Below are 72,089 nucleotides of genomic sequence, written 5' to 3' on the forward strand. Positions count from 1 at the left end.
GCTTCTCTGATAATCATCTCTGTTGCTTCCTCCTGTGTTTGCCCGAAAGCCTGCCGAAATTTGACCTGGAGCGTCATAGTTCTGGTACTGCCGGGGAAACCGTCGCCTCGGTTGATAATTTCGACCACGGTCCTCCTCTGGCGACCTGTGCCGTTTGTTGTGGACAACATCTTCTCCATCTGCCCATCTGTTTGCTATCTCCATTAACGCGGGTACTGTCTTTGGGTTGGTCCTTCCCAAGTCCTCGACGAAATCTCCGCGCCTGATTCCTGCGACAAACGCATCTATCGCTCTCTCGTCAGATATATTTTCTGCCGAGTTTTTGATGATGTTCCACCTTTGGATGTATTTTCTCATTGGCTCGTCCGGCTTTTGTCGACATGCTCTCAACTCCTCCAACGACGCAGGTTTCTTGCATGTGGACCGGAAGTTCTTGACGAACACATCCTCGAAGCTTTCCCAACTGTCGATGGATCTCGGGGTAAGTTTCTTTATCCAAGATCGTGTCTGCTCCACTCAGATGCACCTGGATGCTTTGCATAGCTGTTGCTCTGGTTCCTCCTGTGAGCTTTACTGTCTCGAGATAATCAACTAGCCAATCCTCTGGATCTTGAAGGCCGTCGAACTTCTTGAAGTTATCGGGTAACTTGAATCCTGAAGGGACTCGAGTTTTTCGGACTCTCCTCGTGAAACACGGCAAACCGCACATATCTTCGTCGTTAAGTTCCGGGGATTGCTGATGTTCCCTTCTGCTTTGCCGTGCTCTATCGACCCTTGCTTGTGCTGCCGTGTCTCTTGCTCCGCTTGGTCCTTCAGGGGCTGCCGCCGTTGCTGCTGCGGGTCGTGGACTATTTTGCCTTGCCGCTCCTTCGGGAGGCGTTGATACAAACGCTGTCCCCATAGCTCCAACTCCTGCTATCGCCATATTGTATAGTGTTTCCCTTGGATCACCTGGAGGTGGTTTAGATGCGAGGATAAAAGCTTGTGTCGCCATATACCCAGCTTCTGGTGTCTTAGGGATAATGTTCCCTCTTGTATCTATCGACATAAAGGACATGTCGAGGTTTTGAACCAAGTGCTCTCTTTACGCTTCGGGTATGTGTTGTAACCTTGATCTTCCTCCGTTCCGAGCCTCCCCGTGGCTATCACCCGAAGTTCTAGATTGTCGACTTAGATCTGCCCTTCTCCTACTTGGATGCGTAAGCTTCCTCCTTTCTCTCGTTTAACTCAGTCTGTTTGTTTTTCCAGGTTCTGCGGCAGCTCGTGCGAGCCTATATTGATATGCTTGTAATTCCTCTGGTGTGGCCGTGGTAGCCATTGGTTCTGTACCGTTCATAGCTCTCGCGGCTCTGTCCCACGCTGCTTGCGAAAGTTGAACTCTGTCTCGCGGCTGTGGCCCGACGTATTTATTGCCCAGGCCTCGTCGCAGATCAGAGGGATCGACGTATGGATTTCCCAGATCGTCGAAAGCCTCAGATGTTTCTTCTTGATCTTCAATAGCATAAATCTGATGATATTTTGTATTCAGATCTATGTTGGGTTTGGTGACATCATCGTTGAGATTGATGAAGACCTTGCCCACTGTGATAGATTTGTCGATGAAGTCATAACTGTCGACATCGCTTGAGCCATCGCTTATATATGAGTCCGCAGATGACTCAAACGACATGTCGCTGAAGATCTTGGCGAGTTTCTCTCTTGTCCTGGTACTGACGTAGCGTGTCGACGAAGTTTCTTCTTCTCCTGATTCGGTTGATGATGTATAGCTTGAAAAATCGGAATCGACCGCCGACGATCCCGACGAAATCGGAATTTCGACACGATACGATCCTTCCTTCTCGACGCGAAAGCGAAACCTTCCGAACGTCATCTCCATAGGCTCCGCCAGGTACGCATATGCATCCAAACAGGAGGGTGGGTGAGGAACAAAATCGACAAGACCAGCAGCGATCTGTTTACCTCGATCCATTGTGTTGCTTGCGGTTGATGATGTCGAAGATCTTGAACGTGCCATCGAGATCAGATCCTTACGCCTCTAGTCCCCACAGTCGGCGCCAATTGACAAGGTATCAACTTGTCAATGCCTATGGATTGTAGGCTAGGGTTTAGTTGGAAGTAGAGGGCAAGTAGATCTCGAAGGTTTCAGCCGAAAAGTACTCGACGATTATGAAAACTAGGGTTTGTGACAATGATTCGATGATCTCTTTGTCCCTCGACTCCCCCTTTATATATGAGGCGGAGCCGAGGGATTCGTGTTGTACAAGTTATAGAGTCCGGGACGGTTTCTAACTCATCCCGCCAGATTACAAATAACACTTCTTATTACAACTCTAACTTTCCTTAATATATCTTGGGTCTCCCGAATCTTCTTATTCTTCGGGTAGTGGGCCTTCAGTAAACCCCGGGTACTATCTTCGGCAGGCCCATTTGGGATGCCTATGTCACTCATGGCGACAAAGAATATCTTCTTTCTCCATGGTACTTTTTCCATTAAGAATGGAGCACAGATACGGTTCTGGGAAGATGTTTGGTTAGACAATGCTTCCCTGAGTGAACAGTATCATGCTTTGTATAGTATTGTTCGTCGCAAAGGTGATACCATTGCTACAGTAATGGCTACCTCACCCCCGAATGTGACGTTCAGACGGGTTTTGCTTGGACAAAGGCTACTAGCATGGAATACTCTAATTCAACGATTGGAAGATATTCACTTATCCCCTGAACCGGATGAATTTAGATGGAATCTTCATGTAGATGGCACTTTCTCAGTCAAATCTTTATACAATGCGATCCTTCATTCTGATATACCGGTTGATAATAATAAGAAAATTTGGAAGATGAAGATACCATTAAAAATTAATTTTTTTGGATGGTACCTTCGCCGAGGAGTTATTCTTACTAAGGATAATCTTGTTAAGCGGAATTGGCATGGAAGTTCACGGTGTGTTTTCTGTTATCATGATGAAACCATCAAACACCTTTTCTTCCAGTGCAGTTTTGCGAGATCTATATGGTCAGTCATCCAAGTAGCGTCTACCCTGTATCCCCCGACTAGTGTGACAAATGTCTTTGGCAATTGGCTTCACGGTATCGATTCAAGGTTTAAGTTGCTTCTTAGGGTGGGGGCGCTATCAGTTATCTGGGCGCTTTGGCTGAGTAGAAATGACAAGATTTTTAACGGTAAACATTGTTCTATGTTGCAGGTCATCTACAGATGTACATGTATTCTCCGTTCGTGGTTACCTCTTCAGCGGGCGGAGAACCGAGACCTATTTACGGAGGTCTGTACACGGTTGGAGGCTACGGCGAGGGATACTTTTTCCCTACATGGGTGGCAGCATAGTCTACGGATTGAAGCTCCACCCTCTCCCTAGGCGTTATATGATTCATCGTTTCGATATGTATTTCGCCTATTTTTTACATATAATGTTGGCTCCAGAAATTAGAACGGCTGTGTGCATCCTGGTTATCCAGTAATTACTTTTCATAAGTAATAAAACATCCTTTATGAAAAGAAAACTTACCAAGCCAGCAGTCGACAGCGAACGCTTCCAACTTCAAACAACTCCCCGCGCATGTCAGCAATTTTCATAGAAGAAAATTTTGATCTCCTCCCAAGATCGAGATTTGCGACACTCCAAGGATTACGTCCAATGCTTCCCTGTGAAGGCACGAAAACAAATTACGCGCAGATCTCGATCAAGCTGCTCCCCAGGACGAAGCCTGCCTGCCTAACGGTGTGCTGCTGCCAAGTGCAAATGGAATCTCGAGCAAGGTGCTTCCCCCGTGATACCAAAACGTGTACGGTCCCCTAGCTAGATTAACAAACCAGACCATCAGCAGGCCACCACTCGGTTAAACAAACTCATTTCACATTTTCTCCAGCAGCATATTCTTCTCCCCAAAGTATCAAGCGTTGAGCAGAGCAGGTCGTGCGTTTGAGTGCGTAGCGTCGACAAAGAACTGCGTGTGGTGCATGCGTGTTGGCAAGAGGCCGGCGCCCTAATTGTCAGCACTAAGGGTTAGCAATAGTTTAAACAGAGCTACCTAATCTTGTACTGGTACAAGTACAACCAGAATACATTGATGCCCCAAGTTTTTCCGACTGGAGGCACATTGGATTCTTCAGCGATGATCATTGAAGACAATATTGAGCCCGTTGTATTGCTACCGAAAGCGGATCATGTATTCGTGTCTCCGGTTAGTTTATATGTGGTAGCTGGTATAAGCTGATGGTTTATATATTGCATGTGGAATGCTAAGTTTTATAATTTCCTTTTTAAGTAGTACTATAACATAAGTTTTAGAAAAAACCCGGAGTTTTTGCCTTACCACAGCTCGGTTGATCAATTCAGAGAGCGAAAAATAAATTTAGTTGTTAATTGTATTGTTTTACTGATATTTAATGGACTGAGATTTTTTTAAGTCTAAAAAAATCAATCAAGCATGATTCAGTGTGTTTTGACTTCCGTTTGTGCGCCCTCTCTCTTATTTTGTTTCCCTGGTGAGTGAATTTTACTATGTTTGATATTAGAGTCTGCCGTCTCACGAACAAACCGCTTTCAAACAAAAACCTCTATGCCTCTACTTTCAGCCATCTGCAGGTCGATGATGTGGCGACCAAAATTTGGAGGAGTGCTGCCCCCCTTAAGTGCAGGATCTTCTGTCGGCTGGCTCGGAGAAAGCGTCTTCCAACCAATGAGCGGCGCTTCGGGCACCACCTTACCAACTCTGCCTCCCTGCCTCGCCCTGTCCTCCGGATGAAGACGTGGATCACCTCCTTCGCTCGCCCCCGCGCCGGGCAGGTCCGGCGCCATTTCTACCAAGGCTTCGACGACATGCACTTCAACACCTTTGACGATCTTTGGCTCTTGCACTGCCGCACCTACGAAGACACTACTATCAACACCGCCATCGCCCGGACCATTTGGAAGCGAAGGAATGCACCGGCCTTTAACGGACTCGATGAAGATCTTCTCACGGCTGTTCGACGATGTATCGAAGATATTAGACTTTGGGCATACCGATGTCACACTCCTTCCTCTACCTCTCTTCTTAATAACCGGTGTAACGGACATGACCCCCACGAGCTTCTTTCTTTTTTCTATCTCGCTGCCCTCCAAAATATTTGTAACAGACCTTGTATGCTTGGTATGATGATATAAAGTGTTCAGGCTGGCGTAAGCCCGCCGTAGTCCAGGTCAAAAAAAAAAAAATTTTTACTATGTTTGGTGTACGAGAAGCTAAACACCCACACACACATTGTTTAAGCCCACACTGTCATGGTTAACAAAAAAACACGACAACCATGGTGAATTATTATTGTGCTAAAGTTTGTCGTGTTTTGTGATTGACGGACAGAAACAACCATGCCAAATAACGAGGGATACCACTTACAACATGTACCGTATAGCATCATCTAAAAAGATAAAAAAAAATAGGATTATTCATGTCTCATTAGACACACTGGGAATTAATTAATTTTTATTCAGTTATACAAATATATGTTGATGTAGATCTAGAAAAAATGTCATTGTGTTGTAACAATTCGTTCATATATAAGCATATAAATCTTATATTTGATGTTCTTCTCAGAGTTCAAATAATTTTTATAACTCGCTTCTTACTGTTGATCAAGAACTGAGAAATTCTTGGTCGCTTGAGGTTGAGCAAAGTTGGTTGCATATATAAAGATATTACAAAAAAATATGATGAAAAAAATTAAAAGTATACATATCTTAAGGTGCTTTTTCTGTGTTAGAGGAAAGCTTTTTTTTTAGAATGAAAGGACAAGTGTATTATAGAACTTTACCGTAAAGCCTAGAATAAATTAAGAAAATAAAGTCACTCCTGTCAAGTCAAGAACTTAGACCCGGATGAAAATGTTCCACCACGAAGAAACTAACCAACTCAAATATACAACACCTGCCACCTCAACCTAAAGTCCAGGCTAACCCATTTAGGACCCCCTATGCTTGAACTTGGCAATTTGGGAATTAAAGATCATAAATCTTGGCATCTCTCACAACACTACATCTTTTCGGTAAAACAATATGGAATTTACTTCTCCATGTTCGTAATCGTGAGTTTGGTTATGCTCCTGACCTCTAAAGGGAAGGGCTCTTACACTCTCCTTACTGGTTTGTTCTAAACAACACAAGATTTCCATTGTTTGGACTATGGAGTGAGCAAACAAGACGTCAGAGCGGAGAAATTTTATCACACTCGAAAGTCAGACCAGTTGAACAATCCGTTGGTTGTCTCTCTGTACGTCTCTCTCGCCACTCGTCGCCGAGTCAGATGACGCGGCCTGGCTTGGACTTGAGCTCCGATGAATGGTGTCGACATCGTACACACAACCAATCATGTGTCCAGTGTTCCGTCAGTCATCGCTGCCTGATCCTTTTCAAAGCTACCCTATGAAAATTAACAAGCCTAATACTACTCTACTCGCACACGCAGCTCTCACGGCGATTTAGACAAAAATAACTTAATCTTAAAACAGCGTGGCACCTCATTATGTGGCGCCATAGACTGGGGCGTGGCACAATGCCATGGACTGGGTCGCGGTTAAAAAAAAAGTGTGATGTCATACGCTGCGACGTGGCACCTCATTCTGTGGTGCCCGTAGCGCCCAACCTATGACGCGACACGGAAGGGTTAGATCCGTGAATTTATTTCGTGGATAGTTTATTTTTTAAAATCCTTTTAATTTTAGGTTAGTTTTGTGTAAAAATACCCAGCTCTCACCTCTCAGCAATCGACAGCGAAATCCTCCAACTCCAAATTAATAACTCGTCGCGAGGCATGTCAGTAATTTGTACTCCCCAGTTTCACTGCCACAGTATCTTGCAGAGAAAGTGTCGATCTTCTCCCGAGATGCACATGCTCCGATGATTACGTCCAATGCTTGGCTGTCAAAGCCACAAAAACAAAATACGTACCGATCTCGAGCATGCTGCTCCCTAGGACGAAGCCTGCCTGCCTCGCCGGCAAGAACGGTGGACTCCTGCCAAGTGCCAGTGGAATCTTGAACCGTGCAACTGCAAGGCGCTTCCCCTGTTATACCAAACGTGCACGATCCCCGAGAATAACAAACAAGGGCATCATCAATCCAGACTAGTTAAACAGGGCATCTACAACGGTCCATCGCATTTCGTTTCGGTCTGTGTTTGTTTAGTTGAGATCACGGATATAAAATGGGCAGTGCTAGGAATCCCCGGGATCTGATTTCCTAGCCTCCTCCTTCCCGTGCTGACACATGTCCTTTTTGCTGCCGGGTGGCAAAAATAACTCGCATTTACTTCAGTGTAGCAAAAAACGGTTCGTCCACGAAAATAAAATAAAAGGTTGAGCTCGCCGGACGCCTCACCGGAGACTCGCCGGAGACCCGTAGCAAAAAAATTATGATATTGTAGCAAAATCAATATTGGTGGAGACATCGCCAGAGACCTCGTCGGAGACCCGTAGCAAACATATTGTGTTAATTGTAGCAAGATAGCAAAAAAGTTGTAGCAAAAAAAATTCATATGCTGCAAGTCCACATAACGTCGGAGACATCAACAGAATCAGCAGCCCAAGGCTGCAGCAACTCAGTCAGCAATGCCCGGAATCGCCCGAAGCAACGCCGGACGCCTATGTTAGCAATACTGGCCTCCGCAACACTGAACGCCTAAAATAGCAAAATCAGCCTCCATCGGTAGCAACGTGCTGACATTCTAGGAGCAGCTTCCAGAGATGCGCGGGGCCGACATATGATGGTGTTTGTAGCACCAGCGGCACCTCCGTCGTGGCCTCCATCTCCGGCCAAGCTCCAGGCGGACGCCAGAGAAACTAGGGTTGCAGGGCGCCCTGGCCTCTAGCTCCGGCGCCGCGCGCGCCGGTGTAGGGTGGAGGTGGAGCAAAGGGACACCATCCCGCTGGCGGACTGCATGGGGGCGAGTCAGCTGCACTAGACGGTGGAGAGGACCAGCGGCGGGGCTAGGCGGGGGAGAGGAGAGGTGGCGAGCTCGGCGAGGGAGAGGACCAGTTGCGGTGGTGGCTCGCTTGGTAAGGAGCGGCTACGCGGTGCTCCGCTCCATGGGGAGAAAAAGGAAGAGTCGAGGTTCCAGTGGGGTGCGGCGGAGGACGACGAGGTTGGGCGTGCGGCGGCGTGGATCCATGGTGCGCGGTGGCGGGGATCCATGTCGCACTCACCGGCGGCCAAGATTGCGTCGGGAGCCTGGGTTCCGGGATGAGAGCATGTGGTTCAGAAATGGAGCTCGGAGGATAGATTGAAGAAGAAATAGGAGAAAAAAAGGTATGGGGCCCATGCACGCTGTGTCCGCGCGATGCTTAGCATCCGACGGCAACGGACCAGGAGGTTGCGCAGAGTCCCATCCCCCGGGGAAAAGGAATCATTTCCATATAAAATTGGCCTTCCAGCCACGATTGACCGTTAGCATGTAGGGGTATTCACTGGCTCGACGTATTTTAATTTGTAATTTTTTTATTGATGAATAGAATCATTTTACATATGATTTGGGACATAATTTGAAATAGTCCATAATGAGGAAACTTAGTTGGTGGGTTGTGCTGGCCCTCGCCATTTTCGATGCGAAGAAAGAACACCAAATGGCTCAAATTTGCAGAGACACATTGCATCCGCAGAGACACATTTGTGGCTCAAATTTGAGCCGAGAGTACGCCTCGACAGATTGCCCGATCATTATATGTTAGACTGCTAAGCTGAAGGCACACCCAAATGTTAACCACTTAATACAAATAGATATTTTTGGTTCGATTACGTCCAACGTCTGAAGATGCCATTCATATGTCCGAGCGTGAAGCGTCGACAATCGACTGCATGTGTGCCAGCTTACTGTTCACAAGGTGCTGTCTGGCGCGCATGCACCACAGCTCCTAAGATTCCTGATGACACTTACTAAAAGGAGGGAACCTCGAATTATTTTCAGTTTTCTTTTCCCTTTTGATCCTATTCTTTAATAAAAGATACTCCATGATAGGCATCGGCATTTGCTGATTTGCCGTCTATTATTAGCGCGGCTAACCATGTGTGGCGCCTGTCCCGTATGTTGGCAAAAAGGCTGGCGCCCTAATTATCAGCACTAAGTGTTGGCACTTGTTTAAGCAAACCTGCCTAACCATTTCCTTAGTTGATAAATTTAGTTGTAAATTGTATAGTTTTGCTAATATTAAGTACACTAAGAATTTGTAAGTCTCAGTCGACGCCGAGACGGTTGATGTAAATTTTGATATCCTGTAGCAATTTACATTTTTTCGAACTCTGGGAACAAACAATATATTTTTTACACAATACCGTGAGAACATTTTCTAAACATGTATGGACAAATTCGTAAAATAAACTGACAGTTAACTAATTTTCGATTGAGCTAGAATTAGACGCTACCTAATGTGTTTACGAGAATTTTCTTGTGGGGCTACACTTCTTATTTATTTGTCAGAACAATAGCAATGCATCAATAAGCGAGTGAGGTGAGTGAGTGCGTGTCCTGCGCCCACCATCAAGCCAACCACTGCACCCCACCGTGGCACAAGCGCGAGTAAACGAGGAGCACCGTTCCATGATCCAGCATGGGCGCGGTATTGTCCGACCCGACCCCGCATCGGACCACAGTTTTGCCATCTCCGTACCCGCGCAGGCGCAGCATATATACCCAGGCATTCCTCTCACCTTCACCCACCTCGCTCTCCCCTCATCCTTCCTCCCCGGCACCAAAAGCAGCAAACACCCTGTTCGATCAAGCGCGGCCTTGCTCCAAGAACTCCTACACAAGCACCATGGCGGCATCAGCAGCCTGCTCCTTCTTCTTCGACGCCGAGCCGGCAGGCGAGGCCAGCATGCCAGCGCTGGACGCGTGCGCGCTCTGCGCCAAGCCGTTCGCGCGCGACAGCGACATCTTCATGTACAGAGGGGACACCCCCTTCTGCAGCGAGGACTGCCGCCACGAGCAGATGCAGCTCGACGCCGTCTACGCCAGGCAGGCCGCCCGGCGGCTGCAGCGGTACACTTCCGGAGCAGTGGCGAGCCGTGGCCACCAAGAGACCAGGAAGGTGTCCGTCGTGAGCTGACCGGCCACAGCGCCAAGCTGCGCGCGTGGCTGAGAAAAAGTTTTGTTTGTAATGGCTGGGATCTGAAGAGCCATCGATTTTGGGATGATTTCGCTCCGGCGCTCTTGCCGGAGCCGGAGAAGGATCCGGTACGCATCACGTGCTGCCTGGCGAGGCACGACGCTGCGGCGCCCGAAGCTTCCTTCTTCCCGGATGTATGTAGCCACGGAGAGTTAATTAAACAGCGCAGTAGCAAGGAACATCTAGCCTTTGGGTTGCAGAATGCAATCTAGGGCAGAGATCACCATGCGTTTAGCCTATCCGACCAATCATACTCCGTGTCATCCTCTGCCTGAGTGTCCGGAATTTTGATGCTAATGCTATGAATCAAAGCACTCGAGTTTTTTTTTTTTCACTCCTCGCCCGTTTCTTTTTTATGTACCTGGCCCCATCCCCGTTTCACAAATTTCAGTTGCATCATGGTCATTATTAAGATGTACTCCCTCCGTGCACTAATATAAGCTGTTCTAGATACTTTTCAACTAGATAGATATAAACTAAAAGAAATGAACCTACACACTAAAACTAGACTAGATACAAAAGAAACTGAATGAACTTATGAAATGGTCAAAACGTCATACATTCCTGCATGGAGGGAGTAAAATCTTAACGTGTCATTTTTATTGTCGTACTGTCTTCCACGCAAATTCACCAATTAATTAAACATTCGTACACCTTCTAACGGTGACACGAGCGAGCATAATCACACCGAATGGAGTAGAAACACGCAAAATGCACTAAAAGGGAAGTTTAGTTTACTTAATCCTTAAAGCAGACACTAGCTACCAAAAATTCAAAATACATGCCTAAAAACCGCAAAATTTTAAACTTGATTTCAGTACAAATCAATACATGTTATTTTTATATAGTTTACAATCTATTAGTTAAAAAAATGTTGAAAGCTATAATTTTAATTTTTTGACTAAAGGCATGCCTTAAGTTTCACTTGGTAATTGGTTAAATGTTCCTTGTACAAAACATGGAACTGGTTGTTATTGATAGGCATAGTTGAACCCGGGTTGCCTCCTCTTGTGTGACTCGGGGTCAAGGAAAACCCAAAATCTCCCCGCAGCCACTGCCGTTGGCCCTTGCTGCGGTGGAGGCTGCTCCCATTCCTAGAGGGGGCGGGATCTTCGGTCGTCCGTTTTCCTTGAAAAACTATGTTGTGTGTGGTTTTGGTATGCTTGACCGGATATGTGGATTTCAGGCGTGTACCTTAATACATCGCTCCTAGGCTTGTATTTGGGCCTATTTTTCATCTTATAAACCTAGACAGAGCTTTCGTTGGGTTAACAAAAAAAAAAAACGTTCACCAGATGATGAGCCCGACGAGCTGGTGTTGAGAGGTGTATGAGGTCGATGTGGGGAGGTTTTGAGAGGTGGAAGGTTGATATGTGGAACATCAACGATTGAGGAAGGAGTCTAGTATAGGATTTGAGAAGAACAATAATATAAATAATTAAGTTAAAAACATGTGAACAATTATGTAGGAGGGATGTCTTTTTTTTGCGAAACACAGTACATACGTAGATGCTCACATATACGCACATACACTCCTAGGCTGATTTCAGGCGTGTACCTTAATACATCGCTCCTAGGCTTGTATTTGGGCCTATTTTTCATCTTATAAACCTAGACAGAGCTTTCGTTGGGTTAACAAAAAAAAAACGTTCACCAGATGATGAGCCCGACGAGCTGGTGTTGAGAGGTGTATGAGGTCGATGTGGGGAGGTTTTGAGAGGTGGAAGGTTGATATGTGGAACATCAACGATTGAGGAAGGAGTCTAGTATAGGATTTGAGAAGAACAATAATATAAATAATTAAGTTAAAAACATGTGAACAATTATGTAGGAGGGATGTCTTTTTTTTGCGAAACACAGTACATACGTAGATGCTCACATATACGCACATACACTCATCTCTATAAACGCACGCATGCACACTCTACCCCTATGAGTACCGAACGTCACCTCGCACTGAAGAATATTCCGGCTTTAATGAGACGCCACAGTATTAAACTTGTGGTTTGAACTCTGGTGGGCTGGGAGTGTCATTGCACTTCTAACCACCCAACCATAGGTTGGTTCTCGGATCTCTGGAGGGAGGGATGTCTATCAGGAGGTGTCTTATCATCCTTAGACAATACCCGTAGTGATTCAGGCCATAAGCACCCGCTCTCACCCCTGCTCACCCCATCAGGCGTTAGGTGTCTCATCATGCTGCTTATAAATAGATCTTCCATATTGCAATAAAATAAAAGAAATCATTTGGTGTGTTCTTTTGTCACCTTTATTTTCATAGTACGTCCGACCAACAAATCAGATCCTACTACACTCAAGGACGCGAGAACGCGTTGGTGAAGTAAAACAGCCCTGTCGCACAGGAAAACATAATTTGCTACTTCCTCAGCAAATAGTAAGTAGCACATAGTAAGTCTCCTCTCTCGGCAAGGATGCTGCGTCATCAGCGCTTCTTCCTTGCAATTCAGCCGGAACGGGACAGGTGATCAAGGAACAGCGAAATTCCAGAGCGGACGAAAGTATCAGACCTTCAAGGTCATATGATATTCGTCGAGCATTTCCGTTGTTTAGTTTGCTGTACGCCTCAGGGCATCTCCAGCCACGCGACGCAAATGGTCGTTTTCGTCCGCCGTGACCGGAAATGCGTCTCGCACCCTCTCCAGCGGGGCGACGCAAAGTGACCGGGCCGTCCGCGGAGACGCAAACCTGGCCCAAATATGCGCCTCGGATGCGTCTCCGTGGACATTACGCGGACGCCGAAAGTGTCCGGTCGTATCCGGCGGACGTTTCGTCAGGCCCGCCTGGCAGCGACCCGGCGTCGATGCGTCTTCTCAAACGCGCCGCGATCGGCGCCGCTGCGTCGCTGCTCGGCGGTCCGCGCCACGTTAATGGCAATGCCTCGGCCGCCGAGCGGCCGCAGCCCCACCTCCGCCAACCACGTTAATGGCGTCGCCACGCGTCCCGCGGCCACCGCATGCCTCCGGCCTATATAACGGGGCCGCGCCTTCTTCTTCCTCATCCACTCCTCCATAGAAACCCTCGCCGCCACAAAGCTCCGGCGTTCCGCCGCCTAGGTGTTCCTGCGCGACGCAGCCGAGCCCCGCGAGGAAGACCATGGCGGGTCCCGGTGGCCGGCGAGGCGGTCGAGGCCGCAGCCCCGGACGGCCCCGGGGACGGGCGGGGCCGCCGTGGTGGAGCAGCTACGGCCCCACGCTCGCCGTCGCCTGCGCCCTCTTCGTCTTCCTCCGACGTGGAGGGACGCTGCTTCGAGTTCCTCCTCCGCATCGACGACGACCCGCTCGGCATCAAGCGTCTCCCGGACAAGTTCGCCGAGTTCGTCGACGGCGTCGAGCCGGCGCATTTGCAGCTACGGGAGGCCAGCCGCAACTTCGCCGCCGGGCCGTGGAGGTCCCGTTCGACGGCGGGGCAAGATGTACTTGCACACCTGGGCGGGGCAAGTTCGCCCGTGACCTCGGCGCTCGAGCCCGGCTGCCGGCTCACCTTCTCTACGAGGGAGACGGTGAGATGGTCGTCAAGGTCTTCGACGACACGGCCTGCCGCGAGCACTACCACACCGGCGAATCCGAGCTCGGACTCCGATTGTTAGAACGTAGAGTGTTCTTTCTTTGCGGCGAATCTGGCTACGGCCGGACGAAGCCGATAGTGGAAGGTTTCGTCCGTTCGCCTCATCGGTAGAACCAACAAGGGCACCGTCAATCCTCCCGCCGGATTTTCCAGGTTTGGGTGACTGGGTGTGCCCTCGAATGTTCTTTTCTTGGCAGCGAACATACGAAAATCAACACAACTCGGTTTCTATTTTTAAAATATTTATATTTGTGTCCACCATGGTACAAACTATGTATTAGTTTGTGTAAACCATGTTCCAAACTATGTATTAGTTTGTGTAAAATAATCTTCCAATTTGTAATATTTGGAAGTATGTTGAAATGAAAAAGAGAAAAAAAAATACGTCGGACCGCTGGAGCCAACCCCAGACGCAAACGGACATGCGGATGAAAACGGTCATTTCAACATCTGCTGCGCGACACAAACGGACACGCGCGGACACTAAAATTCGTCGCGCCCGCTGGAGATGCCCTCACTACTCATCGCCGAGTCAGATCCATGATGAGGGCGCGTCATGGCCTGGCTGGATTGTGTCGACACCGGAGTAGAACCAAAACCACGTGCCTCGTCCCTAACAACTAGATCGTGACTCAGCTCACCGTCTGCACCACAACCAGAAGCAAAATATCTTGCACGACTCCACGGGAGCCTTTTTCTTTGGAAATCATTGCACGCCAAATTTAATTGTATTTTTTCTTTTGCCGTGAAATGCTTTCCATTAAGATTTTTTTTGCCATAAATAAACTTTATTCGTACTCCGCAATCTGTTGCAGCGCTTGCACGCTGAACCTTGGACAACAAGAACTTCCGGAATAAAATTTCAGCTTACCTGTCAGTACATTTTAGTGATGTCAGCACACACACACCAGGCACATGCTAGTCAGAGCATCTCCACTCGTTGGCGCTCCCCACGTCCAAATCCAGCGAAACTTTCGTCCGGATTGGAGGAAGATTTGGCCTGGGGAGCGCCGAAGTTCCAGCCGTCCCCCCGGCAGGAAACCCCCAACCTCGACCTTTTGACATATTTCAAACAAATTCAACATAAAATTTAAGTTCGGCGAGCAAGAGTACGAAAATTGCTGAAACAAATTCGGCGATAATCAGTACAATGTTTAACAAGTGCTAAAACAAATGAAGCACACAATTTCACAATTTTTCAAACAAATTATGATACTAGTTGGCGTCAGCGTTGGCGTTGCCTCGGAGCGTCCATATGTGCTCCACCAGATCATCTTGCAGCTGCTGATGCATTGTAGAGTCTCGAATCTCCTGGCGCATAGCAATGAAGGCGGCCCATGATGGAGGCACTCGGTGATTAGGGCTGTGCAAGAGGACCCTCTCTCTCATATGGTGCTTGTTGCTCAGCCCGAGGAACCGGATGTTTTCGCTCATTTTCAATAATCATATTGTGTAGGCACACACAACAGTTCATCACCTCCCACATCTGATCTTTGGACCAAGTCATAGCGGGGAACCGGACGACAGCAAATCTCTGCTGGAGGACACCAAATGCACGCTCCACGTCTTTTCGGCAAGCTTCTTGCTTCTTCACAAACTCGCAAAGTTTGGGGGTGCTAGGTTTCGAGATAGTCTTCACAAATGTTGCCCACTTTGGATAGATACCGTCTGCAAGGTAGTATCCTTTGTTGTAGTGCCGACCATTGATCACACAGTTCACCGGGGGAGCATGACCCTCAACAAGCTTGGAAAAGATCGGGGAGCAGTTTAGGACGTTGATGTCATTGTTGGATCCAGGCATACCAAAAAAAGAGTGCCAAATCCAGAGATCATGGGTAGCCACTGCTTCAAGTATCACAGTGCAGCCGTTCTTGTGACCCTTGTACATTCCATGCCACGCAAACGGATAGTTCTTCCATTTCCAATGCATGTAGTCAATACTTCCAAGCATCCCTGGAAAACCCCTAGCTTCATTTGTTGCAAGGATCCTCTGAGTGTCTTCGACAGTGGGTGATCTCAAGTAAAAGTCCCCGAACACTGCTATGACGGCCCTGCAGAACCGGTAGAAACAATCAAGGGCGGTGGACTCCGCCATCCGAAGATAGTCATCCGCACCATCAGCCGGGAGCTCCATACGCCAGGCATCCTCATAGCCACTGTGCACTTCGCGGTGACGAAAATCCAACCAAACCGAGTGCAATCCGTCTTGCATCCGAAGTAGGGGTCAAAGTCTCGGATGGCATACACAATTTGCAGAAATAGCTTTCTGCTCATCCTGAAACGACGCCGAAAAACACTCTCACCGTGCAATGGATTGTCGGCGAAGTAGTCGGCGTACAACATTCAGTAGCCCTCCATTCGTTGTCTCGGCTTGCACTTCCGGCGACCTGGTACCGACCCACCACGTCGACCAGTTGCCAGTCCGGCGTACATGATTGACAAGCAACCGAGGATCATCATGTGCTCCTTGTCTTGGGCGGCGGCTGCCATCTCTTCTCGCATAAGCTCGACGAACATCTGCTCCTCCTCTTCGTCCGAGTCCATGGCCGGCGAGGCAAATGCACGAACACCTGACGGGCGTGGTCGAGGCAACCCGAGCCGCGAGCGACGAGGAGTAGGCTAAAGTCGGAAAACAGGCCGGCGGAGGAGCAGCCAGATAGGCCTTCGTCGAAAGACGGCGGAATATAGGCAGGTGGAGAAGGAGGGACGGCGGGGTGGTGCCGGCGGCGAGAGAGATACGAGGGGTGGGGGAGATTTTGAGCGAGGTGGCGGTGGGGTTCGTGTGTCGAGTCGCCGACAGATCGGGCCCATCCCCGCTTTTCACTCGTCCGGAGTCCCCGATAGATCCCCGGGGGGGGGGGGAGCGGGGATGGCGTGGGCTCGCCGGATGGATGAAGGGCCAAATCCGGACGAAAACGAGGAAACGGGGGCGCGACTGGGCCGAATTTCGCCCTCCGGATGGGAAAAACGTCGCTCGGGGGCCTCGTCGGGGAGACGAGTGGAGATGCTCTCAACACGAAGCGATGGCATCGCCGCACAACCAAAGCCGCCACAGGCCACCTCCAGCCTACCCATTGCTCGACCACCATCGAGGCGACAGCTTCGAATGGGAACCGTGGCTTTCACCCTAGCAAGCTTAGGGTTGTGATGGGCAGTACCTCGATGAAGCCTTCAAGATGGAGCACGACGAACGAGGCACTGTCATCATACTGAGCAAACGGCGAATGCTTTTCCCCGGTAGCAGGATCCTTGTCACCAGTGGCAGGGCTAGGATTTTCATATTGTGTATGCGAAGTTGCGATTTTTTTTGCAATACAACAATACTACAAGTCTATAATTAATTGTATTTGATATTGCCTCCAATTATTTTTTCACATCACAAAAGGAAGGAGAAAATTATGCTTTATTTTTTATTTTAACAACTACAAATCAAAAGTAGACATATTCATACCCACCCATGCTACAATTCAACAATATATATACTTTATATATGAGCTTTTGAACTAATTTTGTTTGGAAAAAATTATTGGGTATTCATTGCATACCATTGAATTAGCGGCGTGACAGTAGGTCTCCTGAACCCTGCCTCTCGTAGACCTGTACGGATGAGGGATAATCAGGTTTTTGGGGAATGCTTACGCACGACTACTGGCAACACGACGTCATCCGACGACGAGTTCCCGAGCGAAGACTTCTTCCCGGACATCGACAACCTCTTTGGCAACCTCAACATGAGCGACAACAAACAGGATGCAGCCAACATCGTCGCTGCTGCTGCTGCTGCCGCCAACGCTGGACGGTATGCATTTTTGTCCTCCTCGTTTCAGATCTTGCTAGAGTTTATAGTTCTGTTATTTGGAGTAGATGCGATAGGTTTTATCCTGTCTAGATGCTATCTGTTCCTCTACTCTGTTCATATGCATGATTAGTTCATCTGCTATTTCTGTAGTCATGATTTGTCAAGTATTTAGTTCAGATTATTTCATATGATAATTTGCTTATATATTTAACAATCCAAAAACCTGATTATAGGCAAATGAATTCAAGTGGCATTGCCGCTGCTACTAGGCCACCTCTCTTTGATGGTTCTCACTATAAGAGGTGGCGCACGAGGGCAGTTCTCTCGTTTCAAAACCTGAATTGCGATAGCGCCCTTCATGGAAAACCTAAGGGTGATCTTTCTCCTGCTCATGAGGAAGGTTACAAGAAAGTCAATGCCATGTTTAAGGCGGCTCTCTTCAGTATTCTTGCGGACAACATTGTTGACCCGTACATGGCTTTTGAGCATGGTAAGGATGTGTGGAATGCACTCGAGGCCAAATTTGGGGTCTCGGATGCTAGCACTGAGTAGTATGTCATGGAGAAATACTATGACTACAAGATGACTGGTGAGCGCTCTGTTGTTGAGCAAGCTCATGAGATACAGTCACTTGCCAAAGAACTTGAGCAGTTTAAGTGTACCTTACCGGACAAATTTGTGGCCGGTGGCATTATTGCCAAGCTTCCTCCTTCATGGAGGAAGTTTGCTACTTCTTTGAAACATAAGAGACAAGAGTTTTCCGTTTCGGTTCTCATTGGGTCTCTTCATGTGGAATAAAAGGCGAGAGCAAAGGGAACACGTGCTCGAGATTTTGAGGGAGGTTCTAGCGCCAATGTGGTACAGAAGAAAAATATCCAATCCCACAAGTTCAATAACAAGAAAAAATCTGAAGGCAAAGGCAAGTTTGATGGCAAGAACAAGTCCTCACACTCAACCAACTTCAAGAAGAAGACCGATCAGAAGAAAGGGGCTTGCCACATCTGTGGTGAGCCTGACCATTGGGCTCCTAATTGCCCTAATCGCTATGATAAGCGTGGGAACGATGGCAAGACCGCTAATGTTGTTATTACTGGAGATACTGAGATGAAGGACACCGGGTACGGTATTTCCCATACTATCCTTTCAGTATGTAACTCTCCTGATTGGTGGATTGGTACATGTGCCAACATGTATGTTATGATGTTTCCATGTTTTCTTCTTATCAGGTCGCAAGGACTTGCTCCGTGCCGGTGGGAAACGGCGCACGTACTTCTGTTTATGGTGTTGGTACGGTAAATCTGAAGTTTACTTTGGGGAAGACCATCCAGCTGAAGAATGTGCAACATGTTCCCTCCATCAATAAGAATCTCGTCAGTGGATCGCTCTGATGTCGAGATGGTTTTAAGTTGGTTTTTGAGTCCAATAAAGTTGTAAATTTGTAAGTATGGACAATTTGTTGGAAAAGGCTATTAGTGCGGAGGCTTGTTCCGCTTATCTTTATCAGACTTATGTACTCAAATTATTAATCATGTTAGCAATGATAGTGAGTCCAATATTTGGCATTCACGACTTTGTCATATTAATTTTGGGTGCATGACACGGCTAGACAATATGAATTTAATTCCGAAATTTACTACTGTCAAGAGTTCCAAGTGTCAAGTATGTGTGCAAGCTAAGCAACCTCGCAAGTCTCACAAGACTGCTGAGGTCAGAGATTTGTCACCGTTGGAACTCATACATTCAGATCTTTGTGAGATGAATGGCGAGTTGACAAAATATGGAAAAAGATACTTCATGATGTTAATTGATGACTCCACTCGATATTGTTATGTGTACCTTTTGAAATCTAAAGATGAAACTTTTAATCACTTCAAAATCTATAAAGCTGAAGCAAAAAACCAAATTGATTTAGAGATTTAACGGCTTAGGTCTGATCGTGGTGGAGAGTATTTTTCCAATGAGTTTGATTCTTTTTGTACGAAGCATGGTATTATCCATGAGAGGACGCCTCCCTACTCACCTCAATCTAATGGGGTGGCCGAAAGAAAGAACCGTACACTAACTGATTTGGTTAACGCCATGTTAGATACATCGGGTTTATCCAAGGTATGGTGGGGGAGATGATGATGACCGCGTGTCATGTCCTAAACCATGTTCCCACAAAGAACAAAACCATTACTCCATTTTAGGAATGGGAAAGGAAAAGGCTGAAACTCTCCTACGTACGTACTTGGGGTTGCTTGGCGAAAGTGAATGTGCCAATACCCAAGAAGTGCAAGATTGGACCAAAAACCGTGGATTGTGTTTTTCTGGGATATGCATTTCATAGCATTGGATATAGATTTTTGATAGTGAAATATGAGGTATCCGACATGCATGTTGGTGCAATTATGGAGTCGAATGATGCGACTTTCTTTGAGGACATCTTTCCCATGAAAGACAAGTCTAGCTCATCAAATCAGGAGATGCCTAGTTCATCAAGTCAGGAGTTAGTTTCAATTTCTGAGCCTACCATTGCGATAGAACACTATGATAATCATGTGGAGGATGACAATGAAGCTCCCAAAAGGAGCAAGAGACAGAGGACTGCAAAGTCCTTTGGTCATGATTTCATTGTGTACCTCGTGGATGATACTCCCACTTCTATTTCAGAAGCCTATGCATCTCATGATGCTGACTATTGGAAGGAACCTGTCCGTAGCGAGATGGATTCCATCTTAGCTAATGGAACTTGGGAGGTTACTGATCGTCCTTATGGGTGCAAACCTGTAGGATGCAAGTGGGTGTTCAAGAAAAAAGCTTAGGCCCGATGGTACTATTGAAAAGTACAAGGCACGACTTGTGGCCAAGGGTTATACTCAGAAAGAAGGCGAAGACTTCTTTGATACATACTCGCATGTAGCTCGACTGGCCACTATTCGAGTACTACTTTCCTTGGTTGCCTCACATGGTCTTCTCGTTCATCAAATGGATGTTAAGATAACTTTCCTAAATGGAGAGCTCGATGAGGAAATTTATATGGAGCAGTCTGATGGATTTGTAGTAGATGGTCAAGAAGGAAAGGTGTGTAAGTTGTTGAAGTCTTTGTATGGTCTTAAGCAAGCACCTAAGAAGTGGCATGAGAAGTTCGAAAGAACCTTAACCGTTGAAGGCTTTGTTGTAAACGAAGCTGACAAGTGTGTATACTATCTCTATGGTGGGGCGAGGGAGTTATCCTTTGTCTCTATGTTCATGACATATTGATATTTGGGACCAACCTTATTGTTATTAAGGAGGTCAAAGAGTTCTTATCTCGTTGCTTTGAGATGAAGGACTTAGGAGTGGCTGATGTAATCTTAAACATCAAGCTTCTCAAGGATGACGATGGTGGGATTGCATTGCTTCAATCCCACTATGTGGAAAAGATTTTGAGTCGCTTCGGGTATAGCGACTGCAAGTCTTCTCCAACGCCTTATGATCCTAGTGTGATAATTCGAAAGAACAAAAGATCTGCTAGAGATCAATTGGGATATTCTCAAATAATTGGCTCGCTTATGTATTTAGCCACCCACGTAGCCAGCGCCACGAGGCCTGATATCTCCTTTGATGTAAGCAAATTGGCTTGATTTGTATCAAGACCTGGAGATGTTCATTGGCATGCTCTTGAGAGAGTGTTGCGCTATTTGAAAAGCACTGCGAGCTATGGTATTCACTATACTGGGTATCCGATGGTACTTGAGGGTTATAGTGATTTCAATTGGATTTCTGATGCTGATGAGACTAAAGCCACAAGTGGTTATTTGTTTACACTTGGTGGTGGCACTGTTTCCTGAAAGTCTTGCAAGTAGACCATCTTAACGAGGTCAACAATGGAAGCATAACTCACATCACTAGACACTGCCACTGTTGAAACAAAGTGGCTTCGTGAGCTCTTGATGGACTTACCTGTGGTTGAGAAACCAATACCAGCAATTCCTATGAACTGTGATCATTAAAGTAAACAGTTCTAAGGATAATATGAGGTCACCAAGGGATGTGAAGAGGAGATTGAAATCTGTCAGGAAAATGAGAAACTCCGGAGTTATTGCGTTGGATTATATCCAAACGTCTAGAAACTTCGCAGATCCTTTCACAAAGGGTCTATCACAAAATGTGATAGAGAATGCATCGAGGGAGAAGGGCTTGAGACCCACACTATGAGTTGCCTACAGTGGTAACCCACTCTATGTGATCGGAGATCCCGTGAATTAAAGTTGGGGGACAAGATGTTAGTCAGCTGGGAGGAGAGTATCCCTATACTGAATTTACCCTCTCCGTGAAGATGCAATACTCTCCTGATCTGCATGGCAGGTTGATACTTATCTTAATGTGTTCTAAGTAGCTTATTCAAGCAAAGATGTTGTCCTGCAGAACATTTTCTGAAAAACACACCTATGTGAGTCTGATTGTTAAACGTCGCAATCTATGAGAGTTAGGGCTCTCTAATAAACTCATGAAAGGCCTGGAGTATGACATATAAGCTCCACACCGCAAGGAAGCCTCACGGCAGCCCTGTATCTGTTTAGGCTTTGTGTGAAGCTAGTTCACAGAAAACTTGTAGTTCAAGGCGTAGTCCACTGTTCAAGTTGCAAACTAGTGTAATATGAAGTTCTTAGTGGAAGCTCAACTTAACAGTCTCCACCGTGCACCGGTATATAAAACAATGATTCTGGAATAGTGGTATTAGATGTGCCAATGAGGCTTTATGGGGGATTGCTGGAATTTTGCCTTGGACCTAAGCCCATGTCCCAATAAAAATTCTGAAATTCTCTTGGCCCATGTGGAAATGGTAAGGGGTGGGACTAAAGTTTAGTCCCAGATTGCTAGTTGGGAGAGAGTTGGAGTGGTATATAAGGTGGGCTGTTCTAGTCCTAGTAAGTGAGTGAGAAGAGAGAGAGCCCTCGCGCACTCCTCCTCCTCCGCCGCCCGCCTCGCCACGCACGTCACGTCACGACGCGTCGCGGGTTGCGGGAATCTCGCCGAGCCAAGCTTATCTTTTGGCTATTTAGGAAATTAATTATGTAATCAATTATGAGTGATTAATGGACGTTAACACAGTCGTTTTCGTTCCGATTTTTCTGGACCGTGGACTCGTACGTGGGCTGCGTCCCACGACCTTCCCGAACCGCAGTACATAAGCGCGGACGCAAACCATAGCATGTACGAGACACCATATGCGACCGCCTCTTTCCAGTTCATTGCGCTGCCGCCTTCGTCTTCCTGATCCCGTCCTTCGGCGTGCACCGAGCGGCGGGACTATAGGCCTCCTGAACCCTGCCTCTCGTAGACCTGTACGGGTGAGGGGCAATCAGGTTTTTGGGGAGCACTTACGCGCGACTACTGGCAACACGACGTCGTCTGACGACGAGTTCCCGAACGAAGACTTCTTCCCGGACACCCACAACCTCTTCGGCAACCTCAACATGGGCGACAACAACCAGGATGCAGCCAACATCGCCGTTGTTGTTGCGGTTGCCGTCAACGCTGGACGGTATGCGTTTTTGTCCTCCTCGTTTTAGATCTTGCTAGAGTTCCTAGTTCTGCTATTTGAAGTAGATGCGATAGGTTTATCCTGTCTCTGTTCATATGCATGATTAGTTCATTTGCTATTTCTGTAGTCATGATTTATCAAGTATTAGTTCGGATTAGTTCATATGATAATTTGCTTATATATTCAACATTACCCACATGTGTCCATCTGCTTGGAATTAGAGAAATTCCGCTATAATTAATAAAAAAAATTAATATTTGTTAAGGAACATACCCTATGGTGCATAATTATTTTTTATTCATCATAATAATTATGATGATTATAGAATTATGTTAATAATCCTAAAAGTTATTTTGGATCCTAGGCACCAGTGCTCTCATCGTATTAAAAAATTAAAAAATTATATTTATGTGTTTAAAAATCATGTAACAAAATTCTAAAAGGAGCTGATGATGTACGTAAAAAATCTCAGTTATAAATGTTTTGTTTTCTGAGCTACACAAAATTAACAAAGTCTGATTTCTTTTTGGAGATTTAAATCACTATCCATATATTTGTTTTTTTGTAGCGAAAAATACAAATTATTTCCGGTTGAAAGTTTACACATTTTGGGATACAATAGTGGGTACATCATAATTTATTTCAGATTTTTCTGAAACTTAGAAATATGATTTTTAGTTATTTTTTTCAAAAGGGATCAGTGGTGCCTATGTGCACCAAATCTCTATCGTAATCTTAATAATCATCTTATAATATAAACCGTACATATTCAGATGTTGCCCTCGCAAAATATGAGGGCCACATTGCTAGTTAGAAAGCATGGAGGATTATTTAACCCTCCTGGGCGTGTAGTTCTTGGCTAGGGCCACAAAAATAGCGAAGTTCACCACAGTAACGGCGACAACAAGCAGGAAGTAGTAATCTAGGTGCCCATCATCCAGTTCCGGTGGAAACCAGCCCGTCCCGCCTCCTGCCGCTGTGACCGACGCGACTAGCATCACCAGCTGCGAGTTGATGAGATTTCCCAGCGACACGGATACGAAGTAGAAGGCCGTGGACACGCCCTTCATCATCTCCGGCGACTGGTCATAGAAGAAGTCCAGCTGCCCCACGGAGAGCGACGCATCCGAGACCGCCATCATCACGTACTGCGGCAGCAGCCACGCTATTCCCATAAGCTGATGATCCTCGGCCATCCGCAGCCTGCGCGCCTCGGTGCACGCTGCCACCGCCACCGCGAGGGCCGCCGTGGCGTGCCCAAGCCCTATGAGCTGAAGCGGCGTGAGGCGCCAGGCCGGCTTCGTGGAGACACAGCTGTTGTAGAGCGCGACGCAGGCGGCGACGCAAATCGTCTCGACGGACGTGAGCGACGCGGCCGGGATGTGGGAGTCTGCTGTCTTGGTGCCCTGCTGCACGAAGGTGGTCTGCGCCTGCGTGTTGGCGACGAAGTACAAGGCGGAGGTGAGCCATATCGGGATCAGCCGCAGCAGGGTCTTGAGCTCCTCCACCTGCGTCACCGTGCACAGCATCCATGGCCGGTTGCCGTCCTGCTCCAGGTCCTCGTCCGTGACAATGGCAGCCTTGTCCAAGAACCTGGTGCACGCGCGGTAGCTCGGAGAACAGGTTTGTTAGTCTGAAGAAAATTAGTGGAGCAGATTTGTTTCATGCCACTCCTAAAATTGCATGTACCTGAACTGGTCGGTGTGCTGCAATCGTTCGTGCACAGGATACAGAAACGGGTTCTTGAGATCCTCCTCCTCGTACAGACGGTACAGTTGGGCGGCATCATCAGGTACCTTGAGTTTTACCTTGCGAGACAGTGCGCAGAGCACTTGGAAGACACCTTTCCACGGGCTGCCCACTGGAGGCAGCATCCGGTACATGGGCGCCGTGGCGGCGAGGCCCACGACGACGACAGCCACGAACAACCCGCAGATGCCGTAGCCGAGCCCCCAGCTCACCTTGTCCTCGACCCAAACCAGCAGAGTCCCAGCGGTCAGCATGCCCATGTTGGCAACCGCGTAGTACCAGCTGAAGTAGGACGCCTTCGCCTTCTTGCCGTCATCGTCCCCGTCGTCAAACTGCTCCGCCGCGAACGACATGAAGACAGCCTTGGACGCGCCGATTCCGACGGCGCACAGGTATATGCCCGAAAGGAAGACCAGCTTCTGGCCAAGAGTTGCCGGTGCACACGGCGACGGCCTCAGAGACGGCAGCGTAGCTGAAGTGGTGACCATGGCTAATCCCTGTTGATTATGAGTTGTTAGTTCGTCAGAGAAGCAGAGTGTAAATGAAACAGCTGACGGGCCGGTGTTCACTTACGACGATTGAAATGGAGAGGCCGATCAGCACCGTCTTGTACTTTCCCCAGTAGGAATCGGCAACGGCGGCGCCGAGCAGGGGCATGAGGTAGCTGACTCCGGCCCAGGAGTTGACGGTTGCCACATTGGAAGCACTGTCGCCACGGAGAACGTCCTGAAGATACACGATCAAGCTCAGGTAGACCCCGTAGAATGCAGTGACCTCCAAGAACTGCAGGCCTGGCACCAGGGAGATGATACACGATTGACTTGCTAATTCAGATCGATCCTCCAGTCCAGTGTGAGAATTCATAAACACACCAAAACAACTCGAGCTGCCACTCTAGTGCTAATGGCCTATACATAATTGTAAGCTACTAGTACTAAGTTTTTTATCTGCTGTATAAAACTGACGACTTATGCTAGTAATTCACTTGTCCTATGGTACAAAAGCCGTACAGGGCAAAGTCATAGACACTCACACAAGATCACTTTGAGTGCCTTATCGGAGTAGTGACTGACCGCCTTGTGCGCCTCCTGCTCCCGCGCTTCCGAGCCCCGATTCGAACAAGACGCCTGGCGCAATAAGTGAAAGCTCGAAATTACAAGCAAGATTACATGTTTTGGCAGAAGCTACTGGTATTCCCTCTTGAGTCTCTTCTGCGCACAGGAATCGCTGAGCGTGATTAGCAGGAGGCACCGGGCGCGCCGCTAGGTAGCATCGAATTATAGATTCTCGTGGAGCACTGAAGCCGCGGCTCTGGATTGGGCGTTGCTCTTGCTCTGGCATCGATCACTTATCGATACTACAGATTACTTGTACGTACCTCATCGTCCTCTAAGATCGGTCTCCTTAAGGCCCCGAGCCCGCGGTGGTCGGCGTCCATCTTCTTCTGAGCATTCACCGCCGTCTTCCCCTCCCGAAAGAACGCTGTCAATTTGGCCTGGGGTGGGGGAGAATTGGGCAAAGAATCTAAATTGGATCACCGGGACAAGGACATGCCATTGCTATCTATCACTGCTATGGTACGCAGCGTTTCCCCTTCATGGATTGGATATTTGCTGATATTTAGTGATGCCAAAAGTTTTCTCCTTTTCTTTTATATACAAACTTGCAAGGAGGCCCTCACAAATGCGATGGCGTCACCTTTAGATGTTGAAAGTATCAAATATCTACTTATTTTATCTTATGCAGATATTTCTTTCTTCCTTTTACTCCCTCAGTTCAAAATACCCACAATGTCATGGGTATGATACATTCTTCAATGAATAACTCCGAATTTTAGTTTCTACATGATTAGGTTGTTAAAACATAACATAAATAGTAAAGAAACAACTATTAAAAATTAATTATTGAACCAACTTGTTTTAAAGTCAAGGTTGTAGATTGGAAAGTTTCAAAAAAAAAAAAAGGTTGTAGATTGGAGGCCACAAACCAAAAAAAAATTTTGTCCACGGTCATTCCAACTATCATTGTGATCATGTACCAGTAGTTACTTAGCTAGAGTTACCAAGATCCCCCTCTTATGATCTATTTAGGTACTTATCCTTAAGATAAATACATTAAAGAAAATAATTTCTATTACTGCAAGAAATTAAATATTATTTGTACCACATTTTTGAAGCTTGCAATTAGTAATTACTTATATATAAGTTTCATTTCTTAGTATAGGCCCTCAACCATGAATTTGATTTCTTAGTATTAGTAATGCAATAATCCATAGTCGATGATGTTAGTGCTTTCTCATGGGGTTAATAATGCAAATCTCTCGTTTTGTACCGGGAAGATGATAAGAAAAGGTGAAGCCTTCTCTTGGTTTCCCGACTTTTTTTTGCTTCTAAATACTACCCTCTCTCTGTTTGATTTTAGTCCAGCCTACCGTGAGGATCCCGTACATCGTCTTTCTCCCTCATGGGTTCCCATGGTTCCTATACGGCGCGTTTCCCGGTCCTTTTCTTTTACTGATTCGACCTGAAGTGATAGCTTGACGCGTTTTCCGTGGATAAGTTGGCAACGCTCCAGCTCACATTGCTCTGATTTTGGATGCAGTACATTGGAATTCTGAAGCACCACCATGAGCGCTACCGCATGCGTGCCTGTGGTGCGGTAAGGAACCACCCTGTTGTGTTATATTGGCATCAAGAAAATCCTCCCAACGTTCAAAACAACAAATAGGAGTGGGCAGAATTAGGGCAGTACTACCGGTCGACGGTAGTACCGGACAACTTCCGGAAACCCAAAAATGGCTCCTAGAACCCTTCGGTAACCCCAAAACGAATTTTCAGATGTTGACCGGAAGTAGGGCGGTACTATAGCTAGTACCAACTGATACGTCTCCGACGTATCGATAATTTCTTATGTTCCATGCCACATTATTGATGATATCTACATGTTTTATGCACACTTTATGTCATATTCGTGCATTTTCTGGAACTAACCTATTAACAAGATGCCCAAGAGCCGATTCTGTCGTTTTCTCGCTGTTTTTGGTTTCGAAATCCTAGTAACGAAATATTCTCGGAATTGGACGAAATCAACGCCCGGGGTCCTATTTTGCCACGAAGCTTCCGGAAGACCGAAGGAGAGTCGAAGTGGGGCCACGAGGTGGCGACACACCAGGGCGGCGCGGCCCAGGCCCTGGCCGCGCCGACCTATGGTGTGGGCCCCTCGTGCCGCCTCTTTACCTGCCCTTCCGCCTACAAATAGCTTCCATCGCGAAACCCCTAGTACCGAGAGCCACGATACGGAAAACCTTACTGAGACGCCGCCGCCGCCAATCCCATCTCGGGGGATTCGGAGATCTCCTCCGGCACCCCGCCTGGAGAGGGGATTCATCTCCCGGAGGACTCTTCACCGCCATGGTCGCCTCCGGAGTGATGAGTGAGTAGTTCACCCCTGGACTATGGGTCCATAGTAGTAGCTAGATGGTTGTCTTCTCCTCATTGTGCTTCATTGTTGGATCTTGTGAGCTGCCTAACATGATCAAGATCATCTATCTGTAATTCTATATGTTGTGTTTGTCGGGATCCGATGGATAGAGAATACTATGTTATGTTAATTATCAAGTTATTACCTATGTGTTGTTTAAGATCTTGCATGCTCTCCGTTATTAGTAGAGGCTCGGCCAAGTTTTCGCTATTAACTCCAAGAGGGAGTATTTATGCTCGATAGTGGGTTCATGTCTCCGTAAATGCTGGGAGTGACAGAAACCCCTAAGGTTATGGATGTGTTGTTGCCACTAGGGATAAAACATTGATGCTATGTCCAAGGATGTAGTTATTGATTACATTACGCACCATACTTAATGCAATTGTCTGTTGTTTTGCAACTTAATACTGGAAGGGGTTCGGACGATAACCTCGAAGGTGGACTTTTTAGGCATAGATGCATGCTTGGATATCGGTCTATGTACTTTGTCGTAATGCCCAATTAAATCTCACTATATTTATCATGACATGTATGTGCATTGTTATGCCCTCTCTATTTGTCAATTGCCCGACTGTAATTTGTTCACCCAACATGCTTTTATCTTATGGGAGAGACACCTCTAGTGAACTGTGGACCCCGGTCCTATTCTTTTATACTGAAATACAAATCTGCTTGCAATACTTGTTTTACTCGTTTTCTTGCAAACAATCATCTTCCACACAATACGGTTAATCCTTTGTTACAGCAAGCCGGTGAGATTGACAACCTCACTGTTTCGTTGGGGCAAAGTACTTTGGTTGTGTTGTGCGGGTTCCACGTTGGCGCCGGAATCTCCGGTGTTGCGCCGCACTCGCATCCCGCCGCCGTCAACCTTCAACGTGCTTCTTGACTCCTACTGGTTCGATTAAACCTTGGTTTCTTACGAGGAAACTTGCCGCTGTGCGCATCACACCTTCCTCTTGGGGTTCCCAACGGACGTGTCGGCTACACGCATCAAGCAAATTTACGGCGCCGTTGCCGGGGAGATCAAGACACGCTGCAAGGGGAGTCTCCACTTCCCAATCTCTTTACTTTGTTTTTGTCTTGCTTTATTTTATTTACTACTTTGTTTGCTGCATTATATTAAAACACAAAAAAAATTAGTTGCTAGCTTTACTTTATTTACTGTCTTGCACTCTATATCAAAAACACAAAAAAATTAGTTACTCGCATTTACTTTATTATCATGTCTAGTCCCGTAGTTGTTACTCTATCACCTGAGGAATCAATCTTCACTTTTAAACAAGGAGGTGAAGAGAATTTTAAAGAAGCATGGTCTAGAATTTTTGATTCTTATAGTAAAACTGAACCTAAAATGACCTTAAGCTTGCTTCTTAGTAATTTCTATTTTGGGCTTATTCTTCGTTATAGATATGCCTTAGATGCTGTAGTGGGAGGAGATTTCCTTCATTGTGATGGGGATCAAGATTTTAATGCTATAAGGAAATTGATTACATCATTTAGCTCTGATAATAATCTTGATCCATCTCATGCTAGTATGCATAATAGATTAAACACTATTGAAACAAATATATCTTGTTTAAAAGAAGTGTATAACCGAATTCGCGAATACTATGAGTATGTTCCATTAAGCTTCGAACCTTCAATGTGGGTGCCTACCATTAAAGCTACTATTGGTGGTGAAACTTTCCCTGCTCGTTGTGATATTATGTCTGAGTTTTGCCTTATGCCTGAAAATATTTATAAATCTTTGACACTTTGGGAACTTACTGAAGGAGGAGAAGAAATAACTCTTACGGATAACTCTGTTGTAATTCCTAAGGGTATAGCTGAAGGTGTTTTCACAACCTTTCTTGGAAGGACGGTATCCACTGATTATCTCGTTATTGAATGTGTAGGGATGGGACAAATCACGTTTGGAAGATCCCTGCTGAAACTCATGGGAGCAGTCATAGATGTTGGGAAAGGCACTCTAAATTTTACCTCTACACCCGGATGCGGTCATGTATTCCCTAGACCAAAGAGTAGGAATAAGAGTAAGAAAGGTAAGAGCAACACCCCTGGTAAGAATGCCAACGCATCATCTCTCGATAATACTTGATATACACTTTCTGCGCCTAGCTGAAAGGCGTTAAAGAAAAGCGCTTATGGGAGACAACCCATGTTTTTACTACAGTATTTTTGTTTTACATTTGAGTCTTGGAAGTTGTTTACTACTGTAGCAACCTCTCCTTATCTTAGTTTTGTGTTTTGTTGTGCCAAGTAAAGTCTTTGATAGTAAAGTGAATACTAGATTTGGATTACTCCGCAGAAACAGATTTCTTTGCTGTCACGAATCTGGGTCTAATTCTCTGTAGGTAACTCAGAAAATTAAGACAATTTACGTGAGTGATCCTCAGATATGTACGCAACTTTCATTCAATTTGGGCATTTTCATTTGAGCAAGTCTGGTGCCTTAATAAAATCCATTTTTACGGACTGTTCTGTTTTGACAGATTCTGCCTTTTATTTCACATTGCCTCTTTTGCTATGTTGGATGAATTTCTTTGATCCATTAATGTCCAGTAGCTTTATGCAATGTCCAGAAGTGTTAAGAATGATTGTGTCACCTCTGAACATGTTAATTTTTATTGCCCACTAACCCTCTAATGAGTTGTTTCGAGTTTGGTGTGGAGGAAGTTTTCAAGGATCAAGAGAGGAGTATGATACAATATGATCAAGGAGAGTGAAAGCTCTAAGCTTGAGGATGCCCCGGTGGTTCACCCCTGCATATTCTAAGAAGACTCAAGCGTCTAAGCTTGGGGATGCCCAAGGCATCCCCTTCTTCATCGACAACATTATCAGGTTCCTCCCCTGAAACTATATTTTTATTCCGTCACATCTTATGTGCTTTGCTTGGAGCGTCGGTTTGTTTTTGTTTTTTGTTTTGTTTGAATAAAATGGATCCTAGCATTCACTGTATGGGAGAGAGAGACACGCTCCGCTGTAGCATATGGACAAGTATGTCCTTAGGCTTTACTCATAGTATTCATGGCGAAGTTTCTTCTTCGTTAAATTGTTATATGGTTGGAATTGGAAAATGCTACATGTAGTAATTCTAAAATGTCTTGGATAATTTGATACTTGGCAATTGTTGTGCTCATGTTTAAGCTCTTGCATCATATACTTTGCACCCATTAATGAAGAAACACATAGAGCTTGCTAATTTGGTTTGCATATTTGGTTTCTCTAAAGTCTAGATAATTTCTAGTATTGAGTTTTGAACAACAAGGAAGACGGTGTAGAGTCTTATAATGTTTACAATATGTCTTTTATGTGAGTTTTGCTGCACCGTTCATCCTTGTGTTTGTTTCAAATAACCTTGCTAGCCTAAACCTTGTATCGAGAGGGAATACTTCTCATGCATCCAAAATCCTTGAGCCAACCACTATGTCATTTGTGTCCACCATACCTACCTACTACATGGTATTTATCCGCCATTCCAAAGTAAATTGCTTGAGTGCTACCTTTAAAATTCCATCATTCGCCTTTACAATATATAGCTCATGAGACAAATAGCTTAAAAACTATTGTGGTATTAAGTTGCTTGTTGTGCGATAACCATGTTTCTGGGGACGCCATCAACTATTCTTTGTTGAATATCATGTGAGTTGCTATGCATGTCCGTCTTGTCTGAAGTAAGAGAGATCTACCACTTTAATGGTTGGAGCATGCATATTGTTAGAGAAGAACATTGGGCCGCTAACTAAAGCCATGATTCATGGTGGAAGTTTCGAGTTTTGGACATATATCCTCAATCTCATATGAGAATAATAATTGTTGCCACATGCTTATGCATTAAAGAGGAGTCCATTATCTGTTGTCCATGTTGTCCCGGTATGGATGTCTAAGTTGAGAATAATCAAAAGCGAGAAATCCAAAATGCGAGCTTTCTCCTTAGACCTTTGTACGAGGCGGCATGGAGGTACCCCATTGTGACACTTGGTTAAAACATGTGTATTGCGATGATCCGGTAGTCCAAGCTAATTAGGACAAGGTGCGGGCACTATTAGTATACTATGCATGAGGCTTGCAACTTGTAAGATATAATTTACATAACTCATATGCTTTATTACTACCGTTGACAAAATTGTTTCATGTTTTCAAAATAAAAGCTCTAGCACAAATATAGCAATCGATGCTTTCCTCTTTGAAGGACCTTTCTTTTTACTTTTATGTTGAGTCGGTTCACCTATTTCTCTCCACCTCAAGAAGCAAACACTTGTGTGAACTGTGCATTGATTCCTACATACTTGCATATTGCACTTGTTATATTACTCTATGTTGACAATTATCCATGAGATACACATGTTATAAGTTGAAAGCAACCGCTGAAACTTAATCTTCTTTTGTGTTGCTTCAATACCTTTACTTTGATTTATTGCTTTATGAGTTAACTCTTATGCAAGACTTATTGATGCTTGTCTTGAAGTACTATTCATGAAAAGTCTTTGCTTTATGATTCACTTGTTTACTCATGTCATTACCATTGTTTTGATCGCTGCATTCATTACATATGTTTACAAATAGTATGATCAAGGTTATGATGGCATGTCACTTCGGAAATTATCTTTGTTATCGTTTTACCTGCCCGGGACGAGCGAGTAACTAAGCTTGGGGATGCCGATACGTCTCCGACGTATCGATAATTTCTTATGTTCCATGCCACATTATTGATGATATCTACATGTTTTATGCACACTTTATGTCATATTCGTGCATTTTCCGGAACTAACCTATTAACAAGATGCCGAAGAGCCGATTCTTTGTTTTCTCGTCGTTTTTGGTTTCGGATATCCTAGTAACGAAATATTCTCGGAATTGGACGAAATCAACGCCCAGGGTCCTATTTTGCCACGAAGCTTCCAGAAGACCGAAGGAGAGTCGAAGTGGGGCCACGAGGTGGCGACACACCAGGGCGGCGCGGCCCAGGCCCTGGCCGCGCCGACCTAGGGTGTGGGCCCCTCGTGCCGCCTCTTTACCTGCCCTTCCGCCTACAAATAGCCTCCGTCGCGAAACCCCCAGTACCGAGAGCCACGATACGGAAAACCTTACTGAGACGCCGCCGCCGCCAATCCCATCTCGGGGGATTACGGAGATCTCCTCCGGCACCCTGCCGGAGAGGGGATTCATCTCCCGGAGGACTCTTCACCGCCATGGTCGCCTCCGGAGTGATGAGTGAGTAGTTCACCCCTGGACTATGGGTCCATAGCAGTAACTAGATGGTTGTCTTCTCCTCATTGTGCTTCATTGTTAGATCTTGTGAGCTGCCTAACATGATCAAGATCATCTATCTGTAATTCTATATGTTGTGTTTGTCGGGATCCGATGGATAGAGAATACTATGTTATGTTAATTATCAAGTTATTACCTATGTGTTGTTTAAGATCTTGCATGCTCTCCGTTATTAGTAGAGGCTCTGGCCAAGTTTTCGCTATTAACTCCAAGAGGGAGTATTTATGCTCGATAGTGGGTTCATGTCTCCGTGAATCTGGGTGAGTGACAGAAACCCCTAAGGTTATGGATGTGCTGTTGCCACTAGGGATAAAACATTGATGCTATGTCCAAGGATGTAGTTATTGATTACATTACGCACCATACTTAATGCAATTGTCTGTTGTTTTGCAACTTAATATCGGAAGGGGTTCGGACGATAACCTGAAGGTGGACTTTTTAGGCATAGATGCATGCTTGGATGGCGGTCTATGTACTTTGTCGTAATGCCCAATTAAATCTCACTATATTTATCATGACATGTATGTGCATTGTTATGCCCTCTCTATTTGTCAATTGCCCGACCGTAATTTGTTCACCCAACATGCTTTTATCTTATGGGAGAGACACCTCTAGTGAACTGTGGACCCCGGTCCTATTCTTTTATACTTGAAATACAAATCTGTCTGCAATACTTGTTTTACTGTTTTCTTGCAAACAATCATCTTCCACACAATACGGTTAATCCTTTGTTACAGCAAGCCGGTGAGATTGACAACCTCACTGTTTCGTTGGGCAAAGTACTCTGGTTGTGTTGTGCAGGTTCCACGTTGACGCCGGAATCTCTGGTGTTGCGCCGCACTACATCCCGCCGCCATCAACCTTCAACGTGCTTCTTGACTCCTACTGGTTCGATTAAACCTTGGTTTCTTACTGAGGGAAACTTGCCGCTGTGCGCATCACACCTTCCTCTTGGGGTTCCCAACGGACGTGTCAGCTACACGCATCACCAACCAACTTGGCCATACAAGTTGGGGAATGAGAAAATGATCAGCAACCAAGCTGCCAGGCGGTGGTACTTGCTGGAATGGCCAGAACTTCCGGCTCTCAAATTTATCTAGAAATCTGTTTACGAAAACTACAATATCTAGAGTTTGGAAATTCCGATTGAAGTGAAATCAATTTTACTGGAAAGATAATAACAAGAGCTAACCCACATAATATGTGGATTAGGTTTTCTACATGAATTAATTAAGAGGTGGAACCTCTCAATAAAAACAATCTAGAAAAACTCCAAACTCGGAAACGCAAAAAGTTTTTCATACGAAATCTGTTTTCGATGAGCTGAAGTTTGTCATGAGAATGAGCACAAGATCTAAAACATCACATGGATAAGAATCCGGAACAAACCAGAAATATGATGAAAACAATGCAAGGGTTTAAGCTCTCTCCAAATGCTACGATCAAGTTACTCATTCAGAGAGCCCTCTTGATAGTACGGCCAACTATCCTATAAGCCGTTCTCCACACTACACCATGAGACCGGTAAGAAAGTAACACTATCAAGAACTAACCTTAACCTTGCAATTTCCACTTGAGTTAGATGATGAAGAAGTCGACCATTTTAAGATGGGATGCTTTTCTTGTTATGCTTGCTTGATGAAGTCTTGCAAATTGCTCCCCCATAATCCAATTTGGGAGAGCTTCTTCTTCGGCATATCGATCTTCATGTATCCATGATCACCATTTGGATGGAAAGCTAAGTATTTGTATATGTTCTTCAATGAACATCATTTCTTCTGTCTTCATATTATTGATGCCTTGAAGATGCACATGAGATCTCACTCCATCTTCTTATTCTTCTTCAAGTCATACTTGTCACCTGATCGTATTCATTTTCTTCTTCTTGCAACCTTGAAGCCAACATATAGTTCGATTATTTCTCATGGACAAAAGCTATAAGTGAAACTCAATGCAAACATTAGTCTATAGGGATTATCATTAATTACCAAAACCACAAATGGGGCTTCATGCACTTTCAACTACTTTGTCTGCACAAGCGATGCCGAGGAAGGAGATAACGCGAGCTCAGGCGTGATACGATGAAAGCCGAAAATGGGGCAGGAAGGATTCTATCACCTCCCGCCGAGCACTCGCCCCTATTTCTACCCTCCACTCTCACCACTCACCATCCAATTCGAAACCTTCGCCCCCACTTTTCAAGCTCCACCTCTGGTTTAACAACGGGTAAGCGGCTCATATATATTTGATCGGTGGCGGCGGCAAGGCTACTTCATCTTCTCCGTGGAGTTCTCCTCCGCCAACAATGAAAGTATCTGCACCTCCAACCTGCAGACCTAGCATTATTGTTGTCCAGGGATAGATCTTGGTAGAGCTTGCCAAATCTAGGTACGATTTACATGGGAGCATCTTGTTTACCGGCGGTCTAGGGTAGTATGGTCGAAATGTATTCCTTGTAAGATGAAATTTATCACTTCCATTTGCCATCTCTACTTGAATCTATGCACGTAGATTCACCTTCTGTAATCTACATTAGTGATTGTTCATATCGTGTACTTTATGATGTGTCAGATGTTGCAATGACTATGATATGTGGTGATTCTAGGACTCGTTGTGTGACGACTTTAGCAAGGCCTTTGTTTGTGTTGGGCATCCTAGATCCCCTCGCAAGTGCCTGATTCTCTTCCCATTGCTAAGTTGCAGTTTTCGCTGTCGGATGTGTCTGTCGACAAGGGCCATGTGTCTTCCCTCGTGTCCAAGGTTGTTGTAGATGTGGCAGCAAGGATGGACGACATGAAGAAGATAATAGCCAATAACCACACTGATGCAGAGAAGGCCATGAGGACTATGTAGAATGGGGCCATGAAATGGGTCCCTTTCATGTTCCAGCTTTGAGTTGGAGAAGATGTACGAGCTAATCGAGACTGGCGTCCGAAGTGACATGGATTTCAAGGAAGTCCATCTCATTGCCTTGGCCAAGGCCCTCCTGGAGCATTGCAGTGATAACGCTATCTCCATGTAGGTGTATAACCACCTGATCCTCCACTTCCTCAGGTGGCTCTCTGTTAGCAAGCTCTGCGATCTCAGCGGACCTCCTGGAGGCTGAGCGCTATCATGGACACGTCACGGATGGCACACTTCCCTTCACCATAGTAGTACTTCGTTGATAACTTGCGTAACTAATGCGTACACTGCCTTTCTGTTGTAGGATCATTCCAAGGATGGTGAGTTCTTGAACATGCCCATTGTGAACTACGATGAGATACATATCATCTTCTTCGGCCTTGCCACCGGGAAGTATGCCATGTGCTCAAAGGAAGCCCTTGGAACACCTCTAGTTGCCCCTTCAGTTGAGGATGGTGACACCCATGAGTCCGATGGATTGGCCAGCAAAGGCATCCTTAAGAATCCTACTAACGCATCTAAAAGGGTGTATGTTGGTAAGAGGAAGATGGTGCCTTTGCTTAAGACGAGCTCGTGGCCTTCACCAACATGACCATCACTATGAGGGACGTCGCAGAGGCCATCCGGGACATGCACCCTGACTTGTACCATCAGTCATTGATAGTGTTGACTTTTGTGAGGAGTCTCTCATTGTAGCGCTCACCCACCTCATCGATCGCAAGACCAAGGGCACTAGCTTTGTTGGCATGGTGCCGCAACATAGAGTCCTTTGGCTCGGGATCTACCTGGCCAAGTACTACTACAATTTGTAGTGGTGCCCTTGGGGCCATGGAGGTGGGGAGGCATGCATGGAGGTGATGGTGATAATCATGCCTTGATGATGGCGATATACATTTTATGTAGCTAGGGCTTAAAGACTTCATATGGCTTGTAACTATCATGAGGTGGTATATACTATCTCCTCATGTGATGGTGATCTTCTGGTGTATGGATGACACCCCCTTTCGATGTGGTGGTAGGTTGAAGCCATGGTTGTAGTTCTAGGATGAACTTGTGATCCACTTGTGGTAAATGATACTACATGGTCCTCTTAGGTTATGATTTGGTGTGAACTTAAAATGACTTAGGGAGGGTTTTATGTAAATAAAGAGAGGGTTTTAAGTAACAACTAACAAAGAACAAAAGACAAACAAAGTGAAGTAAACCATAAAGTAAACTGAAATGGTTGTAGCTATATGATTCAATAGAATGAAAGTTGCTTTCTATGCTTTCGGTATCACTAGTACTAGAGGGGTGAATATATGTGATCCATATTATATAAGATATTAATTAGGCAAATAAACGTTCCCCTTATGATTACCGGTCTATCACACATTTGTGCACTATGCAAAATACTTGTGTGTCAGTCGCAAGACAATAGTACACTTCCGGATCAAACGATCTCGTGAAACTCATCTTCGTAATCCATGTTCTCAAATACTATTTCAACTACATATTCTAACTTGACACACTATATCATACCTCGGCCTAGAACCAGATCAATTCCTCACACATGGATGAATTATAAAACATAGATAAATATAGAATGAAGGTCACAACCATGTTCAATCTTACAAATACACAGGCCAAGGAGAGAGATGGGGGCGTTGATGGAGATGGCAGTGATCTGGTGGCGCGCAAGGACTAGGGCCGGCGCCCGGTGCATGGTGGCGATGCCTCAATTTCCTCCTCTTCCTCGGATGCCATGATGGTGGTGGTGTTGGAGAACTATCAATGGAGGTGACACGATCGCTGGGCTCCGCTGTGTGAAGATGTGATGGAATTAGTGATGGCGGCTAGGGTTTTCCCCTCCTTAGATAGCTCCACGGAGGTCGGTTTTCACTCTAGGGTAACCCCGCACTAGATATGACCTTTGGGCCTTCACAAATATTGGTCTATTTGACAAAAATGTCCCAGGTCCGTACGGCCATATGGTATGGTCATCACAGCCGTACCAGTGGTCGTTAAAGTTCCAGCTGCAGTAGTTTGGGCGCCATTTATTCATACAGACTCTAATTTAGGTGTTCTTTGGATCGTTGTATTCGAATAGACAAGGGTTAAAATACCATGGTATTGGATCTTTATTATATTGTGATGGAAAATTGACATCTTTCTACCCTTGAAATGGCTAAGTTTTGGTGCCATGTAAGTCCTCCATATTGCCTCCCTTTGGCTCCTTTCCTCGTGCTTTGTCTACAAAGATCATAACACCTACTCACACCAAAGATAAGGAAAAATGATGAAATCCTGCTAAAACTATTTGTTGTTTAAATCTCCCATGAAAATGAATCAATATTTGCAATCATGCATTAGGACATAGTTAAAGCTAGATAAGCATGTAATGAGACAGAAATAGTTAAAAACACATCATGTTTTGACTCATCAGTAAGCAATGCTCGGATCTTCATCAATAAGTAAAATAAATGTAAGGTATACTTAGGCACCGTACAATGAAAGAAAAACATCAAGTTATTCGAGAAATCTGAAGTATATAGACATACAGTACATATGTATAGTTGTATACACATAAATTCAGTAGACATGAATGATGGAGTAACCATACAACATGCATCAATCACGCATGGTAAAGTCCCATACTCATGAACGTAACGATTCTCTAGGGTGCAGGTGTAAACTTCATGCAGATTGGTGGTTTAATCTTGGCAAGGGCAAGCAGGGATGAAGGAAACGTCCATATTCCATCCCCACATATCAAACCAGATGCAACTGCAGGGACCATGTAGCCAGCCTCTTTTTTGTTTATCTTGTTCCAGACAAAAACCACCAAACTCCCAACACACATATCAATAGCAAAGCTTCCGCCTACAAGGAATGGAACCGCCATTGCCATTGGAAGGGGAACATATTTCCTATACTTGTGTGGCATGACATCTCTTCCCATGCTGAGTAGTGCTGCAAATGCGAAAAATCCACCAGATAGTGCTAGACAGTACTTTGGCAGCACTGAGAACCCCTCAACACCAAGTATTGCCATATTACGGTATATCAGTGCGTACGGTGCCTTCCAATAACCAGTCGGGTTGCCAATATCAAATGCCGTGTAGAAGAGCATGAACGTCAGGGGGGAGACAATGCAACCCATGACTGTCCCAATGGCTTGTGCCACAGTGCCACCATCATTGATTTTGGTGATGTTTGAGTGAGATAACCTGTCTTAAAGTCTTGCATCAAGTCTGCAGATATAAGTACCAGTTGCTTCACTAATGTACCGGTAACAAGCCCTGCAACGACACCATTATCCTTGCCAGCCCAACCCGCAAAGATGAAGAGACTGATCTTTCCGTAGTTATAGCCCATGTTGATATCGGTAAGCCCCGTGCCATAGGAGTTGGCAAATCCAAGCATGGGGGCGACGGCATAAGCTATAACTACGTAGTACCATTTCACCTGTCGAAATATTATTGGCGTGGTAACCACTGCAATGATGCTTATCAAGGCATACCCGGTATATGCCATCCAAGCAGGGAGATTGCCCTTCTTGAATATCTCTTCGCACTGTAGCTCCTCAAGTGAGACTGCATTGTCCACATTTCTTACTGCAATTCATTCAGTTAACATTAGAATATCATATACATCCTTCTAAAATGGTAGATGTTGAAAAATTCATGAGCTAGATTTATGTTGTCCTTCTGTTCTCACCTCGATTGTCAGCACGTTTACCGCTAAATTGTCGATACATGCCCTTAAAAGTGATGCTAATAATTTTTGTGAAGTGGTAGAGTCCATCCCCTATGATCAGCGCGATACATATGAAGGCCTGAATGATGAGGAAATTTAACATTACTGGCATACAATTTATCATTACCCCTGATATCAATTTACGTAAATGTCACCAATGAGAAAAAAATATTATGGTACACAACAGATACCTTGTAACCGTACAAACTTTTCATGCTGCTTTCGGGTACATTTGCAGGGTACCAATCCCCCTTGTTTTTACTGATGAGTGGCCACAATATTCCATATGAAAGAATTGCACCAAGGAGTGTGGAGACATTTACTATATGCGGGCAAATCATCCCGGCACCGACGTATGTCAAGCTAAAGTCAAAGAAGAATCTGACAAAACAAAACACCGGGAGTGAAGAAAGTCTGCCTCACACCACATTCTGGCGATCGACAGTAAGAAAAGAAAATGTTAAAAGAAAGTATTACGTACGTCTGCTTCCAGGCCTTCAGACCAAACGTAGGGAACTGAACAAATCCACAAGCATCGCCGCCGGCGTAGAACCACTGGAAGAAACTCCATACAAAGCTACCCCCAAAATATTTCAGAAAGCCACGGATTTGCTTCCTGCCATGGAACGTAAGATCTTAATTTGTAATGTCTGAAAGGACAGTGCGACGTGCATAACTAAGGTCACAATATACAAACTTTGAGTTCTTGTCTCCTTCACCAGTATGAAACCCGTTTATCTTTATCGAAAAAAATGAAACCCGTTTATAAGAACAGCAGTTGCCGTCCCAGTTGGGTAAGTCAATTTATAGTCGACGACCAATACCTGTAAACATCATGGTCATTGTTTAGTGGCAAAGACAGGTGATCCTGGCACAGTTTCATAATCCGCCGTTGCTAGTCATTGGTTGCTTGATTTCTATTCTTTTAATTGCTTAGAATTGGGGATTATTCATTGTAGAAGCAAGAAGTGAGTGGCACCTTTCTAAGGGGAATCAAGGTGAGGAGCCCCCCGAAGCTGCAAGAAAAGAGGAATGCCGTCATCCAGCCAATCCCTGGCTCCTTGTAGCTCCCCGGCCCGTTGCCCACCGAGTCGCCGGACAGCTCGTACGTGTTCTTGGTTAGACCAAGCAAGGTTGATCCGAACCCACCTGTAATACACCACTCACACAACCAGTTAAGTAACTTCTCAAGCTACAGCAAGACCACTAGGATAACTAGTAGTACGGAGCATTATGTTGATATAAAGATTAGGTATAATTGCTTTCTTCTTCGTATAAACGTTTGTTTTGTCAAAAAAAATTAGCAGGAAGACATGGCAGGTAATATAGCACTAACCGCCGAACGCGATGGTGTAGCAGGCCACTCCGCAGGTCTGGACGATGGTGTTCTCCTGTCGGGTGAATGGGCGAGACACGATGCCGAAGCGGTCCAGCAAGCGCGTCCAGCCACGGAGCGCGAGGAAGGAGAGGAGCGCGGCGGAGACGTTCAGCGTGGGCAGCATCCCGGTGGAGAGCACGATCTTCAAGACGATCACGGTGTAGATGAACCCGATGAGCAGCGCCGCCACCATGCCCCGCACCGTCAGCTCGTCCTGCCACCGCGGCACGGGCTCCAGCTCCCGCTCGCGCGCCACGGCGAGCGCCGGGTCGGACTCCATGTCGCCCTCCGCGGCCTCGTGCTTCTCGATCTCCTGCTCGATCTGTTAGAATATATTGTATATTGTTAGGTAGCTGTTTAGTATCTCACGATAGTTATCTGTTTGTGTTAACCATATAGATTAGATCAATAGTTGTTGAGATCTTACCGTGTTGTACAAGTTGTAAAACCCTAACTATCAATATAAAAGCGCATGACAGCCAGCCCTTGGAGAGCTGTGCACTTGCCTCCAAACCATTGTCTCACGTTTTCTTACATGGTATCAGAGCGAAACTAGATCCAATCTACGCTTCCAATGTCTTCCTCCTCCACCACGTCCGATGCTGCCTCCAACATCTTCTCGAGCGGGCTTGGACTCGCCAGCAACAACACCGGCAGCAACGCGGCAGCCCTCGCGCCGCTCTACAACTTCGCCAACGTCAACACCGTCAAGCTCTCGCCGGAGAACTACCTTCTCTGGCGCGCGCAGGTTCTTCCTGTGCTCAAAAGCCATCTGCTGCTCGGCTACGTCAACGATCGCCTCCCCTGCCCGGCTCAACTCATCCCCAACCCCAAGGCAGGCGATGCAGGCGCTTCGGCCGAGATCCCAAACCCGGCGTACCAGGCGTGGATGCAGCAGGACCAGGCAATCCTGTCGTTCATCCTCTCCAACGCCTCCGAAGGTGTCGTCGGGATGCTGATGACGACCATCACATCCAGGGAGGCGTGGACCACCCTGGAAAACAGCTTCGCGGCGCAGTCGACGGCGCGCTCCATGCAGCTCCGGTTCCAGCTGTCGCGGATCAAGAAGCTGGATGCACCGATGTCCAGCTACTTCAACAGGGTTAAGACCCTCGCCGACATCCTAGCAGGTATCGGTAAACCTTTGGAAGATGAGGAGATTATCTCTTATCTCCTTGCAGGACTGGACAGCGACTACGACCCCCTGGTTGAAGTGGTGACGGCGAGGACGACGCCGATGCCGCTGCGGGATCTCTATGCCCAGCTGCTCAGCACTGAGTTCCGCATCGAGTCACGCAAGACTGAGCTCAGCGGCAACATCAACCAGTTCTCCGCCAATCTGTCGTTTGGCTCCAAGCAGCCTGGCGGTGGTGGCAAGTTCTACCGCGCCGATGGCCGCTCCCTGCCACCGATCAAGCCACCGACTGGGGGTGGCAACTCCTTCCGCGCACCAGCTCCGCCGCCGCCCTCCTTCGACAACGGCGACGGCTCCCGCACACCTAGTGGTGGCGGCTACTCCAACAACTCCGGCAACGGCAATCGCCCACTTTGCCAACTGTGCGGCAAGTTGGGGCATATTGCCTCACGCTGCTTCAAGCGCTTCAAGCGGGAGTTTCTTGGCGTCGGAAACGATGGCGGGGGTGCTCCTCGTCAAGCGGCTGCTGCTACTCATGCACCAGCACCTCAAGGCCACACTCCCTCCTACCCGATCGATCCAGCATGGTACGCGGACACTGGAGCCACGGACCACCTCACCAACGACCTCGACAAGCTTACCGTGAGGGAGCCCTACGTCGGCCACGATCAAGTGCACGCTGCAAATGGTGCAGGTATGCAAATTCATCATGTTGGCCAAGGCATTCTCCCCACTCCATCTCATAATCTCCGTCTCAATGATGTTTTGCATGTCCCTTCAGTCACTCGTAATCTTCTTTCTGTCAAGAAACTTACTCGTGATAATCCTGTTTTTGTGGAATTTCACCCATATGATATTTTTGTGAAGGATCGAGCCACGAGGGAAATCATGCTTAGAGGGAGGAGTCGTGGTGGCCTTTATCCGTTGGAGCCACCCATAATAAAACAAGCCTTCGGGAGTCTTCGTGTGTCTAGAGAACAATGGCATTGTCGCCTAGGTCATCCTGCTTCACAGGTTGTCAAGCATGTTTTACATCATAGTGATCTTCCTTCGGAGTCGAGTCATAGTAATGCAGTTTGTGATGCATGTCAACAAGGCAAAAGTCACCAATTGCCTTTTCCCCTTTCAAGTCATGTAATAAAAGCTCCTTTAGAGCTCATATATTCAGATGTGTGGGGCCCTGCCCAAGTCTCTGTTAGTGGACACAAATATTATGTTAGCTTCATTGATGCTTATAGTCGTTTCACATGGCTTTACCTTCTTAAACAGAAATCTGATGTGTTTCAAGTATTCCTCCAATTTCAAAGTCATGTTGAACGCCTTCTGAATCACAAAATCATTCATGTTCAAACGGATTGGGGTGGAGAATACCTTAAACTCAACAAGTTCTTTTCAGATATTGGCATTACTCATAGAGTTTCTTGTCCACATACACATCAACAAAACGGGACTGCCGAACGTAAACACCGCCATATAGTTGAAACGGGACTTACCCTTTTAGCTCATGCATCGGTTCCTTTCCGTTTCTGGAGTGATGCATTCTCCACAGCATGTTTCCTCATTAATCGACTTCCCACTCGAGTCATTAACATGCAAACTCCCCTTGAACGTCTCTTAGGCGAGATTCCTGATTATACCTTCTTCAAGGTTTTTGGGTGCGCCTGTTGGCCTCATCTCCGCCCATACAACAACAGAAAACTTGAGTTTAGATCAAAGAAATGTGTCTTTCTTGGTTATAGTGCTCTCCACAAAGGCTACAAATGTCTTCATATACCGACTAGTCGTGTCTATATTTCTAGAGATGTGGTCTTTGATGAGTCAAACTTTCCTTTTGTTGGTTCCTCACCCGGTGACACAAAAATTTCTACATCATCTACTCCTGCCATGCCTGGTCAATTTGATGATTCTGCATATGCACCGTTGCTTTTACCTAATCATGGTGCAGGAACAGGGAGAGGGATGCAGCTTCACATTGATCAGCTCCCCCACGACGATCAGCCTGAGTCCGCCTCGGGATCTAGCACTCCCATGCACGTCGATCACCAGCTTGGTGATCTCTCTCCTGCGACGTCCCGTGAGCCCACGTCTCCTGGCCCAGACTCGGCTACTGGATCATCGTATCCGGCTGGTTCTCCGTCGCCTGATGGGCCGCCGTCTCATGCTGGGCCTCCTTCACCAGGCGCAGCTTCATCCAGTTCTGCGCCACCCCCTGCACCGATAACTGGACCAGTGACGCGTCTCCGTAACAACATTCGTCGGCCTCGCGAGCGCACGGATGGAACCGTGGCCTGGCTCACGCGTTGCATGGCACATGCAGTGACGTCTGAGAGTGCTGAACCAAGAGATTTTCGGGTTGCTATGGCTCTGCCACACTGGCGTTCTGCGATGGACTCTGAATATGCTGCGTTACTTCGCAATCAGACCTGGCAGTTGGTTCCTCGTCCAGCTGGTGTGAATGTCATTGACTCCAAGTGGGTATTCAAGGTTAAACATCACGCTGATGGATCTATCGAGCGTTATAAGGCTCGTCTCGTTGCCAAAGGTTTTAAACAGCGGCAAGGCTTGGATTATGATGATACCTTTAGCCCTGTGGTGAAACCCACGACTATTCGTCTTCTGTTATCCTTGGCTGTTTCTCGTGGTTGGCATCTTCGCCAACTTGACATTCAAAATGCTTTTCTTAATGGTATACTTGAGGAAGAGGTGTATATGAGGCAGCCTCCCGGATATGAAGATCAGACTCGTCCTCACCACTTGTGTCGGCTGGAGAAGGCTATTTATGGTCTCAAACAGGCACCCAGAGCATGGCATATTCGTCTTAGTTCAGTTCTTCATACTCTTGGTTTTGTTGCATCGGCTGCGGATTCTTCTTTGTTCATTGCTCGGCATCATCATGCAGTCACGTTTCTTCTGGTCTATGTGGACGACATTATAGTTGTCAGCTCGTCGCCACATGCTTCCTCGCAGCTCGTTGTGGATTTGAGGACAGAATTTGCTGTTAAGGACCTTGGTATGCTTCATTATTTCCTGGGTATTGAAGTTTTGTCTCCGTCGGGTGGTGGTCTGATGCTTTCTCAACGGAAATATGCCTCTGAACTCCTTCGCCGGTCTGGGATGCTCAAGTGCAAACCCGCTCACACGCCCATGTCTGCTTCAGACAAGCTCTCGGCGACGGATGGTACTCCTCTTTCTTCTGATGATGCTACATTATATCGCAGTATAGTGGGTGGTTTGCAGTATTTAACTATCACACGTCCTGATCTCTCATATGTGGTAAATCGTGTGTGTCAGTATTTACATGCTCCAAGGGATTGTCATTGGTCCGCTGTCAAACGGATTCTTCGCTACATCAGGTTCACTGTTACTACTGGCCTCTCTCTTCGTCCAGCTTCGACTACTTTACTGTCCGCCTTCTCTGATGCTGATTGGGCGGGGAATGTTGATGATCGGCGATCAACCGGGGGATATGCTATCTTCTTTGGTGGAAATTTGATCGCCTGGAGTGCTCGTAAACAAGCTACGGTGTCCCGATCTAGTACTGAGTCTGAATACAAGGCGCTTGCTAATGCCACTGCAGAACTTATTTGGGTGCAGTCTTTGCTTGGTGAGCTAGGCATTCCGCAGTCTCGAGCTCCAATATTATGGTGTGACAATCTTGGTGCAACTTATCTCTCAGCAAATCCAGTGTTTCATGCTCGTACCAAACACATTGAGGTGGATTTTCATTTTGTTAGAGAAAGAGTTTCTCGGAAGCAACTGGAGATTCGATTCATTTCTTCTCATGATCAAGTTGCAGATATTTTCACCAAGCCCCTTCCGGATCCAGCTTTTCAATGGTGCAAGCGCAATCTCAATCTGTCTAACAGTTGAGATTGAGGGAGGGTGTTAGAATATATTGTATATTGTTAGGTAGCTGTTTAGTATCTCACGATAGTTATCTGTTTGTGTTAACCATATAGATTAGATCAATAGTTGTTGAGATCTTACCGTGTTGTACAAGTTGTAAAACCCTAACTATCAATATAAAAGCGCATGACAGCCAGCCCTTGGAGAGCTGTGCACTTGCCTCCAAACCATTGTCTCACGTTTTCTTACACGATCCGCGTGCCGACGGCGTCCATGGCCACTCTCTGCTCCTTGCCTCTCCGCGCAGCAGCTGCTGCTACCGCTACGGCGCTACCGTAGCACAAAGCCAAATGATCCAGAAGCGTTTCTTCAGACTGACCGAATTATACGAGCATTTGAGCCCCGAATTTGCTCACGAGGCGACCTGCAACAATGCAAGTCGGGGATTAGATTCTGATGTTACTGATTGCCGATAGTATGGTATTATAGGGAATCACTGGGAAAAGTCCACTCTCTTACTTTTTCTTGTATCTGTAACCTAATTAAAGAACAGCCCCTATCATTTGCTTGCGTGTTGGAGTATTTCATTTTCTTTATTTATTATAGACTTTGTAAGAGAATGCTGCCGACCAATACAGACGAACGCAAATTCTTTTGTTAATTGGCCGCATCCCAACCTTACTATTAATTCCTGGTAAATGATTTATCCCAGCAGAAGCTGATTGGCAGTTTATCATCATATTCTGGGGACAATGCGTTTTTCTTTTTCTTGAATGAGTAGGTTGACTATGGATAATTTTTTCAAGGACTTTTGACTATGAAATATGAATACCCAAAGTGTGATTAAAGAAAGAAAGATGACAGGAAGACTATGAGTGGCGGCCCTTTTCGTGCCATATGATGGTAGTGAGTTCATCTGGAAAGTAATTAACAGTGCAAGGAGTTCCTTGAACCAATGGGGCGAAGGCTCTTAGCCTCTTATGGAACACTAGTAATTGTGCACATAAATGCACCTGTTGAACATAGAAAAGGTGTATTAGAGCTTAAAATGAGGTTATGCCTATATACCAGATTAGCATGTACATGTATCTTATCAGCTGTAATAGTAAGAGTTACTATTGTGCTATCATTTTTACAAGAGATTGATGCAAAATATAATCATTATAACAGATAATTGAAAACAACATGTCGTCTGATAGCATAACTAGGAGTGTCAACAGATCAAGGATTGCACAACCAATCCTGATGTGCAGACTGATTACTAAATATGAATTTTTTAATATTTTTTTTTTCATTTCGGTGAAATTAAAATTTCAACAACCAGTGCATAAATTATAAGATAAAATTTAGATATGCTAATACTAATATTTACACATCTGTCCACATGAAGTTGGCATTCTAGGAACTTAATACATTTTATTGAGGTCTCTATCTTGGTACATGAAAAATGAGGATACTTGTCATGCAATGCAGACTGAACTGCCAAACAAGATAAATAAATATATCTTCAGTGCAGATCTTTTGAGTACCTCCAACCGAACTTATAAGCTTTTTTATTGCCTTGAAATGGCTATGTACTAATCTTGAAAAGTGAAAATTGTTTCTTACATATGGAAAGAATTATATTTTTATTAAGTTGTGCTGATAACAACAACAATGGACACGGTTACCTGTGCCCACCGTGACCTCTCCTAGGTTTCCACAAACCACCTAGCTAGATATTATGTCGAAGATAAGTAGGAATGTAAATGGAGCAGATATTTTCCGCACTGAATCCGCATCCATTTTTAAGGATACGTCAAGTGTCTGTCGGATATGGATATAGATACGGATAGTGTCAGCCGGATATCAGTGCAGATGTGGTAGAGGATATGGTACCCCCAAAATCCAGTGGATGCGGATTATCCGGTAATTTTTATGGATTACCCGAGATGATAAATTAGGATAATTGTATTTTAGTACAAAGTAATTTGATGTAATTCCGTATAGGCATCTTGGTGATCCCAAAAAATTACAATTTCTACTATCCGTGAAATACATGCAGCACATCACTACTTCTCTCCCTCCGTGAGGCTATATATGGCCGTTCTCGCATAGAACAAAATAAGTAGCATACATGTTCTTCTGCACGTAACACAATATGTGCTTTCAAAACTAATGCACATATACACCTAACAAGTGTATTGGGTGTGTTGGGGACACAAACAAGAGACTTCTTGTATCTTAATTGCAGGGTTGCTTGAGATGGATATCTTTGACCTCTACCTCCCTGAGTTCGATAAACCTTGGATGATTCACTTAAGAGAAACTTATTGTTGTTCTACAAACCTCTGCACTTGAAGGCCCAACACTGTCTACAAGAATAGAAACGTGTGTAGACATTAAGAAGATGATGAGGACGATGTAGATGATGTCGATGACGGCGTCGAAGAGGAAGCTGATGGAGACATCGTCGATGAGGGAGATGGTATACACACCATTGAAGAGGGACCTGGTGGACACGCCGGCAAGAAGAAAGCCAAGAGGAAGGGCGGCGGCTCCCGGGGGGAAATTGGTTGCTGTTGGAAAACCAATGCTTGTGTGATTCGTAGAAGGCAGTGAGTATTGATGCTATCATCGACGCCAAACCAAGGCTACGAATCCTATTGGAAGAGGATCAAAACCGAGTTTAATGAGCGCAAGATCATCGCTGTTGAGTACCACGACGTGGAGATGAGGCGCAGCCAAAAGGCCATGATCAGCCGGTGGGGAATCATACGAGGCATCTTCAACACATTTCATGGCTACGTACGTGGAGAACATCCACGCAAGGCAGGAGAGCGGCATGAACGCCGAGATTCAAGTTGACCGCTCGCTTGGCTCTTACAGGCCGCGGCATGGCCGCAACTTCAACTTGATGCTCTTCTTCATCAAACTCAAGAGTTGCGAGAAATGGCGTCTCACACACTTGTCACTGAAGAAGGTCTTCGACGCCGTCATTGATTTGGACACCCCTTTGGCCGTCCCACTGGCAACAAGAAAGCCAAGGCGGCTGTGATACACGCCGCACCATCGGAGTGGGCACAATCCTCCATTAAGAAGTGGAATAAGGATATCACGACATTGTCAGCCATGCGAGCTGAAGAAACCAAACAAAGGTACGCAACCACGTCCGAGAGGCTAGACAAGAAGATCGTGGTCAAAACGACTAGAGTGGCGGTGAAGAAGCGGAAGGAAGATTTCCTCATATTGAAGACTGACACATCGGACATGGATGAAGATGTGAAAGCGGTGCATTTCCTCATCTGAGACGCCATCTTGCAAGAAATGGGCATTCGTCGGCCAGCGGTACGGTACGTATCATCTGCTATGGGCAACCAGGTGCGATGACATGAGGCGTCACCTGGCGAGCAGGAGAAATCTCCGATAGGCGAGCAGCAGCCACCATCGTCTATTTGATTCATGTCATGTAATATTTATCGCCAGACTGGCCGATCCTTTTGGTTTGGCGGGAACTTTAAATTTGAATCTATTACTATGTCTCTATTTTTTCTCAAAATTATGTTTGCCGGCCACTGATTTGGGGACTGGGATGCCGCTGGGCAGAGCCGTTCCCAAAATTTGCAACCCAATCCGGCGCTCCCAAGCGGTCTGTCTGGCGCTTCCGCCAGATGCCGTTTGGGGCAGCCGGCTAGGATGCTCTTAGCTAGCACATAGTACCCCTTTGTTTTTTTAAACATAAGACTTTAGCCCAACTTTAAATTAATAAATCCACAAATAGCATGAACAAACAAGCTTACAGACTACTCAAATGAAAAGGCAACACCAGCAAACTATAGATCGAACAAAGATTACAACTTGAGACACCTAAACCACCGTTAGGCATCAAGAACAACACTAGGAAGGAAGAGATTGGGGAGGCCACCGGAGCTTGTCATCATCTGCTCCCGCTGGATAGGCCAAGATCCAAAACCGTCACCGTCTCAACCTCCGGAAAAGGACCCCGAGTGCCTCGCCCTAGATCGAAGTGCACCATACCGTCGTGAGGTGAAGGAGTTCCACCAAGAACACAGTCGAACAAGGCTGGCAAGGAGCTTCACCAAGATCACGAACTACACACGAACAACTACCACACACAACCGAAGCTGCAGGAAGAAGACGAACCGCAGAGAAAGCGACGGAAGAGGGCAAAGCCCAACCACGCGGAGGAACAAGACCTCCATGGAATGTACACTCACTCGCCAACCCATAGTCTCTACCACCGTAAAGCGGAACCCTTTCCCTTCTGTCCAGGCTTGTGAATGTCGACCCACTAGCAAGTGATACCCACATGTATAGGGGATCGCTGAAATCTTCGATGGGAAGTATTACCTAAATTTATAGTTCGACTCAAGGGGAACACGAGAATATCAATAAGATTTTAGCAATTGAGACGTCACTCTCAACCACACATGTATATCAATAAACTCACGAAGAAAGTGGTGATTTTATAGCAGTTGATTCAAAAAAGTAAAAGCAAACAGTAAATAAAAGCAGCTGATTTCCAGTTTTCACCGGAAGTAGTAGTATGAAACTTTCAGTGGCTAAAGACGTAGGCATGAAACAACAATGGGGTAATATACGGATGATATTGATCATATAATGCAATCCAACTAACATAGCATTCATCACTAATTCAGTTGTGTGTAGGTGCGTGATTCAGATATAGTTATGTGTACTAAGTAATAGAATTTGCATAACATCTTTTGTCCTGCTTGCCCATTTTACCGGGGCTAACTTGGAACTACAAGCAATCAAGGTCTATCCTTTTGAATAGACCGGAACAAAGCATTAAGATTCATGAACACACATAATCCTTGAACTATCACATATTCCGCTTGTTTTTTTTCCTATCTGTCACCTTAGGGATTCGCAGGGTCAACATAATAACAGGTAATACACCTTGCAAATAAATACCAATCTCATATATATGAAAAATCAATAGAGTTTCAGTACTGAAATCATGTCACTCAAACCCTAGTAACAAACATTAAACATAGCAAAGGTGTACCAACACTCATACATGAATATCTTCAAGAAGAATACCTCAAATCTCGATACATATGGATGATTACATGATCAATCTCATCCAAAACCCATTCATCTCTTAAGCATACAGATAACTACTCACTCATGGTGATGGAGAGTGAGTCCATGATGGTTGATGATGATGTCGGTGGCGGTGATGATGAAGAAGCCCTCAAACTTATTTTCTCCGGGGTGAAGAGCAGGATCAATCTGACCCCCGAAACGAAGATCGTGGTCTCGATGGCGCTCTGTTTTGCGAAACGTCGTGCCCTCTTAGGGTGGTAGGTTTTTAGGGTAGATAAGGCACCACGCGAAGGGGGGAGGTGAGACGGCGACTGAGGGTCAAACGAGCCTAGGTGGCACGCCCAAAGAAGCAGGGCACGCCACCTGGCCGCATTTGCGCCTCGTGGCTCCCCTCTCGTGATCCAACGTTCCAGGTCCTTCCTTTTCATGAAAAATTTCCCTTGTATGTTTTCCTGGTTTTATTTCCTGCGAAAACTTGATTAAAAGGAGACTTTACTAAAATCAACATCTGATTCAACAGTTTTCATTCAAGTATGGTGAGATTCTGAAGCAAATTATTGAGCAAAGTGCTTGGAAAAGTAGATACATTTGAGATGTATTAGCAAGCGGGGGCAATGGGGCGGCAGAGCTGGATGTCAGGCACTTGCCATTCGACACGAGGCAAAGACTTCGCCGAACAAAGCAAGTCGACACGGCCACCCAGACGACATTGTACAAACCCCACCTCAGAAGTCCTCAAAACGGCGCCTCCAAGAAGGGGGTGACGTCGTCGCCGTCCACAAGGAGAACGTAAGGCTTTCGCCCACGCAGAGCAGTAGTAGTGCGGATGATACCTCGACGAGGCCTTCAATAAGGAGCACGACACCGACGGCGGCGTCCTCGTCGTGGTTGCCCAAAGGTTTCCCCCGGTACCATAACCTGCACACCCACCTGACCAACACCTATCTCTGGCGGGCATACCATCGAGCAACAAATGTGGAAGGGGGACGAACATATATGAAAGGAAAAAGCTTCATCTTGCGATCTGGTAGTCGGGCCGACATAACCGCCCATTTTCCACGACCAACATCCTCCGTCGCCTCACCATCCACGCGGCCGAGAACGATGGTCAGCCCAAAACCATGGCCGCCACCTGCCATAGGGCCGAGGTCGTTCACCCAGGGTCGCTGTCGTGGCTTCCAGTCCCCCCACCTAGGGAGACCACCGACATGGAGAGCCCTCCCGTGTAGCCGCCATGGCCACGGTGACCCCGCTCCGAGTTCCTCCACCGATTTCCCATGCGAGGAGCTAACGGCCTAGATCCCCGCCACCACCTTCACCGGCAACACGGACTTTGACCAGCAGCGCCTTTGGGAGTGGCGAAGAGGAGAGGAAGGCGAGGGGAGGGAGCCGGTGGTGGAGAGGATTAGAGTTCGCTCCCTCGGTTGTCAGGAGGGGGCGACGCGTGTGGAGAAGCGTTTGCAGCTTAGGAGTTCGCGATGTATTTGCTTCAGTAACGATGCTGCTTCACCGGCGATTTTGCCTCAAAATTTAACAGTAATGAGACAGGTGATCGAGCAACAAATTCCTGAGCGGACAAAAGTATCACACTTCAAGGTCAGAGTACAATATTCGTTTAACATTTCCGTGCTAGTAGTAGTTTATTTTGCTATACGCCCCCTATACGCCTCACTACTCATCGCCGAGTCAGATCCACCATGAGGGCGCGTCATGGCTTGGCTGGACTGTGTCGACACCGGAGTACTACCAAAACCATGGGCAACCTCGTGCACGCTTTTGGTCGTACTCCGCCCTCCCTGCAGCTAGGCTTGCGTGCTCAACCGTGGACAGCGAACACGTACTTCCGGCGAAAAAATATCACCTTGCACGTCAGAACATTTTAATGACGCAGACTTCACTCTCCGTGAACACTTTACTTCTTCCCTGGAGGAAATGTCCATCTCTCTGACGAGGCTTTTCGTAGACCCTGATGAGACCAACGGCCTCAGGGCATACCAGCAGCTGAGCGACCGTATGTGTCTGCCAGAAAAATGTGTCTCGTACCATCTTCAGCGGGGCAACGCAAATCTAGTCCAAATATGCGTTTAGGATGCGTCTCTGCGGACGCTACGCGGACACGCAAAGTGTCCGCTCGCGTCTAGCGCACGTTTCGCCGGGCCTAGCAGTGACCCAGACTCGATACGTCTTCTCAGCGGCGCCGCATACTGACGCCGAGGCGTCGCTTTGGCAGTCTGCGCCATGTTAATGGCGACGCCTCGCGTGGTGCGCCCCGTCGCCTACCTCTGCGCACAAAGTAATGGCGATGCCACGCGTGCCGCGACCGTCGCCTGCCTCTGGCCTATATAAACAGGGGCGCGCGCATCTCATCTCCTCCCACACTAAACCTAGCCACCGCACAACCTCCACGGTAGCGCCGCTGCCGCGCAACCTCCACCGTAGCCACCATGAGCAGCGCCGGACGCGGCCAGGCTGCCGCGACTACGCCTCCTCCTTCGACTCCACCTTCCCCGGCCTCGAGCTCCGACTAGGACTTCGACGACAACGACGACAGCACAGGCGACCTCCTCGACCCGGTCAGGGACGTCAAGTTTCTAGCTGACGCGGCGAAAGAAGCAGAGGAGGAGCTGGCGGGCCACGTGGCGTTCGATACCGAGATGGAACGCCGCAGGATGGCGGCCGCCGCAGCCGCATAGGAGGACGACTTCAACATCTCATGGTCCTCCGACGACCCTGATGCGCCTACCCCGGAGGAGAAGGCGGTGGAGCAGAGGGCGTTAGTCGAGTGCTTCGAGACGCTCAAGGACGATGCCGCGAACGTGATGCTGCGGCATGCCGCGAACGTGATGCTGCGAACGCGGCGGCGCAACGAACCCTAGCGGCCGCACGGCGGGCGGTGGAGAAACATACGAGGGAGGGGTGCAACGACGGGGCCGGGCCGTCGGGCAACAAGTAGTCTAGGTTTCTACTTATATAGTTCTATGTAGTAGTTTCTATGCTTTTTAAATATGTTTGCAAAACAAAAAAGTGTCACCCGCCCTGTCACACCCAAATGTAAACGGACGCGTGAACAAAATGTATCCACCTCGAAGTGACGCAAACTAACCCCGCTCGAGACTATTTCGCCCGTTGGAGATGGGCTGATTGTACCAAACCACCAAAACGGATCGCGCCCAGATCTTTCCGACGTGCCTATGTTAAAAACTGCAATCGTGTAGCTGCCTGCCGCTCCTGTAGATTCGACCAGGCCATGTGCTTTTAATTGCGAGGCCTAGAAAATATCTGCATACGAGCGAGTGGACGACCTGTCTACCTCCAAGCCCCATAGGTTGGTAGGACAAGGTGCTTGCTGCTTGGCGCTCGTGCATGCACCTTCGGATCATGAGTCGACCCAAATTAAATAAAAAGATAAATATAAATTAAAACTAGATACACTATGTGCATGCATCTAGCTAGTCCTTTATCATTCCTTGAACTTTGTTGTTTTTTTCGTACATCAGTGTGGTTTTGTAATAGATAATTGTGCGGCTGTGTGCATTTTAGATATATATGCAGAGACCGGATCTATTGATTTAAGTAATAAAGTGCCCATTTTCGAAAAAAATTAAATTCATATTTAATATATGCCATTCTCAAGCTTGATGACGACGGCTGGGTCGAGCCTCGGCCGGCCACTTGTGCCATGGCTCACAGCCGCCCACTGCGCCTCCTCCCAGGGAGACCTCGTGTTCAGAGGGATGTGTCCCCTCTTATACATGGCCGCCATTCTCTCGGCCTTGGCCTCCCGCTGAAACCCCGACCAGCCACTGGGCCGTCGCCCATGCCGCCGCCTACAAGCGCTCTGCCTTCTTTCGCAGGCCGCTTGTCACATGACCTCCTTCTACACCCTCGTCATCTCGAGGAACACATCCCGCTCGGTTGTCACCTACGACACCGCCTTAAGAGCCGAGGCGCGGCGCGCCTCGGCGAGGTGGGGCCACTTGGCGAGCTCCACTAGAGGTTGTCCTAGAGGGCCAACTCCTCCTCCTCCGCTTCTAGTGGTAGTGGTGGTGGTGGGGGGAGCGTGGACCACTTCGTCACCCCCCTTCACCGGGGCGGTGGCGCTAGCTAGTGGCAAAAATTGGGGGGCGCCCCGCCGCCTGCGATGCGTAGAATGTGCGGCGCGTGGATTCATGACGAACAAACGATCCATGTGTAGAATGTACCAATTGCGGGAATGATTGACGTACGTAGGGTCGTCGAGGAGGTCAGACGGGAAGAGCACGTGGCAACGTTGGATCTCAGTCCGGTGCGCGCGGCAAGATGCAAGGACGGACAACTCTGGAACCAGATTTGGGTTCAGGTACCAACCGTGGGGGAGGTGGACGTCCCCTCCCCAAGGCATTGGTTCGCCAGCCTCCTAGAAGCCGTTCGCCATGACCGTGCTCACGTTCACCTGCTGCCGCGGTTCCTCCGGCGGCGCCAAGCAAAAGAGAGCGGGGCGCTGGACGAATGGTTATGGTCGACGGCGTGTCGTGGCTTTTCTTCCCGTGTCACCGCTTCAGGGCCATGGGGGGGGGTAGAAGCTACAATTCGTGTCGGCGGGTGCCTGTCCGTAGTGGAGTGGGAGTGGAGTGGCGATAGGGTTCGTGGGTAGACGCGGCTGATCGGTCCTATTTAGGACCACGAGGGGTTCCTACGATGCTGATAAGTGGCATCGGGGAAGGAAACATACAGCCCGATAGGGTTCGTGGGTAGACGCGGCTGCTCGGTCCTATTTAATAGAACCAAGGGGGGTTCTTAGGCCGCTGATAAGTGGCATCGGGAAGGAAACATACGGACACGGTAGAAGAGACCGCATGTCTGTCCCCTGTCTGCATCCACGCAAAGCAGGTCAAGATTTGGACCAGCTTTTAATTTGGTCACAATGGACTGACGCCACCAGATGAGTCACCACATTGGGTCCATATTTTGTTTGCGGCGAATCATTCAGACGCACATAGACCAGATTCGTCGCCGCCTTGGAGATGGCCTAAGGAAGAGAGCTCGACTTCTTCTCTGCTCTTTCCGTCTTCTACATTCTGACTACACTAAAAAGCACATAATAATATGTTAATTTTTTCATTAATATCAGAAAAACCTGGCGCCCTAATAATATGGATGCATGTTTAAAAATATTTGATTAATTCTGGCCAAGACATCAACTAGAGGATTAAATTTGTTCAATGAAGAAGCTCTTGAACTTTTGGGGAATAAAAGTCAATTATTGAATAAAACACAGTACCGCTTCATCTATGGAGGAAGATTGTGGCTGGGGACGTATATATAAAACAAAAAATTCCTATGTGTGTAACTAAGATCATATGCGAGAGGGGAGCTAACCGATCATACACTTGTAGGTCGAGCTAGCAAAAGTTGTTGATGCCGAGGTTGATAAAGACGTGATTCCATCCCCACAACTAAACTCGTCTAGTCTAGTCGCGATGAGATGTATTATCCCCCAGACCGTGAAAAGATCCCCCGAACAAGTGTCTCACGTGCAACATCCCACGGTATCCACACTTACGAGATCAGGAACACCACATCAAAGTGTGATCAAGGACCTATTGATGAGGGAACATGTCGATGAAGATTCGAAAACGCTTCTGCGAGAATCGACTATAGTAGATCTAGGCAGTGGTAGAACTCCGACAACACTCCGAGAAGAAGAAGCATGGCCCGGCAATCTCCTGGTGGTGGAGACTAGGGTGGTGGCGCTAGGAGGTAGGTTGCGTGGCGGTTGTGGCCGGTGGCGCTAGGGAGCGGTGGTGACAATGGAGGAGGAGTGATGTCTACGGGAGCTTCTATTCTTGTAGACAGTGTTGGGCCTCCAAGAGCAGAGGTTTGTAGAACAGCAGCAAGTTTCCCTTAAGTGGATCACCCAAGGTTTATCGATCTCAGGGAGGAAAAGGTCAAAGATATCCCTCTCAAGCAACCCTGCAACCACAAAGCAAGAAGTCTCTTGTGTCCCCAACACACCTAATAGGTGTACTAGTTCGGCGAAGAGATAGTGAAATACAGGTGGTATAAATAAGTATGAGCAGTAGTAACGCAGTAAAACAGTAAACAAGCAGCGATAGCGATATTTAGGAACAAGGCCTAGGGATTAGACTTTCACTAGTGGACACTCTCAACATTGATCACATAACAGAATAGATAAATGCATACTCTACACTCTCTTGTTGGATGATGAACACATTGCGTAGGATTACACGAACCCTCAATGCCGGAGTTAACAAGCTCCACAATTCAATGTTCATATTTAAATAACCTTAGAGTGCATGAAAGATCAACACGACTAAACCAAGTACTAACATAGCATGCACACTGTCACCTTCACACTATGTAGAAGGAATAGATCACATTAATACCATCATAGCAATAGTTAACTTCATAATCTACAAGAGATCACAATCATAGCCTACGCCAAGTACTAACACGGATGCACACACTGTCACCATTACACCGTGCAGGAGGAATAAAACTACTTTAATAACATTACTAGAGTAGCACATAGATAAATTGTGATACAAAACACATTGCAATCATAAAGAGATATAAATAAGCACTTCACTATGACATTCATAACAGTGAATAAGTATTATGTGAAATATAGCCTAAGAGATCCACACGGTGCACACACTGTCACCTTTACACACGTGGGACAAGGAGTCTCTGGAGATCACATAAGTAAAACCCACTTGACTAGCATAATGACATCTAGATTACAAGCATCATCATATGAATCTCAATCATGTAAGGCAGCTCATGAGATTATTGTATTGAAGTACATAGGAGAGAGATTAACCACATAGCTACCGGTACAGCCCCGAGCCTCGATGGAGAACTACTCCTCCTCATGGGAGCCAGCAGCGTTGATGAAGATGGCGGTGGTGTCGATGGAGGAGCCTTCCGGGGGCACTTCCCCGTCCCGGCGGCGTGCCGGAACAGAGACTCCTGTCCCCCAGATCTTGGCTTCGCGATGGCGGCGGCTCTGGAAGGTTTCTCGTACCGTGGCTTTTCGTATCGAGGTTTTAGGTCTGGGACCTTTATATAGGCGAAGAGGCGGAGTCGGAGGGTCAACGGGGCGACGACACCATAGGGGGGCGCGGCCAAGGCCTGGGCCGCGCCACCCTGTCGTCTGGGGCCCACAGGGCCCTCCTCTGGCGGCTCTCGGGTGTTCTGGATGCTTCCGGGCAAAATAGGAACCCGGGCATTGATTTCGTCCAATTCCGAGAATATTTCGTTACTAGGATTTCTGAAACCAAAACAGCAGAAAACAGGAACCGGCTCTTCGACATCTTGTTAATAGGTTAGTTCCGGAAAATGCACGAATATGACATAAAGTGTGCATAAAACATGTAGATATCATCAATAATGTGGCATGGAACATAAGAAATTATCGATACGTCGGAGACGTATCAGCATCCCCAAGCTTAGTTCCTGCTCGTCCCGGCAGGTAAAACGATAACAAAGATAATTTCGAAGTGACATGCCATCATAACCTTGATCATACTATTTGTAAATATATGTAATGAATGCAGCGATCAAAACAATGGTAATGACATGAGTAAACAAGTGAATCATAAAGCAAAGACTTTTCATGAATAGTACTTCAAGACAAGCATCAATAAGTCTTGCATAAGAGTTAACTCATAAAGCAATAAATCAAAGTAAAGGTATTGAAGCAACACAAAGGAAGGTTAATTTTCAGCGGTTGCTTTCAACTTGTAACATGTATATCTCATGGATAATTGTCAACATAGAGTAATATAACAAGTGCAATATGCAAGTATGTAGGAATCAATGCACAGTTCACACAAGTGTTTGCTTCTTGAGGTGGAGAGAAATAGGTGAACTGACTCAACATAAAAGTAAAAGAAAGGTCCTTCAAAGAGGAAAGCATCGATTGCTATATTTGTGCTAGAGCTTTTATTTTGAAAACAAGAAACAATTTTGTCAACGGTAGTAATAAAGCATATGAGTTATGTAAATTATATCTTACAAGTTGCAAGCCTCATGCATAGTATACTAATAGTGCCCGCACCTTGTCCTAATTAGCTTGGACTACCGGATCATCGCAATACACATGTTTTAACCAAGTGTCACAATGGGGTACCTCCATGCCGCTCGTACAAAGGTCTAAGGAGAAAGCTCGCATTTTGGATTTCTCGCTTTTGATTATTCTCAACTTAGACATCCATACCGGGACAACATGGACAACGAGATAATGGACTCCTCTTTAATGCATAAGCATGTGGCAACAATTATTATTCTCGTATGAGATTGAGGATATATGTCCAAAACTGAAACTTCCACCATGAATCATGGCTTTAGTTAGCGGCCCAATGTTCTTCTCTAACAATATGCATGCTCCAACCATTAAGGTGGTAGATCTCTCTTACTTCGGACAAGACGGACATGCATAGCAACTCACATGATATTCAACAAAGAGTTGATGGCGTCCCCGAGAACATGGTTATCGCACAACAAGCAACTTAATAAGAGATAAAGTGCATAAGTACATATTCAATACCACAATAGTTTTTAAGCTATTTGTCCCATGAGCTATATATTGTAAAGGCGAATGATGGAATTTTAAAGGTAGCACTCAAGCAATTTACTTTGGAATGGCGGAGAAATACCATGTAGTAGGTAGGTATGGTGGACACAAATGGCATAGTGGTTGGCTCAAGGATTTGGATGCATGAGAAGTATTCCCTCTCGATACAAGGCTTAGGCTAGCAAGGTTATTTGAAACAAACACAAGGATGAACCGGTGCAGTAAAACTCACATAAAAGACATATTGTAAACATTATAAGACTCTACACCGTCTTCCTTGTTGTTCAAAACTCAATACTAGAAATTATCTAGACTTTAGAGAGACCAAATATGCAAACCAAATTTTAGCAAGCTCTATGTATTTCTTCATTAATGGGTGCAAAGTATATGATGCAAGAGCTTAAACATGAGCACAATAATTGCCAAGTATCACATTATCCAAGACATTTTACCAATTACTACATGTAGCATTTCCCGTTTCCAACCATATAACAATTAACGAAGCAGTTTCAACCTTCGCCGTGAACATTAAAAGCTAAGAACACATGTGTTCATATGAACCAGCGGAGTGTGTCTCTCTCCCACACAAGCATTTTATTCAGAGAATGAAAATAACAAAACAAAAATAAAAGCACACAGACGCTCCAAGTAAAGTACATAAGATGTGACGGAATAAAATATAGTTTCAGGGGAGGAACCTGATAATGTTGTCGATGAAGAAGGGGATGCCTTGGGCATCCCCAAGCTTAGATGCTTGAGTCTTCTTGAAATATGCAGGGATGAACCACCGGGGCATCCCCAAGCTTAGAGCTTTCACTCTCCTTGATCATATTGTATCATACTCCTCTCTTGATCCTTGAAAACTTCCTCCACACCAAACTCGAAACAACTCATTAGAGGGTTAGTGGACAATAAAAATTAACATGTTCAGAGGTGACACAATCATTCTTAACACTTCTGGACATTGCATAAAGCTACTGAACATTAATGGATCAAAGAAATTCATCCAACATAGCAAAAGAGGCAATGCGAAATAAAAGGCAGAATCTGTCAAAACGAACAGTCCCGTAAAGATGGATTTTATTGAGGCACCAGACTTGCTCAAATGAAAATGCCCAAATTGAATGAAAGTTGCGTACATATCTGAGGATCACTCACGTAAATTGGCTTAATTTTCTGAGCTACCTACAGAGAGGCAGGTCGAAATTCGTGACAGCAAAGAAATCTGTTACTGCGCAGCAATCCAAATCTAGTATCAACCTTTCTATCAAAGACTTTACTTGGCACAACAAATCACAAAACTAAGATAAGGAGAGGTTGCTACAGTAGTAAACAACTTCCAAGACACAAATATAAAACAAAGTACTGTAGCAAAATAACACATGGGTTATCTCCCAAGAAGTTCTTTCTTTATAGCCATTAAGATGGGCTCAGCAATTTTAATGATGCACTCGCAAGAAATAGTAGTTGAAGCAAAAGAGAGCATCAAGAGGCAAATTCAAAACAAATTTAAGTCTAACATGCTTCCTATGCATAGGGGTCTTGTAAATAAACAAGTTCATGAAGAGCAAAGTGACAAGCATAGGAAGATAAAACAAGTGTAGCTTCAAAAATTTCAGCACATAGAGAGGTGTTTTAGTAACATGAAAATTTCTACAACCATATTTTCCTCTCTCATAATAACTTTCAGTAGCATCATGAGCAAACTCAACAATATAACTATCACATAAAACATTCTTATCATGAGTCTCATGCATAAAATTATTACTCTCCACATAGGCATAATCAATTTTATTAGTAGTAGTGGGAGCAAATTCAACAAAGTAGCTATCAAATATAGGAGGCATATTGTAATCATAATCAAATTTATCCTCCATAACAGGCGGTACTAAAAGACTACTATCATTATAATCATCATAAATAGGAGGCAAAGTATCATCAAAGTAAATTTTCTCCTCAATGCTTGGGGGACTAAAAAGATCATGCTCATCAAAACCAGCTTCCCCAAGCTTAGAATTTTCCATATCATTAGCAACAATGGTGTTCAAAGCGTTCATACTAATATTACTACCAGCATGCAAATAAGATTCCATAGGTTTTTTAATTTTCGCATCAAACCATCCATGTCTTAAATCAGGAAATAGAATAAGAAGCTCATTGTCGTCCATTACGCCAAACTAGTGTAAACAAGAAACAAAAAGATGCAATTGCAGGATCTAAAGGAAATAGCTTCGAGTACTTACAACGGCGAAAATAGCTTAGTAGCCGAGATCCGGAGTGTGAGTACCTTTTACCTTTCCTCCCCAGCAACGGCGCCAGAAAATAGCTTGATGTCTACGGGAGCTTCTATTCTTGTAGACAGTGTTGGGCCTTCAAGAGCAGAGGTTTGTAGAACAGCAACAAGTTTCCCTTAAGTGGATCACCCAAGGTTTATCGATCTCAGGGAGGAAGAGGTCAAAGATATCCCTCTCAAGCAACCCTGCAACCACAAAGCAAGAAGTCTCTTGTGTCCCCAACACACCTAATAGGTGTACTAGTTCGGCGAAGAGATAGTGAAATACAGGTGGTATAAATAAGTAAGAGCAGTAGTAACGCAGCAGTAGTAATGCAGTAAAACAGTAAACAAGCAGCGATAGCAGTATTTAGGAACAAGGCCTAGGGATTAGACTTTCACTAGTGGACACTTGATGACCCACAAGTATAGGGGGTGTATCGTAGTATCTTCGATAAGTAAGAATGTCGATCCCAACGAGGAGCAGAAGGTGTTGACATGCAGTTTTGATGAAGGATTCACTGTAAATGCTCACAAACAAGTATTCAGGGGGTTTTGATGTAACGAGATGAATAAAGTACGAGTAAGTAAAATGCGAGAGAAATAATTGCAGCGAGTGGCCCAATCCTTTTTAGCACAAAGGACAAGCCGGTTTGTTTACTTATAATGACCAAACGTTCTCGAGGACACACGGGATTTTAGTCTAGTGCTTTCGCTACATACGAGTTGATTAATCTTCATTGTTTTGATAAGTGTTGTGTGGGTGAACCTATGCTAATGTACCGCCCTTCCTAGGACTAATACATACTTGTGATTATACCCCTTGCAAGCATCCGCAACTACAAGAAAGTAATTAAGATAAATCTAACCACGGCCTTAAACTGCGAGATCCTGCGATCCCTCCTGCATCGATATACCAACGGGGGTTTAGGTTTCGTCACTCCAGGCAACCCCGCAATTGGCAAACGAGTACAAGATGCATTCCCCTAGGCCCATAAATGGTGAAGTGTCGTGTAGTCGACGTTCACACGACACCACTAGAAGAATAACACCACAACTCAACCATAGTTCACTACTAACAATTAGACTTCACCCATGTCCTCAAGAACTAAACGAACTACTCACGAGACATCATATGGAACATGATCAGAGGTGATATGATGATGAATAACAATCTGAACATAGACCTTGGTTCAATGGTTTCACTCAATAGCATAAACAACAAGTAGAGTTTCCCCTATCAAACAATCAAGATCAAACCCAAATTGCTACAGCGGTGACGATGTCCAGCGGTGGAGATGGCGGTGATGATGGTGGAGATGATGATGATGGTGATGGAGATGATGTCCAGCTCGATGGCGGTGACGATGGCGTCGATTTCCCCCTCCGGGAGGGAATTTCCCGGCGGATTCCCGCCCGCCGGAGAGCTCTTTTCTCTCTGGTGTTCTCCGCCCCGCGAGGCGGCTGTAACCCTTCGTGAGGATTCCTCTGTGGCTTAGGTCTTCGGGACGAAGGGTTTCGCGAAGAAAAGGAGGCGAAAGAGGCCAAGGGGGCCCCACACCACATGGTGGCGCGGCCGAGCCATGGGCCGCGCCACCCTATGGTGTGGGCCCACCTCGGGTCCAGCTGGCTCCCCTTCCGGCTTCCTCCGTCATCCGGAAAAATAGGATTTTCTGTAAAACTTCCTTCCACGGTTGATCTTCCGAAATATCGCATCTCGACGGTGCTTTTTCCAGCAGAATCCTGGCTCCGGTGCTCAATCTCCAAATAATCATGAAACATGCAAAATAGATGAAATAACATAAGTATTGTGTCCCAATATGAAATATATCAATGAATAACAGCAAATTATCTACACTACTTAAAAAGGAGGAAGGTGTTCCCTATTCTGCCCCTACGACCAACCTTTCGTCGTCGCTCCGTCCCACGAGCGAACGCATATATGGGCCAAGCCCAGAAACAAAACGTTGGACGTCAACTCAGGGTCTGTTCCACACCCAGGGTTTCTCTTCCCCGCTACCGAACCGCCGCAGGTTGATCTCCAGTGGCGCTGACGATTCCTGATGAGCGCCGACGACCCCTTATCCTCTCTCGCTCCCGGTCTTCCTCCCCACGCACACCGCTCCGCTCCGCCTCGACGGCGACGGCGCCGAGTGCCCCTGCTCCAACGCCGCCCCTCTGACCTGCTGCGTCACGGCCTCCTACCCACCCTGCCACCTCCCGCTGTCCGCGCCCTTCTCTCGCGCAGACTCCGCGCCCAGGAGCTCCGGCCGACGCTACACGGAGCGCTCATGGCGGCTGACATCCCGCTCGGCCATACTACCAAGCGCGCCATCTGGCCCAGATCGATCCAGAGGAAGTGGAGCGGGTGATGGGATGGTCAGATCGATCCAGAGGAGGCGGAGCATACGGCTGGTGTCGAGGGAAACGCGTTGCCAGATCGATTTGTCTCCACAAGGTTTGCTACTTTCCTCTCACCTCCACATGGCACGAAATTCCTAATATTCTATTTGCCCCTTGCTAAATATGTGCAGTCATATGCCTTTTTCAAATTGTAAATAGGTGATTGTCTTGCGGTGTAATTGATGTACGACTTGCTAAATATTTTGGTTGTAGATTTATCCATTGACAAAGCAAATGATTACGAAAAATACCGGTGGGAGTACTATGGTCGGAGTACTAGCGCAAATTTAGCTTTGAAGCTCTTAGTATGTGTGACAAGAACCTGAAGGTGGGTGAAACCAATCAATACATGAGTTAGATCCTCTTCGCTGCCAGACACCGGTACTTGGCAGAGAAGAGCAGGAACACTTGTGGCACTGTTGTCATGATTTAAAACATGTATTTTGATTGAAATTATGCCCACTGATGATTGTATATGTACTTCTGTTGTTGCTGCTTTAGAGGTACCAACACATCAATAATTTAGATGAGATGACAAGCTTGAAATAAGGTGATAATTGAAGCAATATATTCCTTCCCTGTTATTTATTTTCCTTACGAAAATATCAGTGAGTTTGTAGAGCTCTCTTATGTGTATTGTTTGTGTTGGCTGTAAAGCTTGCATCAAGAAGTGGGTTCTCTTATGTAATTATCCTTGTTTTTTCTCCATATTTTTCCAGATTTTTATCTCAGCGTGCATGAACTGAACTATTGGTTGGATTTCTATTTCGGTAAGTAACTCTGTGAAGTATGTGCGCAGAAAGATACACAACTGAAGCTTCCTTGTGCTTCGCTACTACCGCATGTGTCAATTTATACATGTATATAGTTGCTTATCTTTTAGTGAAATTGATATGTTTATGTTGCTTCTGGTAAGTCTCACCAGTTTGCTCGATGAAGTGTGCACGTACGTTAAATCGCTAACCAGTTGTATAAAGTAGAACATGTATACCCAGTTCAAAGCACATGCCTTTTTCATCTTACTAAGAAAGATCCACTACATTCTAACTTCTAGATCTACGTATGGAAGCGATTTCACACAGATCTACGTATTTTATTTTGGCCTCCACTACTATAAAGTATTCCTTCTGAAATACTTTACAGTGAGCTTGGTAATATATTTTAGCAGCTTGATGAGATATGACATTAGGGAAATCTTCATTAGACAATAGGTTATCTTGCAGGTAAGTATACAGTAATTTTCGGATTCCTCGTTTGAAGTTGGTGATTCAGATCAGCGAGGTGATTAGCCTACTACACTCAGCAAGCGAGGTGATTGCTGGAGTATTAGGCCTATAGAAGTGGCTTGACTCCATTTTTATTTTCAGCGGATTAATGCCTTCATGGTTACTTCAGTTTGTGGTTCGACCCTTCCAGGTATATCTCATGGTTACTACAAAATCTTATTTATAGAAACCAAGCTTGCATATTCTTGTGTACTTGTATTATTGTTTTATGTGTAACAGTACCATGTGTAATATGTATGGTGATATGAATACTAAACTCTGGAGAGAATCTTCCGAGCTCGAGCGCCACACTCTCAATAAGTGCCAATGCGATTCTTCTGTACTGGCAACTGCGCTAGAAGATCTGAAACTACAGCTTATACTTGGTTCTCCAGTTGTGAGGTCTTAGCTTGTAGGAGAGAGAGGTAAATACACTGCCACATGAGATGGAAAGATAGGAAGCCAAACAAGCAGAATATAATGTTTTAATTTATGCCCGGTAAATGCCATTGATATTAGCATTATTACTACAGTTCGTCATTTTGATGGTGCTTAAAATTAGAGTTGCTACTTGCAGTTTTTCCCTCTGGATTACCGAAAATTCTTAGATGTTTAATGTAAAGATTCTAAGTATATTATACTTCAGTGGAAAGAACTATGGCAGTTAGTCGCCATCTATAGAGGATTTTCTTGAAGAACAATGTTCTTTTTTCACTTTCCAGGGTGATCTCCGTGGATCATCTCCTTCATGTTCGGTTTCTGGGAGAACACTATGAGCCAGAAGTGTATATATATGGCATATCGTTGACAGGTCAGTTGCTATACCCCTAGATGTAATGAAGTATTTTCTGTAAGGGAAAGTGCTCTTCTCTTCATGATGGTACCAATTAGAGAGTTCTTGATATTGACCATTCTAATGGCGGTGACTTGTGTACCGAACCTGTATATAAATAGACATGTGATACTATAATTTCCATCAAATTGTTAGCAATTTCATAAAATAAGAACATAAATATATAAGAAGCAGAACTTACAAAAGGGAATATTGCAGAAATGATTGTGTAGATTTGTGTAACTTGCTTATTAACTGTTCCCCAATAGTCCCACTGGTGTATGTATTAACTATTGCATCATGTCCTCTGCTTCTACATAGATATGTTCATTTTAAGCAGTAGCGGAAACTCTATTTGATCGGATGGCCACACTCAGCTTTAATTTAGGGTTCACAAGATTCGGTTGTACACCATTTTCTCCGATAATTTTTGGCATTTCGATAGATTTTTTTTACACAGTAGTTACTCAAAAGGCTTCCGGGTTTTTTTTTGTATTAAAACAGTTCGATAGTGAAGCAGATCTACCTCAGGTTGATAGAGGATCGGTGTAGTACCAGTTAACCCCACCGGCGATTCATGCTCTTCCTTCAGTTGACCATGGCACATGGCAGCGACATTAACACTATGCGATGATGGCCTAGCACACAATCCAATTTGTGTTGAAATGATTTACAGTTGTCAATAAGTTGTGTTATCACCTAGAGAAGGCCATGCAATGCTATTCTCACTCGGCGCCCACAATTTTGATTCTGCTAATTTCTTTCAAGGTGGTCAGACTGATTGTTGGTGGGGTTCTTTTTTTTCCTGTACAGTTTGTACTAGGGATGTACCGAGATGGCAATTAAAAGTAAGTACATGGTCTTTTAATGTGATATGGCATGTACTTCTTTGTATTCATCGGTAAAGTTATTGCACGCTTTGTTTCTTCTGGACTTATTAGGGTTGCCACTCAATTCAAGAATTAGATAACTAGGAAAGATTTGGTAGCATGTTAGCTTCCTAATCTTGACACTGTTGGGAATTCATATGCCAAATGTTTAGTCGTACACCTACTGTCTCAAATCTCCTCAAATATATTTCTATTATGTTCATCTGGTATTTCTTCAAGATAAGAAAATAAAACAAGAAAACTAAGCTATTTATTAAGATTTTATTTTGGACTTCATAACAAGAGATATCTCTACTACTTAAAAAAGGACGAATTTCCTCTGTTTCGTCCAACACTTTTTCAAATAACACCATTTTGGCTTCATCCTCCTTCTCCCCAGCCTCGCCTCAACTCCGGCGCTCTATTCTCGCCTCTGGCTGGGCCGCCCGAGCATCGCCACTGTCTGGCGCTGCTCTGGCATGTACCTCTCGCAAAATCCATTGCTGATGGGCTAGCCGGCGTCGTGGAGTGTGCGGGTCACTCTACAAGCGGCACCTCCTCCATTGTATTCCACGCCCCCAATCTCGCCTCATAGCTACGTTCCTAGGCTCCCTTCACCACCGGGTCCTCGCGTTGGGAGGCCGTAGCCATGCGGATGGAACCGTCCAGCGGCGTCGTAGGCACCGGAACATCGACCCGCTGAAGCCGTGTGGATGGAACCGTCCAGCGGCATTGTAGGCACCGGAACATCGACCACCGGAGGTGCTTCTCGAGGTATGAGCAGTGCCCAGCCCGCAATCCCCAATCCTCTTCTCCCAAATTTTGAAAAAATTGCATATTCCTTGTGCAGGCAGCCGGAGGAGGGCTGCTGATGGCCGCCGCTGTTCGCGGGATGCACTGTTAGCACGGCGCAGGTGAGACCAATTCTTGGATGTTACTAGATCCAGTTATATGGATTGAATATGTGAATGGTTGGTAGGTTGGTACTCTCACGATGGCATGCAGTGCATGACGATGAGTCCCTAGATTGGGCGGTGTCATGTGGTGCATGTTGACGAGTCCTTGTGTTGGGCGGCGCACGGGGAAATTTGAGGAAGGGGATGGGGTGGTGCCAAATAATTATAAAATTGGGCAGAACGAGGGGTTGGCGAGCAAGATTGGGGTGGGATTCTATGTTGGTGGCGCGAAGACGAGGTGCGGATAGAAAGGGGTTGTTCGCTACGATAATTCATGTGTGGTTGGTAGGGCGAAAGGAGTAGATGACTGATGGCTACGATAATTGTTTTGTCTCTTCGTAGTAATCTATCTCTTATAATAATATACTATACAACACTCGTATATAAATTCACAATATCTTCTTTTTCACGGTTCACACTATCTTTATTATCATTGTGTATTTAAATATATTCTAATATACCCTTTACAAGTTCACACGAGGATAAATACTCTCATCCTCGTAATAAATACTCTTCAGCTCTTATGAGGATACATCACTGCAAAAACAATTAGCATCCGTACCACCGGCCTGCTGACGGAGTTTTTTACCCTAGCCGTTATTAAAAATTTGCTAAGCCCTTTTTATATGTTGAACACAGAAGGCTGCGATTCAGGGTTGTCTCCGGATATTTATGAATATGAAAGTGTTGTTTGATAGTTATGACTGGCAGAACAAAGGTGTGAGACTTGCCGCGGAAGAGTAACGAGAAGATCTAGAATTTGGAACTACGTAGATGCATAACAATGTTTATCTTGTTATCGTGTTCGGTATTATCATGATGTAGTATATTATGATATCCCTGATTTATTTTTAAATTTTGTTGTAAATTATATATGCATTGAGAAATAAAATTTGAATACCCGTGGCAACGCACGGGCATTTGTACTAGTTTCGATAAATACGAGTGTCGAACCCGGCCAATGATACGTCGCAAACGTATCTATAATTTTTGATGTTTCATGCTTGTTTTACACCAATTACTATATGTTTTAAGGGACTAACCTATTAATAGTTACAAAAGTGCACAAGTTCTTGGTTTACTTTGTTGTGCAGGAAATAGGCAAATATGGAAGGAAATAGCTCATTATGGTGAAATCTGGAATTTACCGAAATCTGTCCCTGCTGAACACTTTTCAAAGATCGCTTCGAAACTCCATCAAAACGACGTCCAATGAAAAAGTCGTAAACTACAAAGTTGTAGAGAATTTCAAACTGAACAATTTGGACATCTTATTAGTCCAGAACGGACAACGGATGTATCCGGCAGAGCATAATTACTGCGGAGGTTCGTGCAGTCTCGGGACTCCAAAAGTTGGTGATGTATTTAACACAAACTCTTTCCATACCTGGATATTTCGGCCCAGCCACGAGTTGTGAGGAATATGAAGAACAGAGGGGAGTCCTAGGAAGGTTCTAGAGGTGCCCAAGAGCCCTTGAATCAAAGGGGCATCCATCCCATGGCCTAGATTGCATCTCCAACACTATATATTGATGGGAAACCCTATTTTTGGAGGCCCCCAAGCATTGTCACGAAAATCGTCAGCCAAGGAGGGGGAAACACTCATCTACACCAGCACCAACTCAAGGAAGAAGAAGGCTAAGGGGCGGTGCTCCCCCATGCTGCCGGCGGCGGGGAAGGAGTCCCCCGCGCCGCCGCCGGCGCCGCCCACGCCTCCGCCTCCCGGCGCTCCTCGCTGAGCCCTCCAACGTCTTCACCGCCATCTCCATCACCAACTCCTCATTGTATTCAGTGGTCCATCCTCTCACAAACCTCTGTACCGCCCTATGTAGACATGGTGTTTGATGCTATAAGTTATAATCCTATGATCTATGTCATGTTGCCATAGTTTATTTGTTCTTTGATTGATTGGTTGTTTCTCTTTGGTTCATTAGAGTTGTATGTTGATATGTTACCGCCCTTGGTGCCCATTATATTTGTGCGCGCATGGATCAAGCACCATAGGGCTGGTAGTACTTGTATACTAGAAGGGGGAAGTTTTGCCGAAGTGACAGAAACCTAAGGACGCGAACCGGATAGTTGCATGTATGGGAGTAAGAGGACCATTTACTTAAGGCTATGGTTGGGGAAACCTTAATGCTTGCTAGTATTTACGGATGTTTGCTAGCAAGCCAATCATATAGTACTTGTAATCCCGGAGGGAGAGCATGTATATTTAGCCTCTCCTACATAGAAAGCTGCATCGAAGACATTGAACCCAAGATCTTCACTAATTGATCTTGGACAAAGTCACCACTATTACCACCACTTTTCCACACTCATGGTACTGTTAGTTTACTTTGTTTTATTACTGCAGCACTAACATTTATTCCGTGTATTTTATTGTTCTGCAAAGTCACCTCTCATACCCGTTATCGCTCTAGTTTTATTTCCTAGATATTGCAAACGCTTAGTGTGCGTAGAGTTGTATCAATGGTTGATAGAACTTGAGAGAATGTTTATCCTACCTTTAGCTCCTCGTTGGGTTCGACACTCTTACTTATCGAAAAGGCTACACGCGATCCCCTATACTTGTGGGTTATCAAGACCTTTTTCTGGAGCCGTTGCCGGGGAGCCATAGCGTAGGTGAATATTTTCGTGTGCACTTGTTTGCTTTATCTCTAAGTAGTTTTACTTCCTGTACCTAGTTGTTCTCTATCTCTTGTATGGATAGGGAATGCGAATTACAAAAAAATTAGTTGTACTTCTTATATAAAAAAATAAAAAAATGTTTTCAGAAAAGAAAAGTGATTGGAAAGATGAGTAATGGTGAAGTGGGGGTCGACCTTGAACACTTGTGTTCATGCATGCGAAACCAAAACAATTCTTTTCATGGAAGCTTTTTCATAAAAAACTTGTAAATAGTGTATATAGTGTACATATCCCGCTGTAAATAGAATGTATAGATAACCCATAGTTTGTTATGCAAGTTTGTCACTATGCTGCCTAGAAAACAGATTTCCTGTGCTCCACTTTAGAAAATTTTAAAAGTCACCAGAACGTGATCTTGATCTGAAATTTCTTGAGTGCATAGTAGTGCTTGCTATCTAACTTTCGTTAGTTCTGACTTTTCTGATTTGAGGTACGTAGACAAATCTAATAATTCAATCTTTACGGACTGATTCTGTTGAGACAGATTTCCTGTGATGTGCTGCAAAAATTCGTGAAAAATCTCAGTATGGCATTTTGATCTTAATTTTTTTTTGTGCATAGACCTGAGGTTATGATCTGTCTTTCATTAATCATGAGTTTTTCG

General features: G+C 45.7%; 2 protein-coding genes, 1 non-coding gene and 1 pseudogene across 3 annotated transcripts; 2 read left to right on the plus strand and 2 right to left on the minus strand.

Moving 5' to 3' along the window:
- The first annotated feature begins 9,719 nt into the window (after positions 1 to 9,719).
- On the plus strand, positions 9,720 to 10,480 carry LOC124678677 (FCS-Like Zinc finger 2-like). Its single transcript, XM_047214554.1, has one exon. It carries the CDS (start codon positions 9,802 to 9,804, stop codon positions 10,090 to 10,092), a length of 291 nt encoding a protein of 96 aa, XP_047070510.1. The 5' UTR covers positions 9,720 to 9,801; the 3' UTR covers positions 10,093 to 10,480.
- A 13,297-nt stretch (positions 10,481 to 23,777) lies between these two features.
- LOC124675304 (protein NRT1/ PTR FAMILY 8.5-like) lies at positions 23,778 to 26,338 on the minus strand. The gene is made up of 5 exons (XM_047211368.1): positions 26,173 to 26,338; positions 25,828 to 25,921; positions 25,368 to 25,585; positions 24,735 to 25,291; positions 23,778 to 24,638 (listed from the first exon to the last, which is right to left on the minus strand). The coding sequence occupies exons 1-5, from the start codon at positions 26,230 to 26,232 to the stop codon at positions 23,873 to 23,875; spliced, it is 1,695 nt and encodes a 564-aa protein (XP_047067324.1). The 5' UTR covers positions 26,233 to 26,338; the 3' UTR covers positions 23,778 to 23,872.
- Positions 26,339 to 39,108: 12,770 nt separating this feature from the next.
- On the minus strand, positions 39,109 to 42,085 carry LOC124671434 (annotated as a pseudogene).
- A 623-nt stretch (positions 42,086 to 42,708) lies between these two features.
- LOC124679926 lies at positions 42,709 to 42,848 on the plus strand. Its single transcript, XR_006995343.1, has one exon. It is a non-coding gene; the product is annotated as a small nucleolar RNA Z247 (small nucleolar RNA).
- The last annotated feature ends 29,241 nt before the right edge of the window (positions 42,849 to 72,089 follow it).

This window comes from Lolium rigidum, chromosome 7 (assembly GCF_022539505.1).
Source record: "Lolium rigidum isolate FL_2022 chromosome 7, APGP_CSIRO_Lrig_0.1, whole genome shotgun sequence".
In the NCBI taxonomy this organism is placed as follows: Eukaryota; Viridiplantae; Streptophyta; class Magnoliopsida; order Poales; family Poaceae; genus Lolium; species Lolium rigidum.

Coding starts and splice junctions, on each gene's coding strand:
- LOC124675304 (XM_047211368.1), bottom strand. CDS start 26,232: ATGGACGCCGACCACCGCGGGCTCGGGGCCTTAAGGAGACCGATCTTA. Junction 25,292..25,367: donor GCCTCTCCATTTCAATCGTC/GTAAGTGAACAC, acceptor CATAATCAACAG/GGATTAGCCATGGTCACCAC. Junction 24,639..24,734: donor CAGCACACCGACCAGTTCAG/GTACATGCAATT, acceptor CGCGTGCACCAG/GTTCTTGGACAAGGCTGCCA.
- LOC124678677 (XM_047214554.1), top strand. CDS start 9,802: ATGGCGGCATCAGCAGCCTGCTCCTTCTTCTTCGACGCCGAGCCGGCA.